The sequence below is a fragment of the Leptopilina boulardi genome, unplaced genomic scaffold (genome assembly GCF_019393585.1).
Source record: "Leptopilina boulardi isolate dan_hultmark-lab unplaced genomic scaffold, ZJU_Lbou_2.1 LbouV2_371, whole genome shotgun sequence".
In the NCBI taxonomy this organism is placed as follows: domain Eukaryota; kingdom Metazoa; phylum Arthropoda; class Insecta; order Hymenoptera; family Figitidae; genus Leptopilina; species Leptopilina boulardi.
The window spans coordinates 1,998,789-2,070,877 of record NW_026137942.1 but is presented as its reverse complement, the minus strand read 5'-3'; the positions used below and the strand labels follow the sequence as shown (position 1 = coordinate 2,070,877).

The 72,089-nt window shown below is 28.5% G+C and overlaps 4 protein-coding genes and 2 long non-coding RNA genes across 8 annotated transcripts in view; 3 read left to right on the top strand and 3 right to left on the bottom strand.

The window, feature by feature from the left end:
* The window catches only part of LOC127287476 (uncharacterized), a 2,833-nt gene extending 1,503 nt beyond the window's left edge, over positions 1 to 1,330 (bottom strand). Inside the window, exon 1 of the mRNA XM_051314425.1 lies at positions 1 to 1,330. This exon is cut by the window's left edge and continues 362 nt beyond it. The gene's annotated coding sequence lies outside the window, so the exon portion shown is untranslated.
* An 11,011-nt stretch (positions 1,331 to 12,341) lies between these two features.
* On the bottom strand, positions 12,342 to 13,115 carry LOC127287477 (uncharacterized). Its single transcript, XR_007843890.1, has 2 exons — positions 12,858 to 13,115; positions 12,342 to 12,491 (listed from the first exon to the last, which is right to left on the bottom strand). It is a non-coding gene; the product is annotated as an uncharacterized LOC127287477 (long non-coding RNA).
* A 5,849-nt stretch (positions 13,116 to 18,964) lies between these two features.
* Positions 18,965 to 44,214, top strand: LOC127287475 (uncharacterized). 3 transcript variants are annotated; one of them, XM_051314423.1, is made up of 13 exons: positions 18,965 to 19,101; positions 26,637 to 26,775; positions 33,157 to 33,587; positions 33,902 to 34,323; positions 35,153 to 35,277; positions 35,489 to 35,732; positions 36,886 to 37,154; positions 37,858 to 38,274; positions 39,870 to 40,169; positions 40,599 to 41,238; positions 42,120 to 42,532; positions 42,698 to 43,155; positions 43,241 to 44,214. In XM_051314423.1, the coding sequence occupies exons 2-13, from the start codon at positions 26,676 to 26,678 to the stop codon at positions 43,406 to 43,408; spliced, it is 3,987 nt and encodes a 1,328-aa protein (XP_051170380.1). In that variant the 5' UTR covers positions 18,965 to 19,101; positions 26,637 to 26,675; the 3' UTR covers positions 43,409 to 44,214. The 3 variants fall into 3 exon arrangements, with proteins under 3 accessions (XP_051170380.1, XP_051170381.1, XP_051170379.1); XM_051314424.1 differs by having other exon boundaries at positions 18,988 to 19,097; XM_051314422.1 differs by having other exon boundaries at positions 19,004 to 19,505.
* Positions 44,215 to 52,553: 8,339 nt separating this feature from the next.
* On the bottom strand, positions 52,554 to 53,320 carry LOC127287474 (uncharacterized). The gene is made up of 2 exons (XR_007843889.1): positions 53,070 to 53,320; positions 52,554 to 52,703 (listed from the first exon to the last, which is right to left on the bottom strand). It is a non-coding gene; the product is annotated as an uncharacterized LOC127287474 (long non-coding RNA).
* A 2,405-nt stretch (positions 53,321 to 55,725) lies between these two features.
* On the top strand, positions 55,726 to 60,517 carry LOC127287544 (uncharacterized). Its single transcript, XM_051314536.1, has 2 exons — positions 55,726 to 55,863; positions 58,419 to 60,517. The coding sequence occupies exons 1-2, from the start codon at positions 55,726 to 55,728 to the stop codon at positions 59,052 to 59,054; spliced, it is 774 nt and encodes a 257-aa protein (XP_051170493.1). The 3' UTR covers positions 59,055 to 60,517.
* Positions 59,391 to 60,302, top strand: LOC127287543 (cyclin-dependent kinase-like 4). Its single transcript, XM_051314534.1, has one exon. It carries the CDS (start codon positions 59,391 to 59,393, stop codon positions 60,300 to 60,302), a length of 912 nt encoding a protein of 303 aa, XP_051170491.1.
* Positions 60,518 to 72,089: the final 11,572 nt, after the last annotated feature.

The window sequence follows — 72,089 nt, the reverse complement described above, 5'->3', positions numbered from 1 at the left end:
TAAGATATTAAGTATGGTTATCAAAATATAATAATTCTAACCTCAAAAGTTTACATATATGAAGGGTAGAATGACAAAAGGGGTCAAGCGCCAATTCACTGTTTTTACAGGAAGTAAAAAAAACATTTTTAAAAATTTTGCAGGTCATTTAAAAAAAAAACTGAGAAAACCGTTTCGATATATTAGTATGTTTTAATAAATAAACAACAATTTGTTGAAATAAACCTACATATTAACGATAAAATTAAAAAAAACTGTGGTGCCTTGAGGTTATATCAACTGCGCACATTTTCTTTAAGCATTAATTATAAAAAAAATATACAGTTTAAAGAAAAACTGGAAAATTAGTTTCTTTCTATGGAATCGACGAAATGAATAGAAAAAAAAATTCCTTTAAAAAATTGTTTGTTTTCAAGAAAATTACGAATTAATTGCTTGCTTTGGAATTGAGCAATACTTTCATCTTTAAATTCAATTGTTCACTTAGTATAACCATAAAAATATTTAAAAATTAATAACAAAATGATTTTAAAATTGTTTAAAATTGAAAATACATTATTATTATTATTAATTTTATTAATTAAAATATTATTAAAATAAAATTAAAATAAAATATTAAAATAAAACCTAAAAAAATAATATTTTTTTTTATTTTGATAATATTATTGACTCACCACTTTCTTTTGTTTTTCAATCAGGTTGCAATAAAGTAAATTTGAGGCTATTTTATTAATTTAATTTTTATTAAAAACTGATTTAAATACGCAATAAAAAAGGAAATCCTTCTACAGAAATGTGTAAATGAATTTTCTTGATTTTTTTATGCAAAAACCTCATTTTCGATAAATTGGCGCTTGACCCCTTTTGTCATTCTACCCTTCATATAAAAACACAAGAAATATAAAAAAGAACTTGGGCCCTTTACGCGCAGAAATATATAAATTTTGACGTCTAAACATTAAAATTTGCTTTTGGAAAATAATTTCATGATTTACATATGTACATACTCTAATTTTATAGTATTTGCAAAAAAATTTATACCGTTGTAATTGTTTTAACCTGTACATTACAAATATAGTATTTATATCATTATTTTTTTAAATTCCAACAATTTTTAATTTTGCAATGAAAAGCCATAAAATCATAAAAGACCCTTTCGACTGTCTTTTGGAGACCAGGCTCGCTAGATTTTTTTTTGAAAAACATAGCCAATGATATGAAAAGGATTGTAACATGTGTTGCTTTTCCTATAACTAAAATCAAGCAAACATATTTAAAATTTTTGTAACCTGCGAGCCTGGTCTCCAAAAGGCAGTCGGAAGGGTCTTTTATGGTTTTATGACTTTTCATTGCAAAATAAAAAATTGTTGGAATTTAAAAAAATAATTGTATAAATATTATATTTGCAATGTACAGGTTAAAACAATTACAACGGTATAAAATTTTTTGCAAATACTATAAGATTAGGAAAATAATGTACGCCCCCTTTTATAGTTTTCTGCGCGTAAAAGGCCCAAATTCGTCCTGAAAAATATTGATTTCTCCTGGAACAGAGTATATATATATATATATATTTTTTTCAGGACGAATTTGGGCTCTTTACGCGCAGAAAACTGTAAAAGGAGGCATACATTATTTTCCGTTTCAGCAATTAATATATGTGTATATATATATATATATATATATATATATATATATATATATATATATATATATATATATATATATGTATATATATATATGGGTAATTCTCCGCGTAGCGCACGATTTGGTGTTTGAAACTTTAAAAATATTTTTTTATCGAAATGATAAATATCAATACATATTTTTGAAGATAAAGTGTCAAGAAATAAATATCCATGGTGGGCCGGAAAAATTTTTTATAATTTTTTAATTTTTTTAAACAAATTTAAAAAAAAATTCTTTGCTTTTTGAATTCTATAAAATAGTTGAAATTTGATTTAAAATGTTTATGGGAATTTTTGAGGTAATTCAAAAAAATATATACATATAGCGCGAACGACAATTAAAAATTTTTATTTCTGTAATTTACGGAAATTTTCGAGGTAATTTATGGAAATTTATGCGGTAATTTATAGAAATTTTGGCTTTAATTCATAAAAATATTTTTTTAAATAATATTGAAGGGTCGGTGGATGCCGGTGGAGACGATTTTGTGATGCCCTGTACAAATTTGAATCTTAAAATGTGTAAAAAAAGGATAAATCAAATTAGAAAATTGATTATTTTCTTCATGGATCAACTTAAGGAATATAACTTATGCTGTTACTGCAGTAGAACTATATTAACATTTGACTTTTATTTAAATAATTCAATGTTTAATAATAAAACGCAGAATAACACACAAAAGTGCAGTCAAATATAAATAGCAAAAAAAAAGAAAATAATTATTTTTTTGATCAAACGCTTTTTTTATTCAATTCAACTACAATATATAATACTAAAATTACAATAGAAATTTTTATTTTTATTTATTTATTTATACTAATTTATTTAGTTATTTATTAGTGCACGTTACTAGAAATATTAACTTTCTTGTTTAAACATCCTGTGGGGACAGGTCAAATTTTGACGTTTTCAGCCTTGAAAACCACTTTTGACGAAAAATTATAATGTTAAATACAAAAATAACTATTGGTTTTTGTTTGTAGTCACAGAAATTACCTTTTTACATTGGAATCGAAATATTATGTGAATATTATTTGTGATTTTTCTTTCACAACATGAAAAAAAGCAAGTTGTGCGCTACGCGGAGAATCACCCATATATTTCTGTGTGTGTGTGTGTGTGTGTAATATATTTATTTTATATATCAATTTTAAATATTATTTTAGAAATAATGCAATTTATGTGGTTATTTTTAAAAAATTTATGTATTAACTTATAATAAATAAAATATTAAATAAATTTCAAAAAACTAATGTTGGAAATTTATGTGATAATTTATGGGAAGGTATGCTCTAATTTGTGAAAATTTTGAAGTGATTTATAATGATATATCAAAGAATGTTAAAAATTAAAAGAAATTAAGGTATTAGTCGCGTAAAATCATTTTCGCCAGATATTTTTTAAATTTTGCATGAGTGTTTCTGACATAATTATCTACAAAATAAGACCATTCCCATCGATTTTGACCGATCCTAAGCTTTAAAATATCATTTCAAAGTTGATACTTTTTACATGGACGGAGCACCTAATGCATGTAAGGAATTTGCTTTATAATTATTTAAATAAAAACCAGTCGTCAGATTTTAAAATAAAACTACCACATAATACATTCTCATGAAACGAATGCATACAAAAAAACTAAAATTTTTTGACCGTACCAAACTATAAATATATTAGGAGAAAGTTAACAAAATTTTAAATTATATGAAGTTCCACTGCTGGAAAGCAGTACACTTGGCAACGCTGTAGCGCGCGAATGCATACAAAATTCAAAATCATGCAAAGTACACAGTAAGAAAGTAAGAATATCTCATAGAATAGAATAAAAAAATAATATATTTAAAATTTCACAACATAGATTAGTATTAAATATTTCTCAATTTTTTAAATTAAATCATATATTTTAAGAAAAATAAGAATGAGAAACGTTAAATTGGTTGGTTATATTTCAACAGTTAAGAAATAAAAACATTTTTTGATGAAATATTTATTTTTTACTTTATAAACCAATTTATAATACATTATTGATGTAAATATTAATTATAAATAATTAAAAATTAGTTTTCAAAGAAGCATACTTGAATTTTTTTTAATAATATTCACATCTTTAATTATTAATTATTCTTAGTAAGTTTCATACTTTTAAAAAGTTTAAGCATTTATATACATAATTATTAATCATAAATAATTCAAAAATAGCTTTTAAAGAAGCTAAACACTTTTTGTGACTCCAACATTCAGTAGCACTGGTACATTCAGATTGCGACGTTGCCGCGATCAAAACTTTAGTTCTACACGTGCGAGAACGCGGCGCTCTGAGTGAAACTTACCTGTACCCTTCAAAAAGTTTGACTCAGAACTATACCTCTTGCTAAGCACAGACTGAGTCAGACTCAAGACAAACTTTTGGTTAGAGCCGGCGCGCGACTAATACCTTAATAAAAAAATTCTCTAAAAACTAATATTTCGATTTTGAATTTTCACACGAAGCGTTGAGTTTTAATGCAATTTTATGACTTAAAAAAATTCTATGTAAATCAATTGAAGTATTTTGTATAACTAAACATTTATTCATGTTGATTTTAGAAGATTTAGTTTGTTTTAATCTTATTTAAATACACATTCAGATACATATTTAACATTTTAAATCGACAATTCGTTTATTTCATATTATTTTCGATTATCCGGATACATGCCTGCATTCATTACAATGATAGACTTTTCGTATCAAAAGTTCATAATATGATTAATCTGAATTAGTAGTTTTCTACTAATAAAAGAATGCGGATTCGTTTACCAATTGAATTAATAACAGTTTCGACTCATTCTTATTAAAAAAAACCACTAATTCATGGAGTAGATCGGCTTACTAATTTTTGAAATAGTAAAAAATACGTCTTACTAAGAGTAGTTTTTTTCTACTAACAATTAGTAATTTTCTACTAAAAATTAGTTAAAAATTAGTAGTTTTTAACCAAATAATACCGAAAATTAATATGGCCATACTAATTCTCGATATTATTATTAGTTTAAAAACTGATTCACTCATGCGACTAAATTGTAAAAAATTTGTTTTAACTTCAAAAATAAAATTTCTATATTTTATGGTTTTATAACAATAATCTCTTTCTATCGTTATTTGTCACGTTTTTGAATTGAGTAAAACATTCTTAAATGTTTATGGTACTTGAAAACTGTTTAGTTAACACCAGACCGTTGACATCTGGAAGTAATTTCGACGCTGGTTTGAAGGATCTCGGGACCGCTTGGCCCGCCGATCTTCAAATTTCAGGAAATTTTTTTTTGCAAGGGTTTTATAAATCGGTGCATTTTTTGAAATGTTGGAAAATTCAAAATACAATGTTGCCAAATACTTTTCTTTCTCGACGTTGTCAAATCTTGAGATTTGTTTCATCTTTTCCCTAGCTTGAAAACGATTTAGTAGTAAGAAATTACTCTTACAGTAACGGCAAAGTTTTTGAATTGGTCGCCGAGCGCAATAAGTTTTCTTAAGAAAAATAAGATTTTTTTTAAACAGTAAGTGTTATATCATTTAAAAACTGTTATTGTTTAATAATAGATTTTAAATTAAAATGTTATAATTTTAAAGACTCCAATCTCTCAAAGTTTTGTTTGTAAAAAAGTGAATTGTGTGTAAGTGAAATAATGGATTACAAACTTCTTTTGGTTGAATGGGGGTTCGAAAAGTATATCGAAAAATTCGAAGGTAAGAGTAATTATATAAACTACCATACAAATTTTCATAAATTTCCTGCATTAAGGTATTAGTCGCGCGCCGGCTCTAACCAAAAGTTTGTCTTGAGTCTGACTCAGTCTGTGCTTAGCAAGAGGTATAGTTCTGAGTCAAACTTTTTGAAGGGTACAGGTAAGTTTCACTCAGAGCGCCGCGTTCTCGCACGTGTAGAACTAAAGTTTTGATCGCGGCAACGTCGCAATCTGAATGTACCAGTGCTACTGAATGTTGGAGTCACAAAAAGTGTTTAGCTTCTTTAAAAGCTATTTTTGAATTATTTATGATTAATAATTATGTATATAAATGCTTAAACTTTTTAAAAGTATGAAACTTACTAAGAATAATTAATAATTAAAGATGTGAATATTATTAAAAAAAATTCAAGTATGCTTCTTTGAAAACTAATTTTTAATTATTTATAATTAATATTTACATCAATAATGTATTATAAATTGGTTTATAAAGTAAAAAATAAATATTTCATCAAAAAATGTTTTTATTTCTTAACTGTTGAAATATAACCAACCAATTTAACGTTTCTCATTCTTATTTTTCTTAAAATATATGATTTAATTTAAAAAATTGAGAAATATTTAATACTAATCTATGTTGTGAAATTTTAAATATATTATTTTTTTATTCTATTCTATGAGATATTCTTACTTTCTTACTGTGTACTTTGCATGATTTTGAATTTTGTATGCATTCGCGCGCTACAGCGTTGCCAAGTGTACTGCTTTCCAGCAGTGGAACTTCATATAATTTAAAATTTTGTTAACTTTCTCCTAATATATTTATAGTTTGGTACGGTCAAAAAATTTTAGTTTTTTTGTATGCATTCGTTTCATGAGAATGTATTATGTGGTAGTTTTATTTTAAAATCTGACGACTGGTTTTTATTTAAATAATTATAAAGCAAATTCCTTACATGCATTAGGTGCTCCGTCCATGTAAAAAGTATCAACTTTGAAATGATATTTTAAAGCTTAGGAACGGTCAAAATCGATGGGAATGATCTTATTTTGTAGATAATTATGTCAGAAACACTCATGCAAAATTTAAAAAATATCTGGCGAAAATGATTTTACGCGACTAATACCTTAAATGCTTATAAACTGTAAGGAAAAAAAATTCTAATATTTATCCGAATAATCGAGAATTCGGATTATCGAGTCCCTACTGTCTAATACATAACTGGGATGCAGACATTTAATTTGGAAAACTGTATATTATATATATATGAGACGTTTCACGTCAACCGGCCCAGAGCTCTGTCCAAAAATCTACTGAACGAAAATTGACTTTTTATGGCTTAAAATAACCGTCAGCTCATACTCTTTTAAATAAAAAGTGGCGAATTCAAAAATTCAAAATGGCGTCCTTACTGTGACAACTTTTTCCAATTTTTTTACTGACTCAGCAAACAAATGTATTAATTATCTTGAAAAAATCATTGCTATTAGTTAGAGAATAGGTCACTCTTATGTTTTTGGGGTCGCCGAAAATGAATCTGAATTCAGATTAAAAAAATTTTCAAAATTCAAAATGGCGGATCCAATATGGCAGACAGGTTTTTAAAAACTTAATGGATTCGCTTGAAACTCGTTACTCGGGGGTTTTTGGGGTCGCTGATTACGAATCTGAAGTCAGATTTCGAAAATTCAAAGTGGCGGATTCAATATGGCGGACATTTTTTAAAAAAATTCAATGGATATGCTTAAAACTTGTTATTCGGGGGTTTTTGGGGTCGCTGATTACGAATCTGAAGTCAGATTTTGAAAATTCAAAATTTTAACTACTGTTTAAACAATTTATTATTGTTATTTACAAACTTTTTTCTAATTCCACCAAAAAATGCAATGTTTCCCTAGTTTTGCAACTTACCGAATTAAGTATAATAAGAAATACGGACTTTAATAAAATTGTTATTTTAATTATTGTTATTTACAAACTATTTCTAATTCCACGAAAAAATTGCAATTTTTTCGTAATTTTGCAACTTATAAAATTAACAATAATAGTTGGAAGTTAAATTTTTCAAGTTAAAAATCAACTCAAAAAGAGAGTTAATAATTATATTAACTCCTCGGTAAGAAGCGAGAAATAGAGAAAGATTGAAATTTTGCATATATTAAGCAAAACTTGATCATTTTCAGTTATTCTGAATATGCGTATTTACGTTTTCACCCAATTCTCCAGTGAACATCTAAATATCAAAAAAACGAATTCTTTTCTATTCCCAGTACAGATAAGTCAATAGAAAAGAATTCAAACTTTCTATTTTTCTAAATGCGCAAAGTTCTTTATTTTCATACTTTTTGGCAGCGAATAGAAAAAAATTAAATGTTTGGAGAGTAAATTCTAAATGTCTATTCCTTTCAATCGCCAGCTTCAAAATTTCCATGAAAGGAATAAGAAATTTGAAAAGTGAAGTACATGTGGTTATTTGTATAAATTGACTATAGCTCAGGACATTTGGAGGACATTTAGAGGAATAGAAAATGTGGAGAATAAATGAGGCATTTCTATATTTTACAATTGACTGCGTCAGGTTATATGTATAATTTAGAGTATAAATTTTGACCAAGTCAATTAAGAAGAATAGATTTTTCTACTTTTTTTTGCTTTATCGAGGAATTGAACAAAAACGTAAATTCACTAATTCAAAAGAATTGGAACTCTGAATTCTTTTCAATTATTCGCTTCTTACCGGGTCCTTAAAACTAACGCCCTAGTAATTAAATTAATTCGTAAATTATTAACTCTCCTTTTGCTTTAATTCCATAAGGGTGTACTTTTATAACGTCCCCAAGAGAGTTGAAATTCAACTCTTTTTTTACATTTAATGAGAACCTTAACCCCAACAGTAAAACCTTAATATTTACTACAGATTTATAAACAGCCATTTTAAAAACTCCTGAGTTAGAAGTATCAAATTAATTAATTAATTTAATATTTTCAAAATCTGACTTCAGATTCGTAATCAGCGACCCCAAAAACCCCCGAGTAACAAGTTTCAAACAAATCCATTGAATTTTTCAAAAATATATCGGCCATATTGGATCTGCTATTTTGAATTTTTAAACTCTGACTTCAGATTCGTAATCAGCGACCCCAAAAACCCCCGAGTAACAAGTTTCAAGCAAATCCATTGAATTTTTCAAAAATATATCGGCCATATTGGATCTGCTATTTTGAATTTTCAAAATCTGACTTCAGATTCGTAATCAGCGACCCCAAAAACCCCCGAATAACAAGTTTTAAGCAAATCCATTGAATTTTTTTAAAAAATGTCCGCCATATTGAATCCGCCATTTTTAATTTTCGAAATCTGACTTCAGATTCGTAATCAGCGACCCCAAAAACCCCCGAGTAACAAGTTTCAAGCGAATCCATTAAGTTTTTAATAACCTGTCTGCCATATTGGATTCGCCATTTTGAATTTTGAAAATTTTTTTAATCTGACTTCAGATTCATTTTCGGCGACCCCAAAAACATAAGAGTGACCTATTCTCTAACTAATAGCAATGATTTGTTCAAGATAATTAATACATTTGTTTGCTGAGTCAGTAAAAAAATTGGAAAAAGTTGTCACAGTAAGGACGCCATGTTGAATTTTTGAATTCGCCACTTTTTATTTGAGAGAGTATGAGCTAACGGTTATTTTAAGCCATAATAAGTCAATTTTCGTTTAGTAGATTTTTGGACAGAGCTGTGGGCCGGTTGACGTGAAACGTCCCATATATATATATATACTTACCAATGCCTTAATTATATATATATATATATACAGTGCCGCTCAGCAGATTTTGCCCACCTTTGAGAATTTTACGCTTGGCGAAAAGTTTTATATTTCGGTTGCTAATAAAGATATAATACTGAGTGAGGACTTTTTTGAAAGCTTATATCTTCTACTTTTATGATATCTAAAACAGACATTAAAAAAAAATTTTTTTTATTGTTTAATTGCTCAAAATAAAAATCCAAAATTTCCGTTTTTTTTGTAATTTTAAAATCGCTGCAGTTTTTAAACCAGTTACATATTTTGAGTTTTTTTGAAAAACAACATTTTTTAAATTACTAATAAGTCGAGAACGGTTAGCTTTTGAAAAAAATTCTTAATATAAAAAATGTGTATTTTTATGTTTAGAATTGAGAAAAAAATATTACGAATTTTTTTCTAAAGCTAACCGTTCTCGACTTATTACTAATTACAAAAAGTGCTGATTTTCAAAAAAATCAAAATATGTCAAAAAAAAAAAAATTTTTTTTTTATGTCTAAATATTTTTTTTCTAATTCTATACATAAAAAGGCACATTTTTCTTCTCAACAATTTTTTTCAAAAATCAATCGTTCTTGAGTTATGACTAGTTGAAAAAAAGTGCAGTTTTTTTAAACAATTGTCCATATCTTTGTTACAAATTATCGTATTAAAGTTTACAAGGAATCATTTTAAAGGTGATAAAATTAGCTTTCAAATGGCTTATCAACGATTAAAATGTGATGACTGGTTTAAAAACTGCAGCGATTTTAAAATTACAAAAAAAAACGGAAATTTTGGATTTTTATTTTGAGCAATTAAACAATAAAAAAAAATTGTTTTTAATGTCTGTTTTAGATATCATAAAAGTAGAAGATATAAGCTTTCAAAAAAGTCCTCACTCATTATTATATCTTTATTAGCAACCGAAATATAAAACTTTTCGCCAAGCGTAGAATTCTCAAAGGTGGGCAAAATCTGCTGAGCGGCACTGTATATATATATATATATATATATATATATATATATATCTAACAAGTGTTTGGTCGTGTTGACTGAACATTCGGTTCAAATAACCAAACTGAGGCAACCATTCAGGTTTGGTAGTGACAACCAAACCGCTTGGGTCTACACAACTATTCATTTGGTTCCAACAACCTTTCCACCGTCAACTAAACTGAGTTTGGTTATATCGACCAAACCATTTTTTTCCGTGCAGCGACCCCGAAAACATAGCATACAGTATTGTTTGAAACATTTCAATTATTACCGAATTTCGTGATTGAAAGGGTTAACCATTTATGACACTTTTTTTCATACACGTTTTGTCTCGAAACTACTTTTTTCGAAATTGTGTACACTCCAGCTTAAAAAGTTTTTAACCAATCATTCTGAAATTTAGCAATAGTTTCGTTATATAAATACGCCCTATTTGAACTTCAATCTTTGGTGTCTATTATGTGATTTGATTTGATTATGACGTCAAATTCAAATATATTTTGACGTCGAAGTCAAATTTAATTTCAGAAATTTATTTTTTGATTTGATTTTGACGTCAGAATCAAATTTTGTTTTAAAAATAGTATAAAAAATGGTAAAATATTATGTTTTTTGTTCATACCCCTCCAAAAATTAGTAATTTACTATTTTTTGTGGAAATGAGATTCATATAGAAGAGGTACATATAAAAAAAGGTATATTCTTTGTGCAATTAATTTCAGATAAAAATTGTGATTTCCACAACCCAATGGGAAATAAACCATTGGTTTAAAAATGACCCAACATTGGGAGCCAGTCGTTCCAATATTGGTGCAATAATGGCACCCAATATTGGACCGTGAATGATAAAATCTTGGGATGATCACGATGTTGCCAATCATTGGTAGCCAATGATGGAACAATATTGGCCAAGACAAAAAACAGATTCTCAAAAGCTTGGTTATTAATAGGCTACAAAGATTGGACCAGTATTGCAAGCCAATCATTGGTTATCAACAATACACACCCTATACGCCACTTGTCTGAATTATTGTCGTGCGCGCATCTTTCGACGAAGCGCGGGAATCTTCAAATGTGATTTCAAACATTATGTGAAAGATTTAATAATTTTTTATTACACTACATTTTAAAAAATTAATATAATTAAATAAATGAAAATAGTTATTTATGATACAAGTGCGTTAAGTGAGTGATTATACGAGTGTGATGCAAATCACACGAGTATAAACAGATTTACACACGTGTATCCTACAACATTTTTTGCAACACCCACCTCTAAAGTTAAGTACCTATTATGAGGAATTCCAACTCTCTATTAGAATAATTTCGATTGTATAGAATTAAATAAATCAATCGAAGATCAGGAAAAATATCATTAAGCAGGAGTGTATAAATTTAAATTTTTTTAATTTTGTGGTTTTGTATATGGTTTAAAACAATCCTATATTATGTGAGAAACATTTCAGTGCGTAAAGTAAATTTCAGTGCGTAAAGTGAATCACTTTACACACCGTTTGAAAAAGAGCTTCTTTACACACACTTTTCGGTGTGTAAAATTTAACTTTAGAGGTTAGTATTGCAAAAAATATTTTTAAAAAATTTATTTATTTTTAAAAAATATTTATAATAATAATAAAAATTATTTTATTTATTCTAATTGTTTTTAATTTTAAAAATAACTATTTTACAAAATCTTTCCAAATTTTTCAGGATTCTTTTTCAGAATTAATAATTATGTAGGTAATTAATGTGTTAAATATGAATTAAAATTAGAGTAGTACCGCCCATGCAGAAATTGCCAGACTTTGCCCCATTTAAAGTAAGGCATTGGTAAGGGCCTTATCAGTTTTCCCTGTTTGAGTAAAATGTGAACAAATTAAATTTTTAAAGTTTTTCCTACATAAAGTGTTATTAACAATAAAATAAAATCGTTTTACAATAATTTTAGATATTTTTTTATTTTAGTGTTTTGACCAAAATTCCCGAACAAAATCCCAACTAGGGTATTCCATATATGGCCCTGTCAAGGGCCTTTTCAGTTTTCCTGGTTTAAAAAAAATTTAAGGGGTTATGCCACTCTAGAGACCGAAAAAATAGGTGTTTTATGTGAATTTTTTTTAGAAAAACCATAAAGTCAATTAAAAATATAATATAAGAAGTTTATTATACATCTTTTTAGGTGTAAAAAAATAATTTCTTATAAATATTTCTTGAAGAATGGTGGCGCTGTAGCGGTCGTCCTTCGACTCCTCTATGGTTCAAGGGGTACGTGGCCGAACTAACTGCTCCTGTAAATTTTGAAATATCTTGAGTATCTAAATTTTTTTTTATTATATATTACAATAGCTAAAGTAACACGTAGGATTTTTTCGATATATTGATTCATGATCAAATGGCGCACTTCTAAAGTTAAACTTTCTAATTTCGACTAAAAAACCATCAGTTAATAGTTAATAACAAATGAACTATATAGAATAAAAAAAAAATCCTACGTGATACCTTAAAAAATGTATTTTTAAAGATGTGTGTCAAATTTGAACCTAATCGGTTGGAAATTGTACGAGTTGTTGGTTCGGCCAACTCGAAAAATGTAGTTTGGAGATAAACGCGTTTAAAGTTTTAAGTTGTAAAAAACTTAAATAATTTCACAATACCTTTAATCTGCAATGCCTGCACCATATAATTGACCACTATAGTCTAGCAAGTAACTAGCGCCTTTGAAAACATCTGCCGTATACCTGCTGTAGATCCTTCAAAGATCACCCCCCGTAGAACTGACAAAATGAGCTCGCCGCGTACCGTGCAGCCTTGCAAGGAACTTCGAAAATAAATTATTTAGAGATTTTTCCGAGCCATAATCCTGCAATATGTTATTTCTGAGACCCTAAGGAACTATTTAAAGCAAAAAAAAAAAAGCGATTTTTTGAAAATCCTAGAGTGGCATAACCCCTTAACTAATTAAGTATTTAAAGTTAACATTTCGCAAAAATGTTATTGTAAATTGGTTAAATAATTTCGATTTTAAATAATAATTTATTTCTTATTACTAAATTTTCTTATGGGTTCCTGTTAAATTCCCTAAGTATTGAACTCTCCATAGTTACCACGGTATTGACACATTTTTCAGAACGATGGCGCAAAAAAAAAATTTTATGTAAAGTTTGAGAAGTATTAATTAAAAGAAGATAATAACTATTAAAAGTAGCAAATTACATTGGATAAAATAATAATTTTTCTCTGTTAGGTATATAAATTTAAATATTTTAGGCATGTACAAACGAAACTAGTATAGGGGAGAGGATGAAAAAATGGATCTCAATAATGATACTTATAATAATAAATTTACTACTTTGAATAGATTTTTTTACTAAATTTTACAGTTAATCTTACTATTTTTACATAGTTGTTTCAACTATTGTTTGTTATAGGCGCCCCCTGGAACTAGGAGAAATGTAGTCAATGTCAATTAAATGTAGTCAAATTTACCATGAATTTTTATGAGTTTATATAATATAAAAAAATAGGGTATGCGTATGGAAAACTGGTAAGGCCCTCACTAGTTTTCTTTACCTAGGGCATTGGTGAGGAAAATCATTACACCCTTGTGAGGCTCTGATCAGTTTTCCCGACAAGGCCCTTATTAGAGATCGGGAAACCTGTTAAGTACCTCATGAGGCCCACATCACGATTTCTGCACGGGCGACAGAAGTGGGCCACACTTTGGATTTTAGACTATAGAATGTTAAAAAAATTATAATTTGGAAAATTTTTTGCGTCTATTTATAGAGAAAGGAATTATCTAAAGTTTTGCAAGCATACAGTTAAAAATTAAAAATTTTAACATATTGTTTTACATCATTATGTAAAAAGGGAAATTCGCGATTTCACGATTTTGTGGACAGAAGTGGGCCACCCAAGTTTTTCATCTAAAATATGTAAAAGTATCAAGAATTACACTGGCACACAAAAAAAATTGATGCTCTGATCTTTTGACCAGACTATGACTACTTTATGTTTTCGGGGTCGCTGAAACCGAATCTGAAGTCCGTTTAACCCCATCACCCTAGGGTTTTTAGAAAACTTCAAAAAAAAACACCAAAATTTGACCCCAAATTTTTGAAATCAAGAAAAAATTTTATCTCCAAGTCTTATCATGACTACTTTATGTTTTTGGGGTCGCTGAATGCGAATATGATGTCTATTTAACCCTATCTCGTCAGATTTTGAAATAATCCAAAAAACCCCAAAAATTGGCCCCAAAATTTTCGAAATGAAATAAAATTTATATCTCAAAGTCTTACCATGATTACTTTATGTTTTCGGGGTCGCTGAAACCGAATCTGACCCCGAAAACATAAAGTAATCATGGTAAGACTTTGAGATATAAATTTTATTTCATTTCGAAAATTTTGGTAGTCATGATAAGACTTGGAGATAAAATTTTTTCTTGATTTCAAAAATTTGGGGCCAAATTTTGGTGTTTTTTTGTGAAGTTTTCTAAAAACCCTAGAGTGATGGGGTTAAACGGACTTCAGATTCGGTTTCAGCGACCCCGAAAACATAAAGTAGTCATAGTCTGGTCAAAAGCTCAGAGCATCAATTTTTTTTGTGTGCCAGTGTTATGATTGTTATGTTAAATGATTAATTTTTCCAATAAATGGCTGTTGAAAATTTGATCGGCCTATACCGGTAGTAATACAAGCAATTTATCGAAGTTGATGGACTCATAGCCAGTCCGTTTATCTTTTTTTGGTGGCATAATCACATAAAACATTGAAATTAATTTTTAAAAAAACTACTTACAAAAACACTAATTGTTGAAATAATACGTGAATGCAGTGGCCCACTTCTGTCCACAAACATAATTTTACACAAAATAACGTGGCGAGAATACCACGCGATAATATGCTAAAATCTTTTTACACTTTTTAAGGTTAGGTCTATTAATATAAAAAGCTACTTATCCGATTAAATTCAATGAATAACTTATGCAAATAACGATATCTTTCTCAAGGAAAAAAAAGAAAAAAGTATGTATTTTTTAAAACTAATTATTGGAGAACACAAATGTACGTTTGCTCACTTGAATGTCTACTGAAAAATTAGCTCCTGTCAATACTTATAAAAAAAATTCGGTTGACAGATATGTCAATTGTGAAAACAAAAATAGCTAGTGGCCCACTTTTGTCGATACTACTCTACTAATTTTTATAAACAATTTCATTAAAAAATTGTAAAAAAAAGAAAAAATTACTCTAAAATATTTTTGAATAAAATAATTTATAAAAATTAGTACCCACATAGCACGACTTTTTGCTGTGAGGTTACTGTATGGATATCTGTAGGGTTTGTAAGGTTACCGTGTAAGCCTACAGTAAACTTGAGGTCATCTTAAAACTTCCGCCATTACAGTAAGCTTACACAGTAAAGCTAAGGTAAGCTTACACAGAGAGGTCGTGGTAAGGTTACTGTAAGATTGCTGTAAGGTTACTGTAAACATAGAATGTTATTAATAAATAAATTTTATTAATATTTATGCGCAGTAGTTTTCTATGGCACATACGGCTGCGCAGTAAATTTTATTTAACAAACCCTATTGGGGTTCATGAAGTACTTTACCAAATATATAATTTTTTATAAAAAAAATTTATAATATAATATATATTATAATATAATTATTTTTAATATATTTTCACATTACTCTATGTTTACAGTAACCTTACAGCAACCTTACGGGAAGCTTACAACAACCTTACCGTGTAAGCTTATCAGAACCTTACCATGTAAACTTACCACGACCTTACTGTGTAAGCTTACCAGAACCTAACCATGTAAACTTACCACGTCCTCACTGTGTAAGCTTATCTTAGCTTTACTGTGTAACCTTACTGTAATGGCGGAAGTTTTAAGATGACCTCAAGTTTACTGTAGGCTTACACGGTAACCTTACAAACCCTACAGATATCCATACAGTAACCTCACAGTAAGAAGTCGTGCTATGTGGGTACTAATTTTTAATTCATAATTTACTCTTTAATTTAATAATTATTAATTAAGAAAAAGAATCCTGGAAAAATCTTGAGTTATATTGTAAAATAATTATTTTTAAAATTTTAAACAATTCGATTAAATAAAATAATTTTTATTAATATTATAAATATTTTTTAAAAATATAACTTCAATGTATGGACCAATATTAAAATAACTGTGTTCTGATTGAAATTCTGAAAACTTTAAGTTTTTAGTTTGTTTTATTTTATATGTTAAATAAAAATATTTTCTCAGTCCAAAATAGGTATATTTAAAAATATTCTAGAGCAAATTAGTAGTGTAATAAAAAATTATTAAATCATTCACACAATGTTTGAAACCACATTTAAAGATTCCCGCGCTGCGTCGAAAGATGCGCGTACGACAATAATTCAGACAAGTGGCGTATAGCACAGAAAAAACTTGGACTCATTTTTGTTGCAACTCATTTTCTTTTGGGTATCGAAATGAGTATGGGACAAACTTCATGTTATTCAAAATGATATTGGCTGGAATTTCAGATTTCTAAGTTGGCATCATAAGCAGAGTAATTTTGTATTTCAATTATTGTTTCTAATATTTCAACAACACCAGAAAGATTATTTTGACCAGTACGAATATTTAGAAGTTTTTAAATAAAAATTATTTATTATTATTTACGTAGATAATAATTAATTTCATAAGTTTTTAAATTTACCGCTATTATTTAAGTTGGCAGTACCGTTCCTGTTGTCAAAACACATGTTTTCATTTTTCTAACCTAAAAACATATTTCCTTTATTATTTTATTACGCGATTACAAGCAATTTTTAATCAAATATATTAAGTCTAGCGTGTTATTTACTTCTTTGTAATTATTATATTTCATGTTTTTGTGCAAAATTATTCGTTATTTCACAATATTTTTCCATTTTTCTTTTTCTCAAAATGAAACTTGCCTGTTTCATTTTGATACTTTTACCTTAGAACTCGAAATGAGACAACCAGTTTCATTTTTGTTGCGAATCAAATTGAGTATAGAATCTATACTCAATTTGAATTCAGGTTTTTTCTGTGAGGGTGTGTGGTAGTCGTTTACACAAGCAATCAAGGTGTTACCCTAACATTATAAGATAGACTTCTTTGTAGTTGAAATAAGAATTCAATTTTTTTCACATTTTGCCGTTTTGGTGGCAGGAAATATTTTAATTATCTCCATATATGTGAAATGAATTGAATGAAATTTTTGTATCCTTTTCTTGTCGAACTATTGGATGCCAATAGTGGACCACGTTTAATTAAATTTTTAGATGATATTGACATTATTAGGTATATCCAATATTTTTTCGTCATTGGCGGACAAGACATACAACGAATATTCAAATGGTTAATAATTGGCTACTAAGATTGGACCATTGTTGATAACGAATGATTGGCTTCTAATATTGGCCCAATCTTTGTTGACAATTAATAACCAAGCTTTTGAGAATCCGTTTTGTTCTTGGTAGCCAATGATGGAACAATATTGGCTACCAATGTTTGGCAACATCGTGATCATCCCAAGATTTTACCATTCTCGGTCCAATATTGGGTGCCGATAGTAAGATAAGAAAAAACCATTCTTGGCCCATCATTTAGTCAATCGTAACCATTGTCAATTTCTCATTGGGAATGTACACAAACCTTTAAGACGGATTCGCGACCTACAATATGCGGCAGCAGATATTATTAATTTTTGGAGAAAATATTTGAAATTTATCAGAATATACTTTTAAATATGTGTATAAAGTAACCTCACAATAGCAATAAATTATTTCCTTAAGTGTTAAAAAAATTTATAAAAATTACTATTTCCCCTCTTCAATATTTTCGTTTTCAATATTCAAATAACTATACTATTTTATTTTTGAAGGTTTTCATTGTACTATGGAAGAGTTTTTATACTCAAATATTGAAATTAAGTTTTTTTTATACTCTTAACATTTTTTGTTCGAACTTAATCGCCTTTCCCCTATAAGATTTTGTATAGGGATTATCAGCAAGGATTTTTTTGGCAGATTTCTTAAAAAAAGTTTTTAAAAAAATTTAATTTTTTTAATTGAAAAATAAGACTTATTTTTGAAAAAAAGAGGGTAAATTTTTTTATTGAAAAGTCCATAAAAAATCACAAGCCAGTTTAATAACTTATAACATTTTATCTAGAAATTTCAGGAATTTTATCCCATATTATTTAGTAGTTTCATTTTTATGAAAATTTCACTTACATAATGAAAATATGTAAATTTAAAAATTCATTTTTCACCGTTTTTACGTTTTTTTGTTATACGCGCAAAAAAAATATTTTTTCTTTCATGCTTTTTTTAAAAATTAAATAAATTTTGAATTCAGATGTGCCCCCATTTTCAATTTCATAAGAACAATAATTTTTTTAAAAGATATAACGGATTTTCGTGAAAAAATAATTTTTATTTTTAAAATTTTGTTTACAAAAATCATTAAAATTTTAAATTTTGTCGTAAAAAATAGAACAATGTTTTGTATAAAATTGGAATAAGTAGTAAAAATTGTTTCACCAAAAAGCCTCATTTGACATATAGCTCATTCATTAATTGGATTGAATAAAATAATATCCTGCACGCAAAATTTGTGTGTCCCGGTCTACTCAACGATGAGTAGATCCTGAGGGCACAAGGCAGGGTCATAGAAGGGGGTCATCAACGTTCGAGCACATCCAAGTTCTCATGTTCATTCTGTAAAGCATCTGGGTGGACAGTATTTAACCGTCATTCGTGCTAGAACGATCAGAAGTAAAAGTAACCGGCTGTTTTATTCTCGAGTTTTGTGCACAAGAATAAATGATTGTAATTAATTCTACTTTAAATCTTGTAGGTAATATATATAAAAACAAAACAGTTTAAATTTCATTATTATATTAACTTTTAATATATTCAAAAGACGAATAGAAAAACATTAATGCAATGTTCTTTATCACTGATCCGAAACAATAGGAACAGGCCAACAACCCATATACAATACAAAAAACAAACAAAAGAATTTGCGGAATTGAGTTACATTTTAACAAAATAAAATAATGAACATTCTATAAAATACAAATTTTTCCGGTTCTTTGTTTATCTTTAGTTAGTAAGTAAACCAACATGTGAAAACCGGTAAACCATTTTTTAAATAAAAAGTGATTAAAAATAATAGCGAAAATTGTGTTTAAACATTTTTATTGTGATTATTCGGATTCAGAAAATCGTACAAATAACACATATTGTGGCCAGCTTGCAGTAAGTGTAACATGTAATATTAAAAAATGTTATTATAAAATTATCTTAAATTTCTTTGAATTTTTATCACTGTAAAAGTAATACTATTAAAAAATATTTTCTGAAAGTTTCAATTGGATTTTGAATGTAGATAAATGCAGAGATAAATCTAAATAAAAGTTTTAAATAGGGTCATCTATTTTAAAAAATTCAAATCTTATTTTTCCTTTTTTTTCTCTCATATAAATCTGAGGCTTTTTTAAAAGGGTCAAGCACCCGTGTCCCCCTCCTTAAATAAATGTTAACAATAACGTTTACTTCTATTCATAGTTCTAAATCTTTTTTGATCACGTTAGAAGAAAAACAAAAACTGTTATTGACGATTAACTTTAATGGTTTCCAATTGTTAACCAATTCTAAACAATGAAATCCCCCACAATACTGAAACTTTTCTAAAGATTTCCTAAATATTTATTTGAAATGTTCGGAATATTTCAAATAAATCTTTAAGAAATCTTTAGGAAAGTTTCAGTGCTGTTGGGGATCGTTTCTTAATATTTTTTTTAAAAGCTGTTGTTGTTGCCTGAAATATGGATAAAAATAAATAAGATAATGAGAATATTAAGTTTTATTAATTTATTATTCATTATTGTTGTTTTTATCTAATTATTTATTATGAGTTATTTAATTAAGGAAGATATAAGATTAATTACTAGGGAAATGATAATTAAGTAGAAGTTATCGCTTAATTTGTGTGCTTAAACTGTAAGATTATTATTAATAATTTTTGAGTGACATTGAGATAATATAATATGATTTTTAATTGTGTTATTAGAACCTGAGTGACAAAAATTTGAACTTCTTTATCTTCACAATCTGTTTGACTCAATTTGACCTTATAAATATTAGGTCAAATTGTCGAGCTGATAAATGTAGGTTTAGTAGCGCTATAATTTAGCTAATTATAAAACTAATAATTAAAAATTTCTTTTTAAATGTAGTGATTCTATATGTATATGATTCTAGGTTCGAAAAGAAGGTGAAAAAAATGACAAGTCTATACATAATGTAAATTTTAATTAATTTAAATTTTAGTGGTAATAAGTAATTTAAAATCGAACATCTTTCACATTTTTTAATATTTTTCATCTACAACTTTAAAAAATTTTTTTTTTTAATTTTGAAAAATTAAACAAAAAATTTCCATTTTTTTTTAATTTTATAACTTAGATCCTAAATAATGTCAGAAAAAAATTGTCCTTCGTTAACAATCAACATTTTAATGGCTTAAAATTTTATTGGTGCCACCTCTTAACTTTACACATAAAAAGAACTAAAAAATGAACGCGTGCATGTTCGTTGTTCTAATTTCAGTTACATATTAATGTACAAGAACGCGTAACCCAAATCTACACATGAACATATCCGTGAACGACTATGGAAACATGTACATGAATTTTCAATAAAAAAATTTCATTGATTCATCTTAAAAAACGAATTGTGATTGCGGATCTTGAAATCCGGGATATAAACTTAAGTTTAATAGTCATTTTTACACGTCAAAATGGCGTAAAAAAGATGTACTCTAAAAGAAGTGTCCGCATGTCTTTTTCAAGCGACCTTTTTGTGAAGAAAGTTCCGGCGTGTTGAGGTGGGGCAACACGATATGATGACGCGATGGGGAATGCTGAAGCTGTCATGAGCGCGGCTTGGAATTGTGTGAAAGGTGTATAACACGACAATAGAAAGTTCTTGCATGTCACTAAGAACCACTTTTGTTGACCCGGAAGGAACTACAGTGACGAAGTGACCCACATCCGGTGGTTACATTACACATCTACCCTTTTTTGAAAATAAATAAGTTTACAAAAAGGATAGATCTTCTTTACAGAGATTAAATATCTCTATAAAGATTGATGAATTATAAAAGAAATACAAGATTTTATGAAAAGAAAAAGTGTAATGTAAAACACGGATCTGAACTTTTGTGTAACTTTATCATTCTATATTTGTCTTCACTTTAAATAAATGTTGTTCCTATTGCTTGCATTGCAATTTTTTATAGTTATATACACGGAAAGAATCAGTTCTTGAAACTTTCATTTCATTGACTATATACTTATTTACTGTTGAGTATGATATTAAGCCATTTAAAAAATAAGAAATCTCCTATTGAAATTTAAAAAGAATTCATAAAACTAAAGAATAAGAATGTTGAAGAAATATTGAACATCATTTCACGAAACATTCATTAACTATATTATGCAAAATATGCAATCTAAGTAATATAGCAGTTAATTAAATTTTCGACAGCAAGAGGAGGTCAATTAAATAACTCGATACCATAAGAGCGATGTTTTGAGCGTAAATCGAGTTATTTAATTGACCTCCTCAATTAAGGGGTTCCAAGTGCGAAATGTCAAGTCTCACAATACGTCCCAACACTGGCTCAGTAATGTATGCCGAAGTACGGCAAACGTTACTGGGACAGTACTGGTGATGAATTCGTCCCATTATTGTGCCAAAATTACTGGGACATCATTGGCACCGCAATAGGGGAGACCGGGGCTGAAAGTGCCGATTTTGAAAAAACTAACTAAAATGCTAGTAAAATGAGAACTTTTTGTTTTAATCTATAGTCTATCTATTGTAAAATTTAATGTAGTTTTAAAATCTATTATTATTTTTTGATAATTTTGACCAGTTTTTTTTTATAAAAATGATTTTGTGCAGCGAGGCAACACGACACGTTAAACTCCGCGCTGGGGAGAATTGTGCCGACGCCAGGGTCGGTTGTGCCGCTCAGATTTTTTAGTTGTTTCAGTTGAAGCAAATAATTTTACGTGTAAGAAATAAAATAATTATTGACAATATATAATTTACTATTATTTATTAATCATTTGTTATAAACTTTTAAAGGTATTTAGGAACAATCTTACACAGAAAAAAACTGTACTCATTTTTGCTGCTTATCATTTTCAGTAAATTATCAAAATGAGTAAACGGCAAACTTCACGTTACTCAAAATGAAACTGGTTAGTATCAAATGTCAGGTTATGCCAAATAAAATTGTTTACCACTATTATGTTGGTACTAACTGTGAACTATTTCATAGTGCGCCATCTGAGGATGAAAGAACAAAGTAATTCAAACGTAATAAACCAAAATTATAAAATACAATTTATGTCTCTAAAATTTTTTATAAATATTAAATAAAAAAAAATTATTAGCATTGCAGTTAAAGTTAAAATATTCAAAATATTATTAAAGTTTTTATTTTCTATCGAAAAAAAATTTTATAACATTATTATTAAAGTTGTTCATAATAATAATAATAATTATTATTATTATTATTCATATTATAATATTATATTAATAATATTAATAATTATGAGTTAATTTAATTATATAATAATATAAATTTATTTTTATTTTAAATATATTATACATAAGAATTTTTAAATAATAAGAACTCAATTTTATAATATTATAATATTTAAAAATAATCATTTCGTTTATTACAAAAAAAGCAAAGCTTTTCGTCCATTGACGATGGATTTTTTTCAAATAAAAAAAAGAACAACTTCTACTAAAAATTATAGATCCAAAGAAAAACTACATCAATCACATATATTTTAAGAATTAAAATTTATTTGTTAAAATTTTTAAAGATAAATTTTTTTTATTTATTAATTAATGTGAAAAAAATTTGACACAATATCATTTTGTTTCGTAAACAATATTTTACTTTAAAATTTTTTAAATAAGGCGCCATTACCTTTGGTTTTTAGACAATAGCGCTTTGTTTCTCTACTTCATGTTAACGCAGTTGGTTTTACTGCCTGTCATTTCATATGTTTCTTAACCTAAAACTTAATTTATTTTATTTTATAAATAATAATAAATTGACTTTAAGAATTAAAGTCTTTTTAGTTTAAAAGTGTTTATTTATGAAAAACAATTGTTTTAGTACTATTTTAAATTAAATAATCATTTTTTATTTATCTATAATTCATAGTTAAACATTTACTCAAAATGAAACTGACGTTGTTCATTTTGATATTTTTTCACTGAAAACTTAAAATGAATAAGAGCGTTATCATTTTTGCTGCATATCAAAATGAGTATGATTTCGTACTTATTTTGAGTACAGTTTTTTTCTGTGTAAGATTTCTAGATTATAGTAAGTACAAATAAACATTTTCTGACTTTTATATTCTATAATTGCATAGTTAGTCAGTCACTTAAAATATAGTTTTCGTAATAAGTATTTTTATTATAAACATACAAAGGATTTTTCCAACAATCGTAATATTTATAGATTTTTGTAAATAAATATACATTTCTGACTTAAATTTTACAATTACATAATTAGTCAGTCTTTTAAAATATTTTTTGAAATAATTATTTGTATCGTTAATTAATTGTAAAAACTCTACTTTTTGATTAATAAATAATTTTTAAAACGTGAATACTTATTCTGGATGCGATTTATTGAAATTACAATTGACACACATATAACTGACCCTTTTTTACCATTCACACATTTTAAATGTGCCCAGTTTTTGTAAACGATGCATTGAATCCATTTTTAACTTGATTTCGGGTTGGAATAACTATGCTATTCGAATAAACGAGGCAATAGTAGATTATGGTTATGTAGCAATTGACAGCGGCACAACCATCCCCAAGCGAAAGGCACAATTAACCTCGTTGCGTCGACGCTCACTTTTTATCAAATATTAAAAAACTAGATAAATTAAATGTTAGGTTTCATACACTATTAAATCCGTCGATAAATTTGGATCATTTTAAAAAAAAATACGTATCGATATCTTTAAAAATGCAAAAAATAGACCAAAAAGTGTTACATTGGCTAGAATTACTTTTACTAAATAAACTTTAGCAAAATTGGCTATAGATACATGCCATATTAACCAAAAATCTTAGTTAATATAACTAAGGAAACAAGGGGCCAAATATACTAAATCGCTTATGACAATATTAACCTTGCTTCCTAACTGAATTGACTAGGATTCTTGGTTACGCTGACTAGATTTAAAGTTCCTATGGTTAATAGTCATTAATGCGAAGCAAATTTTTTTCAGTGTACTGTAAACTTATGTAGCAAACTTACATGGCAACCTTACTGTAAGCTTACAAAGACTTTATTCTGTATATGTTTACAGTGACCTTATCATGTAAGCTGGCAATGAGCTTACCTTGTACCCGTGTGGAAATTTATCGTGGAAATGTATTGCAAACTGTACAGTTAAGCTAGATTCAATCCAGCAACTTGAGAGGAAAACTGGACAGAATCAAGTAGGGTATGTGACGCTAGGGATAGCTAGCTATATTAAAATATACAGTTTATATCTACCCTAGGGTTGACCTATCTTCAAATAGGTAGTAACACCTACACAAAAAAAAATTAAATATGGAATTAATTATACAATTGTCACATTATTTATAATTGGAAACCTTATATTTACCCCTACCTATTGTTATTTAACGCTATCGCTTACATACATTTTGGAAAATATTTAACGCATACTGGGATCGAACCCCCTAACCTAACGCTCCGCAGGCTAACACGCTAACGGTTACGCCACCTTAACATGGGAAAATAAATACAAAATTGATTTGATAAGTTGCGACTGAGGAAAATGAAGACTTGAGGAGCAGAAAAATAAGGAAACAATAATTATTACATATAAAAATTATAATTTATTTTTAATGTTAAATAATTTATTTAACATATATAAGTCAATATTTTCATTTTTTTTATTTTTACCTAGCTAAACTCTAGAAAGGCTACATATCTAAGGAAATAAAGGGAAAACTGTATAAAAACTGCACATGAACTTTGAGGGGCCATTGCAGTTATTTAAGAATAAATTTCCACGACAAACACTGTTCAGCTATAGGCTAACCCCTATGGGCAAAAAACCATGTTCGTTCTAAAAACGTTTTTAGAACGTTTCATGTCTGTCAAATAATGTTCTGGAATATTATTTGAACATCTATGTTCTTAAAATGTTCCAGAACATTATTTGGCGGACATGAAACGTTCTAAGAACGTCCTTAAAACGTTTTTAGAACGAACATGGTTTTTTGCCTACAGGGACACTAGAACGGCCACGATAAATTTCTACACGGGTAAGGTTACTGTATATAGCCATACTGTGTAAGCAGGTTACTGTATCGCGAACATTTTAAGTTTACCTTAATCTTACTGTAAGTTAACATTGTAATTTTACAAAACTTACATGTAAGTCTGCTGTAAAATTGCAGTAAGTTGTGCTGTGAATAACTAGACAACTTATGAATTATTCTGGTCTTTATTATATGTATTATAAAGTTAATGGTTTAAGTTTATTATTTGATTTAGTAATTTACAATGCTATCTACACGGAGAGAAAAATCTGCCTTTTATAGTATGAAATAGATTGCTGCTATTTTTCTTTAAACTTTTCATACTAATAGAGCAAAGATTTGAGAATTTTTAGCATGAAACTTGTCTATGCTAATAAAGTTTGTCATATAGCCTCTTATTACATACTTATTATACTTTTAATCCAACGGCGCCATGCGAAGATCGCACATAACATCATCCTACTATTTTTGCATAAGTTCTATGCTTTTTCGGGGATAGACTCTTGCAACTGGCGATTAGGGCAGTTCCAATTAAGTAAAGGTGGGCGTGGCCTAATCGCCAGTTGCAAGAGTCTATCCCCGAAAAAGCATAGAACTTATGCAAACATAGTAGGATGATGTTATGTGCGATCTTCGCATGGCGCCGTTGGATTAAAAGTATAATAAGTATGTAATAAGAGGCTATATGACAAACTTTATTAGCATAGACAAGTTTCATGCTAAAAAGACATACGATTGTACTATAATTACTCAAATTTCATGCCTATATAGCATAGAAAATTTCTGTGCATTAAATGTAAACCTTTCTATACTATAAAAGGCAGATTTTTCTCTCCGTGTACCAGTTAAACATTTTAGCTTTGAAATTATTACATGAATAGGTTGCTATTTGTTTTCAGAATCTTGTAAAAGCTAAAAGTATTGTGAAACATAATACAAAATTGTTTTATAAATTTTAATTTAATTTTTTTAAACTAAGATTGTTGTTTTTTTTAGAAATTGTAGCTGATTAAAATTTAACTGGATGTGGTGAGGATGCACCGAGATTGTAGCAACGGGGAGCTAGTCTGCTCTGTTGCGAAACTAAAATTAATCGGACTTCTCCTTCTGTCAATACCATTCTCTGTCACTGCTGGTAAGTATATTATATTTTCTTGAAAGTAAGACATAATTTCTTTAACTTAAGGGGTTTACCCACTTTAGACGCGCTAAAATGAAGGCTGTTTTCAAGAATTTTTCTGATTGGTTTATATTATAAATATTGACATACAAGTTGTTAGACTAAAGAAATACACTTCCGAAATACATGAAAAAATTTTTGTTATTTGTTTTTTTAAAATTTTATATGCATGCAAATGGTAGTTGAAAAAAAATCCCCCAAAAACGATGGGTCCACGCTGTTGATGAAATCTCTGACATGGATTGTCCGAAACCAAAAAATCAAAAAGTTTTGGATTCAGTGTGGTAATAGCTATTGCGCATATCAAGGGATTTTTTATTTTTGCAAAATTGACAAAATGGCGGACATTTTTCGAAAAAACTAACACACGGTTTTCTTTAATTTTTCGAAAAATGTCCGCCATTTTGTCAATTTTGTAAAAATAAAAAATCCCTTGATATGCGCAATAGCTATTACCACACTGAATCCAAAACTTTTTGATTTTTTGGTTTCGGACAATCCATGTCAGAGATTTCATCAACAGCGTGGACCCATCGTTTTTGGGGGATTTTTTTTCAACTACCATTTGCATGCATATAAAATTTAAAAAAAACAAATAACAAAAATTTTTTCCTGTATTTCGGAAGTGTATTTCTTTAGTCTAACAACTTATATGTCAATATTTATAATATAAACCAATTACAAAAATTCTTGAAAACAGCCTTCATTTTAGCGTGTCTAAAGTGGGTAGACCCCTTAATTCAATTATTAAAAAAATTTATACATTCTTTTCCTGAAAGAAGAGATACTCTTTTTGTAATAATTGTGTAATAACATGTAACAATGCGTTACAACGGTAGTGCCGCAACAAATTTTTATTTTTTTTATTTTTTAAAATATTTAAATTTAAATTAAAAAAATTAAATTAATTAATTAATTTATTTATTTTTACATTTAAATTCAACTATTTCCCGGATGAAAAAACTTGTACAAGAAAATGTACAAGTTCTTGTACATGTTCATTAATGAACTTGTACATTTTCTTGTACATGTTCGAGTAATGTTCTTGAACAAGTTCAGCATCCGGAATTGAGATATGTTCTTGTACCAGATGTGGAACATGTTCTTGTACATGTTCATTTATGTCTTTTAAATTAAAAACTTAAAAGGCTGCGCAGTAGCTTTCTTAAGCCTTTACAGCTGCGCAATAATTTTTAGCATTCATAAGTGAAGAGTCTTAATAATTATAACTTATTAAAATTTCAAATTTTTTTCAAAAACATTTTTAAACAAATGTTTTTGTACAAGAACATAAACGTGTTCATGTAAAAGTATTTGTACATGAAACCTTCACAATAAATATGTACAAGAAACATGTTTCAATTCCGGATGCTGAACTTGTTCAAGAACATTACTTGAACATGTACAAGAAAATGTACAAGTTCATTAATGAATATTGAAATACATTACTCCTGACATTTTGAATTACTGTTATGTTTATGGCTTTAGGAACTCTCTAAATCTGAATTAGTAGTTTTCTACTAATGGAAGAGTGCGTATTCGTTTACCAATTGAATTATTAACAGTGTTGACTAATTGTTAGTAAAAAAACTACTAATTGTTAGTAGAAAACTATTAATTCATGGAGTAGATCGTATTTTTTATTATTTCAAATTAGTAAGCCGATTTACTCCATGAATTAGTAGTTTTCTACTAGCAATTAGTAGCTTTTTACTACAGATTAGTCAAAACTGTTACTAATTCAATTGGTAAACGAATACGCATTCTATCATTAGTAGAAAACTACTAATTCAGATTTAGAGAGAACATCTGAATACTGTTTTATAATAATATATAAAAAGTATTACATACCAACATTTTTACCATGTTGTTACATTTATTACAAAATATTACGGTTTATTATAAAGATATTACAAGAAGAGTATACACTTAACTACCTGAGTAAATTACCTATTTGGAGAGTTATTAATACATTTGTTTCAATTTAGCCAATCTTTTATATTAATTTATTTCACAAGGTGGTAATGAAGATTTTTATCATAGTAGGTTAGCCGCTAAGGTTATAACTGAAACAAATTGAGCACCTTGGTAAAATAACTCGCGGTAGGTCTTTTCTTAGCCATCAGATGTACAAAAATGGGGAAAAAAGTGAAATTCAAAATTTTTATTTTTGATAAATACTACCTTGTAGGAAATAAAAAACAGCATATTTTTAAAGATAAATAGTTTAATATTTTTAGAAAATTGATTAAAGATAATTTTTAATTCATCTAACTATTGAATTATTAAAATCGTTGATACATGTATAATGATCATCAATTGACAGATGATTACCTTGTAGTAAATGAGCCGTGGAGAACTTTTCAAAATATAATACTTTCTCGATCAATCTGGTGTGCCTAGTCTATTTCCAGGCCGTATCTCCTATAACCGAATAATAAGTGTAGCGCTAAGAAAATAATAAAAATAGCATGAGTCCACCTAACGGTACTTCGCATCCTACTGCCACACTTTACTACAATCTGTTATCTTACATATACTTACTGCTTTGAGTTTTAAATGTTTTAAACTGTGACTAAAGCCTCAGAACACACTCAAATATTTGACAGACTGTAGATATGTTATTGATAAATGACTTTTTTGTTGAATAAAATATACTAATTGAATAATACAGAATTATACTCAATCCTAATATACACGCTTTAATTTCGGTTCTTATATATGCAGGGTCTTAAAAAGTCTGAATATATGTGTACGTCCTCATGAAAAGGGACTATTTTAGTTTCTTTCATAAGGGCGATATTTGCATTAATGTTCCTGCAAAAATAATCCTTATTGTAATCGACAAAGTGGTCCCTTTTCATGCGGACGTATACATATATCTCGTAACATTTGCAATGCTGAGAAAAATATTTTAAAAAGTTGTACACAATTAAAAAAATAATAATATTGCAGAAAGACTTTTCCCATTTTTCAATATTTTCTTTCGAATTTTCTCGACTCCTCTCGTCACTGCAAAAATAATTTGCCATTACAGATAATAATTTGTCATTGAAGATTCGATGCTTGGGCCGAGCTACGTGTCGTCACTGGCAGTGTTTATTTGCCACTGTAAATTCGTTACTTGGGCTATTAATGAGCTTATAAAAATTTTTTAGTTTATTTGTCCTACAGTTACTGCCAATATATTGAAATGTTTAGTAGAACCTGTTTTCATTTTTGTTTCTTACAATTACTAATATTTTATCAACATGTTCATTATGGGATGATTGTTAGTGGTTGATTTTGATCCATTTGGGGTTGATAGTAATTAGAAAGTATTCTTGAAAATTTCTAATAGGAGCTTATAAAAAATTTTAGTTTATTTGTCTCCCTGTTACTGCCAATTCGTTGAAATATTTAGTGAGGGATGATCGTTAAGGGTTGATTTTGATTCTTTTGGGGTCGATAGTAATTGGAAAATATTCTGCAAGATTTCTAGTATTTATGGAATTTATTAAAACTTGTTGTTTTAGAATAACTATCAAGTTGTCGAAATAAAGTCTAGTGATTCTCCGCGTTTCAATTTCCATGTCCGAACGTGTATCAACCTGCATACATCACTGTTATATTTTGGTGACATGAAATTTTTTATCGATGTTGAGATATGTAAGAAATTCTATTGAAATATTAAAATAAAACAAAAACTGCTATGTAAATATTATATTCACTTTTTTCTATCACTATAAACATTTTTGATGTGCTCTGATTTAAACACATAACACAACTTTCATCATATATAAATAGTTTACTACTAACGAAATAAAAAGATGCCAATAGGCAATTTGGTATTATATTAGTTATATAAAAAATAATATCTAACTGTCTCAACCTACATACATCTCCCATATTTTAAAATAATTAATTTAAAACTAATAATAATGGCAGCTGCGACTTTGTGCTCTCTGCATGCTTCTGCCATCTAATGGCGGCAGGACGTAATAAAGATAAAATTATATTACTTTCCTATTTCCCATTTTGCGATCGCGTTTTTGCATGGATTCGAAAAATCTTTTGGATTTAGAAAATTATGAGATAAAAAAACTTGGTACGTTGGCCAATTTTATAAAAAGTGTTCTTAATTCGAGAAAATAGTGTTTTCAAATCAGTGTTTATCATAATTTTTTGATAAGAATCAGCTCTACAAACATCCATTTACCCCTCAGAATGCATTTTGCTTCCTCGTGGAGGAAGCTATGTAGTCCTTTCGTTTATAAACTTTTTAGAAATGGTGAAAACAAATTTTCCTCTATATAGAAACATGTTATATGAGATCCTGATCAATTGTCCGGATGTATGTATGTGTGTGTGTATGTGTGTGTGGATCGTTTTTGTGAACACGATATCTTTAACAGGTTTTAATGGATTTGGGTAAAATTTGGTAGGCTTATTTAACACATTAATCTCTCAAAAATGACGAGAGGATTTTTAAAAATACCCCAAAAAAAAAATTTTATCGTCTTTTTTCCAAAATTTTTTTTTTAATTGAAAAAATTTTTAACTCGAAAAATTTAAGGTAATATATAATATAATCGTCTTCTTTATGTCAAGATGAATCGATTGATATATATAAAGTATAGATTTGATTGAAATTTAAAGAATTAAAGAAAGTTAAAAAATCAAAAATTCTCATTTTAGCTAAAAAATGATGTGTTTATTTAAATTCATGTTTATATATGAAATAATTTTATTCCCTGCATTAAAACGAATTGGTTGGTATATATAAAGTATAGATTTGATTTAAAATTTGAGAATTAATAAAAATTGAAAAATCGAAAATTCATATTTTAGCTAAAAAATTTTGTGTTTTTTTTAAATACAAGTTGATGAATAAAATAATTGTATTCCTTGCATTAAAACGAATCGATTCGTATATATAAACTTTATGTTACACTCAAAATTAATTAAAATTTTCTTTATTTTTGAAAAAATTTAATTAATTTAAAACAATTTTAACACGAAATTTTTTAAATCAATCAATTGAATTGGACAAATTCATTGCTTCCTTCACGAGGAAGCGAATTTTTTGCTTCACACAATGAGGAAGCATAATGTTTATGAAATAAACATAAAGGACCCCCTCCTTGTTTCCTTTATATTTAGTTGATTTATTAAGTCTTTTTTCTAGAAACCAAAAGATAACCTAAAATTTCGGTAAATCAAAATCGCCAGGGTTGTTCGAGAAATTACTTCTCCTAATATTAATTTATCTAATGGTAGTTGCTCATCATTAATTTGCTGTATGCTCTATTTAAAATGTTCAAATTTATTGAATTTTTTTTATTTGACCCAAGTAGCACGATATATCAACCAGATGTTACGGTGATATCACCAGGGAATGTCACCGTGACATCAGGAAAATGTCAAAATGTCCGCCTTACGGTGATATCACACGGTGACATCGAGGTAATATCATGGTGACATCAAGGTGATATCATGTTGATATTTTACAGGGATTTAAAAGTTTTAAAAAATTATTATTTTTTTTATTTATTATTATTTTCTTTTATTTATTATTATTTTTTAAATTATTAAAAATTTTAAGTCCCTGTAAAATATCAACATGATATCACCGTGATATGACTGTGATATCACCTTGATGTCACCATGATATCACCTCGATGTCACCGTGTGATATCACCGTAAGGCGGACATTTCGACATTTTTCTGATGTCACGGTGACATTCCTCGGTGATATCACCGTGACATCTGGTTGATATATCGTGCTACTTGGGATCGTCTACTAGCAAAAACAGAGGACATCTCTTGTTGCGATAAGAAACGTCTTTATGAACATTTAGGATTCAGGCAGCTTGCAACCCTTGCAATATTTAAATTTATCAATTGTTTTATGACAATTGATACTATTTGATACTATTTAATTGTAAAGAAAATTGATATAAACAAAAAAAATCGTTTTTTAATATCTACAAATTCCATGTAATGAAACATTTTCTTAAATGAAACCCTTGGTTATTTGTAGTGTAGAAAACTTTAAAGCGATTTTCTCACATTTTGCATTTTGCAACTAACTGCACCAACCCTTTTAAAATTTGATACACTCTATCTGCACATAAATCCTGAAGTAACAACGTCGATTTTATTTTATAATTGATATTACCTTTACCTAAAATTTACTGCGTAATCTTACGAATCTTTTATATAAGCTTACAGCAATATATTGTGCTGTATGGGTTACAATTATTGGAGTTTTTTTACATAAATATGTTATTTCTTGTTACAATAAACATTTTTTGAAAGTAGCGCAATAAGTAATGTAGTTCTTTTTATTTACAGAACCTTTCTTGAAAGGAGGAGGTCGCTGTCCAGCCTACGAAGAACAAAATGTGTGTCCAGATAGAGCTCCTGACTGTAAAAGTGATTTTGAATGCCAGGCATCAAATGAGCGTTGTTGCAAAACTGCATGTGGCTTTAAATGTGTTACGGGAGAGCTGACAGGATGTGAGCAATTAGCCCTTGCCGCTACCAGAAGATTAAGATCTTTAAGTTCTATCGAGTCACAGCAAATGATACCAAAATGCAACAATGTCACTGGTGAATTTGAAAAAATACAATGTAATGCTGAAGATAATTACTGCTGGTGCGTCAATCAATTTGGAGAAGAAATGCCTGGAACACGTGTAGCTAACAAAACTTTTATTGATTGCGATAATCCAAGACCTTGCCCGGCTCACACTTGTCGCATGCTTTGCCCTCTAGGATTTGAGGTATCGTAATAAGAAAATTTAATAAATAATATAAGCTATTATTTAATAATTAAATGAATAAATTCATTAAAATAACTGCAAATGCCATAAACTAAATGCTTCTGAAGGATAGGCACACGGAGGCTTTTTATAAATATATTTTTTAATAAGAGAATAATCTTATTTCAAGAGTTTTTTTGTCACATTTCGATGTAATATCACCAATTTAAATGCAAATTGCAGAATATCGTCTATACTATCTCAAAATTTTAGAAATTTTATTTAGCTTTTATCAGATATTTTACAATCAAATTAATAAACTTAAATGTGTTTAGATCCAGCCAGAGACTGGTTGTCGAAAGTGTGAGTGCAAAGATCCTTGTAGAGGAGTAACTTGTCCTGGCATCTCTCAGTCTTGTGAACTAATTGAAGTTCCTTGTGCTCGTCCTCCGTGTCCTCCGATTCCTAGTTGTCGAAAAGCTAAATCATTTGCCACAGTGTGTCCTGTTGGTGAACCACTCAAAATCAGTGACACACCTAGACCATTTCTTTGTGGCGATTTACCTGGAAAACCTAACTGTCCTCCACTTTACCGATGTCTAGTACAACCTAATCAAGAATATGGCGTCTGCTGTCCTTCTAGCATCATTCTTAAGAGATCTGGAACCTGTCCAGTGAGTGAATCACAGTTTTGCGAATCCAAATGTCAACACGATTATGACTGCCCAACTCCACAAAAATGCTGCAACAGCAAAAGGTATTTTCCAAACTTTTGTCTCTAAACATTGTTTCAAAACTTTTCGGCTTAGAGTTCATCGTGTTTAAAACATGTTCAACTAGGTGTTCATTTTATGACCATTTAGCTTCCTCATCATGATACACTTATATTCAAGATTAAAAGAAGGATTACAACTAAAATAGCGATCAATTTTATAAATATTGGTAAAATGTAAACTTTATATACATTAATCTATTCGTTTTTATGCCAGGAATACAATTTTGACGAGAATTAATTAAAATTTCTGTATAAGAAAAAGTTATTTCAAAAAATACAGAAAACGATTATTTTCAAAAATTCAAAAAAATGATTAAATCTATAGATTTCAGTAAAATATGAACTTTATATAGGTTAATCGACTCGTTTTAATACAAGAAATAAGTTTTTTTTACCAAACAAAATTAAATTTACAAAGAAAAAAAATTTTGAAAAAATTGTAAAAAATAAAATGTGAATATATTAGAAAATCCTTGTGTCAGATTTAAGGCATTAATGATTACAATAAGCATACAAAATTTCAGGACAATCCGTTAAAACGTTTTTGAGATAATTTGTAAACAATATTTTGTGACACGCACACACACACATACACACATATATCTGGACATTTGCTCAGGACTTCATGTATATTAATTCTAGATGAAAATAAGTCCATATAACCCAATTTTAAAAAATCGAAAATCGTCACGAATGCAAAGCTTCCTCATGAGGAAGCAAAAACTAAAACCTTTCTTATAAACATAAATCGTCCTCCCCTCTTTCCACTTACTTGTAATATTTTGAAAATGAATTTTATACGTTATTTCAGATGTGGAAGCAGTGTATGTACAATGCCCCAGGGAACAAGTCTTTGTCGCAAAGATCAAATGTTAGCGGAATTATTAATCGTATCTGAAAGACAAGGACGCGGATACATTCCACAATGCACAGAAGGTAAATTTATAACTTAATTAATTTCTGAGGTATGTGATTTTGATCTCAAATAATAATATATTGTAATATATTAATATAATCAAAAAATTCGTATAAAGAATTGGGATTCTATATCGAGATCCTTCATAAGTTCCCTCTCACGTTCTTGTGCAAGTTATTACATAGGTACTTTTTATAATTACAAAATATAATTAACTAAAAACTATTACAGATGGGGAATATACTGCAAAGCAGTGTTCCCGAAATGGTCTTGTTTGCTGGTGTGTCGATCCTGACGGAAAAAAAGCACTCGGCTCCATGGGTCCTGCAAACAAAGTTGATTGCTCACCAATTATTAAAGCCAGAGCTCTTTCTCCTTCATGCATTCCTCAACAATGTGCCCAAGTATGCCAATACGGCTTTAAAATTGATAATTCTGGTTGTGCAACTTGCGAGTGTGATAATCCTTGTGAAGGGTAAGATTTAAATATTATTTACAAAAAAATATTGAAGGAATGTTTTACATTTTTTAAACTTTTACTTTAATCAAGATTATACATTTTTTTCTATTTAACGAGCATTCAAAAATCACTCACGACATGAAATATTTATTTCATAAAATGTTTTTTCTATCCTACAGACACAAACATGTCGATTTTAGATACCTGACGTTCGCGTGTAAAACCAATAATTTATTTTTCCGTCTAAAAATGGCGTCTATTTTTTTCCCAGGATAAAAACATCAACAGCTGACCCATGTGTTTTTTATCCTACGACAAAAATGGACGCCACCGTATTGAAAATCCCAGTACAAAAAAATGTACATGTTCAGCAGCTGAACTTCTACCTGTTCCAGTGAGAACATGTACAAGATCTTATACAATATTTACACCAGAATTTGGAACAAGTTCTTGAACAAGATTTTGTACAAGTAAATATATTTAATATTTACACTGCCGCTCAATAATATTTGCCCACCTTACAGCAAATCAGGGCTTTACAAAAAGTTTTGTATCTTTAATTCTTATAAAGATATAGCCTTCGTCAAATATTTATCTTAAAGCTTATATCTTTGACTTGAACGATACAAAAGAGAAAATTAAAAAAAATTGTATTGTTTAATTGTTCAAAATGAAAAAAAAATTCATTTTTTTGTGAATTTCAAATTGATACAGTTTGTGAAGAAATGATCAAGATTTAATTCTGGATACGGCATTTAAAAGCTTATTTCATCACCTTTCCAACGCTTTTTTGAAAATTTTTCTACGATGATTTTTGAGCAAGATATGACCAATTGTTTAAAAAATAACCTTTTTTTTCAATTGTTGATAACTTATGAACAATTGACTTTTGAAAAAAATTGTTCAGAGAAAAAATGTTCCTTATTATGTATAGAATTAGGAAAAAAAGATTGAAAAATTTTTTTAAATAATTTTGTTTTTCTCTCATTTTGACCTCATATATTTGTCTGTAAAAGGTACGTTACTCACTGCTTGTACAACATTCCCACCTAACTAGGATTTACAAGAATTCTCACTTAAAAATATTTTTTTAAAGGTTAATGTGCTAAACAAATCTCTTATAAGTTTCTTTGATTTTAAATTAAAGTTTACTTATTTTTTCATTTAGATATCCTTGTCCCGACGGGGAAGAATGCTCATTGCAAAAAGAAGGAGGTTGCACGGACTTTTTATGTTTGTCAAAACCTGAATGTAAACCAAAGAAGACAATTCAAAACGTTTGTTTAACTGGAATTCCTTTAATTGATCAAAAAGGCAACGAAGTGACTTGTTTTGCTAATAAAACTTGTCCGGATAATTATAGCTGTATCATGATTTCAGAAATAAATAAGTCTTTTTGTTGCCCAGTCATCACAAAATCTTCAAAATTACCATCAAGTATGTAACATAATTGTATAAATTCCACTACATTTACAGATATTTAAAAAAAAATTTAATTTTAAAAAATAATTTTTTTTACATCATAAAAGTGGTCTTTCATAAACCACGTAGCTCATTTAGTGGAGCGAAGGTGTTAGTAAAATAGTTCACTAGGTAATTTTCGCGAGAATGTGGATTTAGGCTTTGGAAGAACGTAACTTTTTCGTCAAATATTCTTTCTTTGTGCGAACTGTGTCGGATGGTCGCAATCCAAATGACCGAAATTAGCTGATCGTATTCTTTCTTCAAACATTCAAATTTGAATTTGAGTTTAAAATCCTCATAACAGTAATAAATACAAAAATCTGATAAAATATTATGATTCTCTAAAGCCAAAATATTAAATAAAATTATTTTAAAGTTAAAAATTCACAATTTTGATTGGATCAGTCCATTATATTATATTTCGCACAAAGTCGTTGCGGCATATTTTTTTGAAAAAATGTTATACTTTGTAATAATGATTTTGAACAAGCGTACAGCATATTTTTAGGAAATATGGCACAGTTTTAGTTAAGTGCAGAATCAACATCAAGGGTTGAGGTAACGGTAAAATTTGTGGTCTTGTGAACGTTAATTTTTTTTAATTTGTTTTCGTTAAAAACTTGTGAGTATACGCCATTAAAGATGGTATTTATTAATTAATGTTAATTGTTTCAAGTGTGCCAGTATCTTCGGGATTTCAACGAGCGAATGGAGGGAACGAGAGTGGGAATGAGTTTGGCTATACCACCTCCTCAATGCGAAGAAAATGGTTCTTATAAAGCCCTGCAATATCACAATGGCGCTTTTACATGTGTAAATGAACACGGTGTTATTTTAAAAAGTGAAGTAGATGCCGAAATAACCAACTGCCAGAATGTCAGAGACCATTTCCAAATATGTGGTAAATTTTCTTGTGAACTTAAATGTCCCTATGGCTACGAATTAGATGCAACTAAATGCCAGCAGTGCAGATGTAGAGAACTGTGTAAAGAAGTTGTATGTCAAGAACATCAAACCTGTGCAACTATTGAAGTTAACTGCGGACCTGATCAATTTTGTCCAGGTGTACCAGCCTGTTTAGCTACAAAATCTGGTGAGGAAGATAATTTAATTATGCAAAATTATATACATAGAAAACAGGTGCAGTGGTTTATTCTCTTGTTACTTTAAATAATATTAAAACACATAGAAGGTGGTGCCCTTATACTACTTTAAATGAGGAAGCAATTATGGATTTATTATTTATTTCCAATAAAAATAAACGGGACGCATGAATATTCCCTTCATTAGACTTGACGGAATTTTTGTGGTGTCAAATTAAAAATTATCGAATTTACATTCAGTAGAATTTTAAAAAATAGATTTTATAATGAGCCTAATTTTAATAATGAAAAATTTCTATTTAACAAAACTCTGATTCTGTAGAATTTCTATTTAACTGAACTTAGATAAAGCAGATTTTCTAATATATCAAATTTTCAAATAACACAATTTCCATTTAATAAAATTGATATCTAGAAAAATTTTCATAAAAAAGAATTTTTATTTATCAGAATTGATTATTTGTCGAATTTCTATTTATCCGAATATTAACTTAAAATTATTTTAATTAACAGAATTTCCAATTAAAATAATTTCTATATAACAAAATTCTCATTTATCAAAAGTTTTATTCAAAAAATTTCTATACTATCTAATTTTTTTTAATAGTATTGTCATTTAACAGAAATTCTTCTTAGCTAAATTTTGAGACAGAGAATTTCTATTTCACCGATACTTTATTTGACAGAAGTTTCACTTCTCTGAATTTTCATTAGATAGAAATGTTAAAATGTCGAATTTCCATTTGATCGAACTTTCATATATCAGATTATCCACTTGGTATACAAATTTCAGCGGGAGTTTTAAAATCAACCAATTAAAAATTATTAAGAAAATTGTGATTGGTTGATTTTAAAACTCCCGCTGAAATTTGTATACCAAGTGGATAATCTGATATATGAAAGTTCGATCAAATGGAAATTCGACATTTTAACATTTCTATCTAATGAAAATTCGGCTAAGTGAAACTTCGGTCAAATAAAGAATCGGTGAAATAGAAATTCTCTGTCTTAAAAATTTAGCTAAGAAGAATTTCTGTTAAATGACAATACTATTAAAAAAAAATTAGATAGTATAGAAATTTTTTGAATAAAACTTTTGTTAAATGAGAATTTTGTTATATAGAAATTATTTTAATTAGAAATTCTGTTAATTAAAATAATTTTAAGTTAATATTCGGATAAATAGAAATTCGACAAATAATCAATTCTGATAAATAAAAATTCTATTTTATGAAAATTTTTCTAGATATCAATTTTATTAAATGGAAATTGTGTTATTTGAAAATTCGATATATAAGAAAATCTGCTTTATCTAAGTTCAGTTAAATAGAAATTCTACAAAATCAGAATTTTGTTAAATAGAAATTTTTAATTATTAAAATTAGGCTCATTATAAAATCTATTTTTTAAAATTCTACTGAATGTAAATTCGATAATTTTTAATTTGACACCACAAAAATTCCGTCAAGTCTAATGAAGGGAATATTCATGCGTCCCAAATAAACATCCTTTTAAAGGAAAATTTACATATTGCAGCGAAATATTGCATTGTATTAGCTGATTTGATGTTTCACAACTTTTATAGGCCAGTGTCCATATTTGGTTCCCAGTTCATCAAGCTGCGAATTAGAGTGTAATAACGATCAAGAGTGTTCTGGAGAAGACAAATGCTGTTCTACCGGTTGTGGTACGCAGTGTGTTCCTCCTGTTGTTGCTACAGCCTGTCAACATGCAAGAGCTGTTGCTGAACATGAAGCTAGAGAATCTGGAGAGCCAGCAAGAAGAACGTATATTCCTGGTTGTGATGAAAATGGTACTTTTGAACCTGTCCAGTGCCATGATGGAATGTGTTGGTGTGTTGACGATGAAGGTCGTGAAACTCCAGGTATTTATTAGTAATATATAATTATTAAAAGAAAAAATACGTTTTAAGAAAAACGCGTTTAAATACGTTTTTGATCCAGAAACTAGTGTTTTAACTATTGCCTTGAAAATCTTATGTGTTCTAAAATAACTATTCCACTAAAACCAAAATTTACAATAACATGCTAATAGTGCTTTCTCCTGACAATTAATACAAATATATTGACAAAGAAGCGAAAGAATGGAGCCATATCGCGCGCATCGTTAAGTGCATTTGGTAGCATTTGAACTACTACACTTATGCATACCCTAGATATTTATACTTCGAATTAAAAATTAATAATGTAGGATCATATTCTACAGATAATAAACTAATTTTTAAAACAAAGAAATGTAAATGTATTAATACAATTTTTCATATAAATACAAGATTATAATTTTTATTTCGCAGGTACTCGTGTCTTAGAAGGAATAGTTCCGAGATGTAATAAACCACAACATTGTCCTGAAATCGACTGTAATCTAGAATGTCAGGATGGCTTCGAGTTGAACTTAGAAAGTGGTTGCCCTATTTGTTCTTGCAGAGATCCTTGCAAAAAAGTGACATGCCGTGGTGAAAACGAGGCTTGCAGAATGGTGGAGGTAGCTTGTAGTGCTCCTCCTTGTCCTCCAGTTCCTGTGTGTTTGCCAAAGAAAGAGAATCCTTGCCCAAATGGAACTCCTCTTCTTGCTCAGGATGGAATGCCTACAATTTGTGGCCCACATGGACGTCGCTGTCCTTCTACACATAAATGTGAACTTTCTCCTCTTGATGAATATGCTTTCTGCTGTCCAAAACCACGCGATGTTTGTTTTGAACCTCCTCGCATGGAACCCTGCTCTAGTCAGAATATCAATGAAACTGAAAGATGGTACTTCGATTCTGAATTAAATGAATGCCGGTTGAAAAAAAAATGTAGCACTGGCTATAATGATTTCTCAAGCAAGCAAGTTTGTGATATTGTCTGCCCAGTACTTTCTCCTTGCGAAAAGCTACGAGAAACAAATTTGAGAAATTCACAAAGACTTAAACGGCCCACATTTTTACCAAGGTGTAAATTTTAATATTTTAACTCTTTACTAATATAAACTTATTAAAGAGAAATATGCACCAAATAGCAGAATTTCTTAGAAGCCTTTCAGTAAAAAATCTATTTTTCTCAAAACAGTATTTTTCAAATTTTATGTCGTTCTAAATCAGGGATTATTTGTAGGATGGTCTTCAAATTTGAACAGACTGTTCTAAAACTGCTTTATTAAAAAATCCCTAATATATATCTTCCACATTTTTTTATTAAATAAAGAAGAAAATAAAAATTAATATTTCTATTCTAGGCGAAGCCATAAGCTGAAATGCCCAGGTGAAAATATTCACGTTGAAATCAATGTGGTTATTAAAGACGTAGATTTTCGGATGGTGTTTTGAAACAATTCCAATTAGAAATACACGTGGAAATTGATAAAAAAAAATAAAACCGTTTATTATTCCTAAGTGGTTACATACAAGAAAAAATAAACTTCATCTATGAATTTGGAGACCTCTAAGGGTCTCTTTTTTGTGTAGAATTTCACGTGGAAATGTTTCGAAATACCACGTAAAGTACGTCTAGGTACATGGATATTCACTTAGATTCTTATGCAAAATACCTGAATTTCTACATGTACTCCAACGTGAACATTTTCACCTTGGTGGATATTTCAGTTTTTGTATGTGACGTCCTTGAAATATCTCATGTTGTTTTTAAAATAAAATTACTTTTATTTTGTTAATTTCTGAATGTCATTCATAGTAGATTTTCAGTTGTTTAAAATAGTAATTAACTTTAATGACCTTTAGAACTTAATACAAATTAAATTATAAATTGAAAACGCATTGATTGGCCTATTTTTGAATCTTATATGTTCGTAAATTAAAAAGTTATTGACATTCCAGATGCAATCCAGATTCTGGAACTTGGGAACCAATTCAATGTCTTGAACATGTAGGGTTGTGTTGGTGTGTCAACAGAAGAGGTGATCCACTAAAAGGTTCTTTAACACGTGGAGCAGAACCAAAATGTAACTTTAGACAAGCCAGACGTGGAAGAGGACCAATGGAAATCGACACGTCTATTAAAGGTTATATAGAAAATGCATTGATGGGTTTAGAAAATGAAAAAAGATTTGTTAAAGTTTTTCAAACAAGATGTCAGGCGATGAATGCAAGAAGACAGGTTACAGCAATTTGTGACAGAATAGGAAGGTTTGAACCAACACAATGTGCAGAAGAAACATGTTGGTGTGTTGACGAAGCAGGAAATCAAGTCATTGGTTCTGAACCGTTTTTGAAAGGGACATATATTTGCTGTTAGTACTGTTAAAGTTTAAACCATTTTTTGCTTTTTTATATTTATAACAAATATAAAATAAATAAGTTAATAAAATTAATTTTAATAACTTTTTGTAAATATAATTTTTCATAAATTTTATTGTACTTTTAATATAAAGATATAAAAAATTAATATTTTTTAGTACCGACCTCTATTGAAAGTGTAGAAGTTGCACTTCATATCCCTGGGAAATTTCTTCTTAATGAAGATTTGCGTTTAGCAGAAGAAGCGAAAGACTTACTTAAAAGTTTTGGAGCAAAAATTAGAGATGGAATTGAAATCCTAATGAATTATGATTCTGTCGTCCTAGCTTTTGATATCATCGGATCAAGAAAAGTGGACGTAGCTTTTCACTTGGAAGAGTTAATTAGGACACAAAATCTTTCTTTATTAGGGCGCTTAGCTGACGCAACAACTTCTCGTTTTACGTACAAAACAAACATGAATCCCGTTCAAAGTAGAATTATTGCTTTAGAACAAAGAGAAATATTCACTGAATTACATACTCCACTTTATCAAACTGATACTGTTGTTCTTGGTGCTGCTAGTGCCTTTGTAATTTGTAGTCTTTTAATTCTTCTCATGCTATACAGAAAAAAGGTAATTATATTTATCTCAATAAATAAGTACTTTTAAATGCCATAAAAAATTTAACTTTTACTAAAAAAGTTATTTGCTTTTTTAGATGAAATTGAAGGGAACTCGAAAAGACTTTGAAACTGAGCAGAATTTCTTTGCATGTCAGCAACGATCGGTTAATGTTATTTCCGGAATTGATAAAAAAGAAAAGGTGATGGATATAGAAAGTTTAAATGCAGAAGTTATTTCAAAACGAGATGTTATGATTTCATAATTATGTTATTATGAATAAAGCCAACAAAATTCTTGATAACAACTATCTTATGTATCTCTTGTAACAAGAGAATTTAAAATTATTTTTGGGTATACCTTTCTTTTGTTAAGAAAGTATTAAATGCCAAATTGTATTTAAAACCATAATTTATTGAATAGAAATAATTTTTTTATCAACTTTAAAAATGTTTGTGAAGTATGTTATTTTCAGAGAGCTATTTTAAACTGCGTTTATTAATTCTTATAGCTAATGCATTATGTGTTCAATATCTAGTAGATCTTTAATTCGGCAATTAAAATTTAATTTTTAGATTGTTTTAAACAAAAAATTTTAATTTAACATTAAAATATTAATACAAACTTTTAAATTTTCTAAAGACGGGTAATATTTAAAATTTTATAATTTAGAGTTTGATTTTATTTTGGACAAATGTAATTATTTATTATATGTAAAAAACAGTTTTGTAAACAACACAGATAATCTTAATGCATAAGTAGGAAACATTACACATATGAACTTAGGAATCTTTTTGAGTGATCAGTATATAAAAAATATTTTTAGGTTTTAAATAAGATGTACATAGTAGCTTTGAAGAAGGTAGTATTTTATCTACTCTTTGAAGATTGTTTTCAATTTTTAATGTCAAAGACAAGCGACTGAAGGAAAAAACTTATGTATTTAATATTTTGCATTGTATATTTTAATACGTAGAGATACTCATCATTCGTTAAAGAGTAGAATAAAAAAGAAATATATTTATTTATTACTTCATTTTTTTAATTTCCGTAATAAACTTATAAAATACAGTTCTTTGTTATATTTTTTATCATATATGTATTGGATGCCCTGTAAAAAAGAAGAATTGGTCGACGTTGAAAGTAGGGGTTTTTGGGGTCGCTGAATACGAATGTGATGTCATTTTAAAAAAATCCAACATTTCGGACATCATACAGTTGGCAGAAACATTTCATATTTTTTTCATATTTTTGTCCCTTGATGTCTAAAAGAAATATTAATTTATGATAATTAAAACTAACGTATACTTTTAAAAATTGAGTTTAAGTAGGAACACGATTTCAGTGTTTTCGACAGTGTGAACCAGACAACGTGGAACGCCATGATAGTGAAGTAGTTAACCGTTTGAGGGACACATTATTCTATCCAACGGATTTCCTTCACACCTCGTGTATTTATGTTTTCAAGGTAACTAATTACGAATCCGGTGTCAGTGTTTCAAAATTCAAAATAGCGGATCCAATATGTCGGACAAATTTTTAAAAATTCATCGAATCCGCTTGAAATTTGTTACTCGGAGGTTTTCGGGGTCGCTGATTGCGAATCCAGTGTCAGTTTTTCATAATTCAAAATGGCGGATCCAATATGGCGTACAAATTTTCTTAAAATTTGTTATTCAGGGCTTTTCGGGGTTTCTTATGACGAATTAGGTGTTAATTTCTCAAAATTCAAAATGGCGGATCTAATATGCCAACTGTTGACAGTCCTACTAAAATATCCTTGTTTCACATCTAACAGAAATAAGTCACTTGAATCTGCCATTTTGTATTTAAAAAATCTGATGCCAGATGCGTAATCAGCGACCCCGAAAACCTTTAAGTGATAATAGTTGATAAGATGAATATAAGTATCTAAACACTAGCGGTTGAATTACATAAAATAAACCACAAATAATGGAACGGTACAGCCAGTCAAGGTATTAAAATAAAAACTTCACAAAGTTTTTTACGTTTCGATGACCATGTGTGTCATCATCATCAGAATTTAATAAGATGTCAACAAATCTAAAAATAATACAATGTAAAAGTAAAAAATATAAAATACAAAGAATACAAAATACAAAAAATAAAATAAATAAAAAATAAAAAAATAAAAAAAATAAATAAATAAAAAAAAAAATAAAATACCAAAAAAATAATACAAAAAAGCAAGAAATAAATTAAAAAATTAAAAGTTAAATAACAAAAAATAAAAAATAAATCATACACACTCACGTCAAAAAAATAAAAAGTAAAAAACAAAATTAACAAAATTGTCAAAAACGGGAACAAAATAATAAAATTAAATCAACTGAACAGAGTCAGTGTCGACGGAAAACTGATCAATAATATAAATTACAATCGATGATATAATGTAAACCACAATCAACGTAAACAGAAGTCAAAATATTATTAATGAAAATTTTGAATTTTAATAATTAGCAAAATTAAACGGTTGTATACTAATGAAACTAAATATTAAATATAAGAAAGAGAACCGTCATAAGCAGTGTTAAATTTTTCAGTATCAATTTGTTTGTTTAAAGCTAAATCTTTTTCTTTTTTAATAAAAAACATTTCAGCTATTAATCTTTTTCTTTTATTATTTTCTTTATGCAATATCTGGACATTAGACCAATCCATATCATGACCAGTACTAATTTTATGTTCAGAAATTACAGAAAGTTAATCTTTATTATTATTAATGATATTACTTTTATGTTCATAAATTCTTCTTCGTAAATTTCTTTGTGTTTGTCCTATATAACACTTATTACAATTATTACAATTGATTTTATATACTACATTCAATGTGTCAAGTACATCCAATGAAAAGGATAATTGTTATTATTTAAAACTTCCTTTATAAATTTAAGTGATAAGTTTCAAACAAATGGGATGAATTTTTTTTCAATTTGTCCGCCATATTGGACCCGACATTTTGAATATCTGACTTCATATTCGTAATTCGCGTTCCAGAAAATCCCTGTGTAACAAGTTTCGAGTAAATCCGGTGAATTTTTAAAAAAGTCATCCGACATCTTGAATCCGCCATTTTGAATTTTAAAAGTCTGATGCCAGTTTCGTATTTACTGCTGTAAAATACTTAGAGAAAGTGTACTCTACTTTGCTCAACAGGATATTCTTTCGATGGGCTGTACATTTAATTAAAAAGAGATTCCACGCTTAGTGAGCTTTATATCTTGCGGATGTAAGGAGAACTAACAAACAATATCAAGTACATTTAAAGAAAAATTAACATTTTTCGATGTTAAATGTGCTTTATTTTTTACAATATAGAGTAATTTTAATTTAATATTATTATTTTTCAACCTAAAACATGTCATTTAAAAGAAATAAAATTTAAAAGTCAGAAAAATAATCATTTATAAAAAATAAATGAATATTTAAGAGGACACTGTCCTTTAAATTTTTGAATCTAATTTTTTAACAAACATACAATCACCGCAATAATTTTTGACAAATAACTATAATATTTTACCGAAAGTTACATAAAATACTATAGATTTAGGTTTTTAGATTCAAAATTCTGAAGTCGATTTTTGGCCGCTTTTTGATTGCGTTCTGACCCACTGTGCATTTCAAGGGGTCAAAACAGAAAGAAATGTTTTTAGAGTTGTAGCACTCCACTACGGAAGCTTCTACGCGCTACCACAAAACCAAGTTTATGCTCGATTCATTTTAGCCTCGAAAACTAAAGAACCGTGTGTGATTTTACTGTTTCCATGTTTTTGACGTGAAAAACCGCGAGGTGGTTCGAGTGTTCGGTCGTTCGCACGTTCGCGATTCGACAATTTGTCCAAAATCGTGTAACATTGTCTTTTAGTTATATTTATAGATAAAAGTAAATACGTTGATATTTCGATTCTTAAATTTTATGTAAGATTTTATGATGTCCGCAATTAAATAAAGTTTTTGCTTTTATTTTGAGTAGAAAATATTGTTATTTTGAGGTGGATTGGTGTTTTTCTTTGTTATCTATGTAATAGTAAATATCAATAAATAACACTGGGTTACAAAAAAATGGTTGTGTTGTGTTTATTTCAAAATTCCTGTGTTTATTGAATATTTAGGTGTCAATGAACAAGAAAATACAAGGACAATTTTTTTTAATTTGTACAGATCCCTGAAAACCGGGGTTAAAGTGTCAAAAAATGGCTTTTTTGGCACTTTTTGGAGTGCTGTAAAATGAAACCGTGAGGGCATAGTAAGCTCCAATAGGGCTCAAAATAAAGCTTAAACCTTCAACTTTAAGACCGAAGACTGAAATATCATGCGATAATTGCGGAGACTTCAAATACGTAATCAGTGACACCAAAAATACCGGAGTAACAAGACTCAAGAGAATTTTGTACGGTTTTTAAAAATTCGTTCGCCATATTTGCTCCGACATTTTGAGTTTCGAAAATCTGACTTCAAATACGAAATCAGTAACCTTGAAATCCACGAGTAACAAGACTTAAGGGAATTTAAACGGTTTTTAAAAAATTCGTCTGCCTTATTGGATCGGCCATTTTGATTTTTTAAAAACTAACCTGAAATTTGTAATCAGCAACCCAAAAAACCTCTAACTGGATAGTATCAAGAAAATTCGATTATGAAGAATCGATTTTTATCAAGCAAACATTCCGAAACATTTTAACTATAAATTCAATGATACGTTAGTGATCATAGTTAATAATAAAGGTTCCCCGCAATTATCGCATGAAATTTCAGTCTTGGGTCTTAAAGTTGAAGGTATAAGCTTTCTTTTGAGGTTCATTGGAGCTTTTTATGTCCTCACGTTTTCCTTTTATAGTACTTCAAAAAGTGCCAAAAAAGCCATTTTTTGACACTTTAACCCCCATTTTCAGGGGTCTGGACAAATTAAAAAAATTTTTCTGTGTATTATCTTTTTCAGTGACACCGAAATATTCAATAAACACAGGGATTTTGAAATAAACACAACACAACCATTTTTTTATTACCCAGTGTAATCGGTTTATTTTAATATAAGGTTATGTAGTATGTATGCACGTGAGATTTTACATAATAATTGTCCTTCCTTTTCACATGTTTATCTTATATTATTTACAATAATATACATATAATGCTTAGAGAGAAGCAATTACTTAATAGGATGTTAATAATTCTGTGTAATTTCGTGCGGGCTTTTTTTATTTCTATGTAAAGTCATCCTGACAAGAAATTGCTTTTTGACAGCTTTAGAATTTGATAAGCATGATAAACAACACTTCCAAATAAACAAAGTTTTATGAAGAGGGATCAGTCCAAATTATTTTGAAACATGTTGTTTTTTAATACTTAATATAATATTCAATGTAACTAACAAATTTTTGATTTTCAACAATCATTGACACATAAATTTATATACAAATTTTTTACAAAAATGAATGTCTGACAATTATATACTTTTTGACTTTTATGCGCGATTGGCGATATTGAAATTTGTATAAACTATTTCAATTGCTAAAGTCTTTTTTATGAATTTTAGCTAATCTATGGAATTCTTTTCTTATATAGTACATGATATATTTCGTTTCTTAATATTCAAAAAAGTAATTGAATTTCCAAAGAATTCCAATTAGAATAATTGGAAACACATTTGATGATAAATTTTAGATAAAAGTATTCTAGCGAATGTCCGCTATACTGTAAGATTATTTTGATAATCTTGTAGTAATCTTATACACAAAAGTTTAAAAAACAATTTAAATACTGTAAGCCTCCGGATCTCTGGTTGAAACTCATGTGAAGTTTACAGCAAGATGTTGTGCTGTGTGGGCCTATAGCACCAAATTTTGTCTGAAAATTTTAAAAATATTTACTGACAATTTTCTGAATATTAAATTGTAAAATTTAGTAAAAATTGTGTAAAAATTTAGATGTTTCAATAATAAAATAAATGTTTGACGTAAATCTTTCCTGAACATTTAAATGAAATTTTTGTCTAAATTGATTGAGGCGAAAATTTTATTTAAATGTTTAGGAAACTTTTGCGCCGATCATGTATTTAATCAGTGATTTAAATCTTTGAACAAATTTCAATAAACTTTGCAACTACAAATATTCCGAAAATTGCCAGTATATATTAAATGAATTTTTAGGAAATTTTTTATGCTGTGGGAGATGTTTAACATGTTTATAAAAAATTATTTAAACAACAAAGTGTAACGTCAAAAACTTTTACATTATTTTATAAAATTATGATATATTTTCTCAAAATTTAATTTCAATTTCTTTTGGACTCGCTTTATTTTTCCTAAGCAAGTCCAAAGTTCGCGCAACTACCTGGAATTTCCATGCGTCAGCACCCCCAGTATATTCAGCTATTTGAAACAATTGCTAAATGCTTGAAATTAAATTATATTTCGAAATTAAAATTCTTTTATTTTAGCTCTTGAAATCGGTATGGGTTATTAACCTTTTCCTGAATTATAATTATTAATTATCTACATATTGGAAGTTCGATGACCCGCGACAACGAAAAGGAGCATAGATACGGGCTCCCCGCGTATTGCAGTACCATCGGAACCTTGCGACGAGCCTCCTGACGTTTTTCGCTAATAACTCAGGAACTATTCAACATAAAATTATGCAAATATGATATTCGGATTCGGAACGACGCCGCAAGATTTAAAAACCTTGGTGCAACCTTCCCAATCCATAAACAACGAAGTTACCAATTGGGAAGGTTGCGGTCTTGAAATTTCTATTCTGTTTAATTTTCTGAATCCAATGAACCTTACCGCAATGTTCCCGAATGATAAACACCGATGTTAATCCGGATAACCTGAAAAGCGTCGCGGATCATCGGATATCCATGCCTATACTCCTTAAAATGTAGTAGGATGAATAGAAACGCATGAACTCGCATGTGTATACCTAAATATTACTATTATCATCATTATTGTTTAAGATATACGAATGGTTATATTATTATAAAATAGTCACAAATTTTGAAGTTTATCAAACCAAAATTTGGAAATTGTGACTTGATCGTTGTTCCAATGATGAGATTGGATGTCATCTTAAATGAAAAAACTATAATTTTCAGCAAAATCGAGAGTTACGATGAAATCTCCATGACCTGTTGACTCCTTTAAATTTTGCAAATGATCTGCTTGAGATGTGGCAATAAAATCATGCTTCAAAAGGAACAACAATTCATCATCTAGTGTCTCAAGGAAGTCCTCAACCGATACAGTTTCAATGCATAATTCAGCCCTAGAAATTCGTGATAATATTAAATCAATTTTAAAAAGTACTCTTTGTTGCACTGATAACATAAAATAAAATTAAAATTATAAAAATAATAATAACAATAGTAATAAAATATTGAAATAGAATTAATAAAATAAATTAATAAATGAAATAATAAATGAAATATAATAAATGATAGTATAAATTTTGGTTGAATGATAATTTTTGTTTTTCAATCACATTCTTAACGTGTTGTAGCATTTAAAATAGATATCTTACCGGTCAGTAGTCTTCCACTGTGTAAAACTTATTTCTTCAATATTTGACTTTTGACAAGCTGTACGAATCGAATGAAGAATGGGATTAGTTCCGGGACAATTGGGACACTCCAAAAAATAACAATCTGGTGTCTGGTTTTCACATACCATTTTTTCTAAAATGTCAAGCATTTTAAAATTGCAAGGTGGTGTCGCATTTTTCAAAGCACCATTTATCCCATTTAATTTAAGTCTCATATTCTGATGCGTTTTGCATACACAGACACTATGGCTTCCACTGCGTCCCATAGGAATACAATTACGTGGGCGTAATTTAGTAAAAAAGGATCGGCTCATCTCAATGTTCGGATTATTTGATTTTTTCGTGAATTACTTTAATATCAAATAGTAATAATCTTTTTTGCACATATTCTTTTTTACCGTCCTTAACAACAGGGACACAATCTTTCCTACCAGGCATAGCTCGACTGCATTCGCCTGATTCGTAAAATTGTACGACTTTTTCAATTATATCGGGAGATAATGGACGACCACGTTTTGGCTGAGGATAAGATCCGTAACCAGATGACTGTCTTAATTTTTTAGCCTTTGAACCCATTCTTCGAGAAACATTCAATTCTCTTTGCATTTTTCTAATGCTCCGGTCGGTTGGTAAGGTCGTCAACAGCATGATTTTGTCTTGTCTGGAAACGGCTTTTGATAAAGCAAATTGAATGTCCTTAATTTGTTTAGACTCTACGTCTGATTTTTCTTGACTCACATGAGAAAATTGTAATCCCCTTCTTTTGCATTTCACTGGATTTCCCTCTTCATTTTGCCAAACATTACTGGATGTTCTCTTCAATTCTTTATTTGCCGGTTTATACGAAGGATCACACAATTCATCTTCAGGACTCGAACTATCGTCAGAACTAATTTCAACTTCTTTCGACGCAAGAACGTCAGGTGCTGGTTGCACTGGTTCCGAAGAGTTGTTTTTCAGAATTGTTAGTCGACATGAATCACATACGAATTGTCCAATTAAATTAGAAAACTGTACACTCCAATGTTCGGTTACTAGTTTAATATTTTTGATTATGCAAGAATGTTTTTTTTTCTAAGTGCATTACAACACTTATTTGCACGAACCATTTTTATGAAATCAACGATAAAATTTCTTCCAAAATTTTAAATAACTTGCATGATTTCGCGATTCACTTTAAATTTTACCGAATTTATAAGTGATTAATATTATGAAAGACACTATACGCTGCACTGTAACTTTGAATTATTTCAACATTCACTTGTTTTTCATGTATAGATTATTTTTTATAAAATCCCGTTAAAATATTTTCGAAAATTTTATTGAATTTCGCGATTCACTTTAAATCGTTTTACATTTATTGTAAGAGCCGTACGCGAAAGTATTAAACCGACTTATTCTCAACATTCATTTGTTTTCCTCTAAAAACAAAAGAACATCTAACTCAATCCCAGTCATGAAAACCCAAAACCGAAAGTATTTATATTAAAAAATATGTTGAAGGTACAGTTTTTACATATTTTTATGTTATTTTCACATACTTACATATTTTTATCAATTTTTATATACTAAATATTTTATATGTTGTTAATTCACACAATTTCTAAATGTGTGAGTGTGTTAAATAACGTATTGTTTAATGCGAATTATGATTTTCTTTAGATAGTTAAGAATAACAATAAAATAAATTATTTATTTAAATAAATTAAAAATTTCTTTCTTTGTTGTGATTTTTAATCACACATAAAAATTAAAGCCTTTAAAAACGTTTAAGGGGTTATGCCACTCTAGAGACCGAAAAAATAGGTGTTTTATGTGAATTTTTTTTAGAAAAACCATAAAGTCAATTAAAAATATAATATAAGAAGTTTATTATACATCTTTTTAGGTGTAAAAAAATAATTTCTTATAAATATTTCTTGAAGAATGGTGGCGCTGTAGCGGTCGTCCTTCGACTCCTCTATGGTTCAAGGGGTACGTGGCCGAACTAACTGCTCCTGTAAATTTTGAAATATCTTGAGTATCTAAATTTTTTTTTATTATATATTACAATAGCTAAAGTAACACGTAGGATTTTTTCGATATATTGATTCATGATCAAATGGCGCACTTCTAAAGTTAAACTTTCTAATTTCGACTAAAAAACCATCAGTTAATAGTTAATAACAAATGAACTATATAGAATAAAAAAAAAATCCTACGTGATACCTTAAAAAATGTATTTTTAAAGATGTGTGTCAAATTTGAACCTAATCGGTTGGAAATTGTACGAGTTGTTGGTTCGGCCAACTCGAAAAATGTAGTTTGGAGATAAACGCGTTTAAAGTTTTAAGTTGTAAAAAACTTAAATAATTTCACAATACCTTTAATCTGCAATGCCTGCACCATATAATTGACCACTATAGTCTAGCAAGTAACTAGCGCCTTTGAAAACATCTGCCGTATACCTGCTGTAGATCCTTCAAAGATCACCCCCCGTAGAACTGACAAAATGAGCTCGCCGCGTACCGTGCAGCCTTGCAAGGAACTTCGAAAATAAATTATTTAGAGATTTTTCCGAGCCATAATCCTGCAATATGTTATTTCTGAGACCCTAAGGAACTATTTAAAGCAAAAAAAAAAAAAGCGATTTTTTGAAAATCCTAGAGTGGCATAACCCCTTAATATATCACTAGTGCGCACAGGTGCATAAGGGCAGGCTTGCGCGACCAGAGTAACGTCACGTATCGCTTCGCACCGCCATCCTTTTTAATTAATAACTTTTTCCCTAATTGAGTCTCATTTTTTTTCTAAACGGTTTTAGGCTCGGAGATGTTTGAGGAATGCAACACAATTTTTCTTTTTTTGTTAGGACATGGAGAACACTATTTGTTATTAACATTTTATAAACAAATAATATAAAAGACTATTAAAAATGAAAAATTTTTTAAACAAAAATTATTTTTGAATACTACATTTCATGACGAAAAAAACCCATTTTTTAATTTTTAAATTGGTCAATTAGAACTCGAGAAAAAAATTATTTAATTTAACACTACCAAAAACTTTAATTGTTAATAACTTATACAAAAAATTTTTTTTTGGCCTGAAAATTTATGACATTGTTTTTTACCTTATAAAGAGTCAAAAAAACATCATTTAAGGTTTAAATAAAATTTTTCAATTTTAGGTGATCCGTTTGGGAAATTCTGACCCGCGAGAAATCAGATTAATACTGAATGAAGAAGTAATTAACTACGAGACACAGAAAAAACACCTGCTTAAAAAATGTATTTTTAACGATTACTTTCCCATTAAAGGAAGTACTCTTACTTATAAAATCGATGGCAAAGTTTTTTGTTTATAGTCAGACGACACCAACATTTTTTTGAAACCAGACATAAATGATTATTATATTAATATAATATAAATAATATTATTGTAATTCTCAACAAAAACATACGCAAATGCAAAATAGGTTTCAAATTTAAAAAATCATATAAAATAATTTTTTTTCGAATTGGTAGCTATTTATTGTATTAATTTAGAAATAAAATGTCTAAAAAAGTATTCACTTGTAATTATATGTCATAATAATTCTTATTCTTTTGTTAAGTAACTTCTCTTAAGAGTTACAATTTTCTTTTTCTTTTATTTGTGATGAAATCTCGTATTATTCGTAAATTTTATAAATTTAAAAGAATCTCATTTTCAAGTAAGATATACATGCGTCTTTTTTTTATTTACAAAACTATTTATCTGGATATTAATAATTTTGTTTAAAAACATAAGCTTTCGCAAAATTTTTGCTATTAGAAATTTGTTCCACATTGCAGATTGTTTACCAGCAGGGTCGTTTTAAACTAGAATGACCAAAATATTGAAAATATCATGTTTGGAATCTTTATTTTTTATCATAGAATAAAAATTACACACGTGAATACTTAATTTTTGTTTGATATCTAGCTTAATTTTTAACAAGATATAATTAAACAAAAATTAAATGAAACTATCGTGTTAAATTTATGTAGCGTAAAGCGTAAAAAAGTTGAAATATGCTAACTGTAATTTAATTAAATTTTTATAACGTCTAACGTTCCTTTAGAAATAATTGATTCGCAACACTGGAATTATTATTTTCATTCTCAGAGTAAAAGGTATTCAATTATTTCCATATAGAATATTTTTGGAAAGAGGTTTACATTGTTAAGTTATTTTTGTATAGTTTAAAAGTCTAGAATATCCACTCAGGGTTGCTACAGAGCCTGTAAATCCTGCAAAAGTCATAGATTTTTGAAGGTCTGGAAATCTTGGAAGTATCATGGAATTTTCAAATTTCATCTGGAATTTCATTAATTTAAATGTTTTTTTTTAATTTTCTTAACTAAAGACTTGAATACTTATGAAAAAATAATTAAATATTTATTTTATAATTTATTAATTTAGCAGGTTTTTTAAAGTAAAATAAATTAAATTACAGGAATTTATAAAATTTCTCTATTTTTGTCAGATTTTTTACGAATTCCAGTTATTTTCAAAATTTCATGAAAATTTGAATAAGTTCAAAAATATTTAAAGTTTCTACATGTTCTTAGGTTTATATTTTTATATTTTCTTAATTTTTCACTCTATTCCCCTATCTTATCTTAAAACTCAAATAATGGGGCTGACTTGTTGAACACAAACATTTTTTATTTCCATACTTTTTAAGTTTACAGATGATTCATATTCATCAAAAAATGGTTGGTCTTATAATTCTGACTGGTGGGGTAATGTAAAACAGTCTTAAAACATTTTGTTTAAGGAAAATATACATTCAGATTTTTTCTCTTTTTTTAATTCGAGATGTCCCTATATTCCTCTTTTTCTAGAATATTTTAAGTTGTGAAACCTGTGTCAGTGCATACACAGCATACACTTTTTCTAATTTTTCTCAGAAATGACTACTTATTTGAAATTCATATATTCAAGTTCAATTCATATATTCAAATAACTCAAGCGTTATGTTATTGATAACAAAATTTTATTGTAGATATTTGAATGTCTCAATTTAGAAAAATAATTTTTACAGATGTCCATGTACAAGATAATGGTTTAGGTGGAGATAGACTTGAACGATTCCAAGAGATACTATCATCATACAGATATAAATCATCTACTAAACGTCCCAACGAAAAGGTCAGTATTATTTAATATTTAATAAATAATTTGTAATTCGGTTAAAAAAAGTGGATACTTACATTAGCTAACCTTTTACTATGAAATATTACAGAGTCATTGACGTTTCGAAAGTAAAACATTCTAAAAACGTGATTTGTTGAATAATTTTAGCAGATATTTGAAACGTACTTTCATTTTCGTGAAGAAGCAAAGTATTCAAGAAATAATAAGTAGAAGATATGTCAGATTCTATTACTTATTACTATGAAAGCTATGTAAATAAACAGCTAATGATATAATTTTTATAAACATTTTCTAATGTCCCTGGCGGATTCGATTTACCTAAGATCGACCCAGCTGGGTCGAATCTAAGTCGAATTTAAGTCGAATTTAGGTAATTATCAAAAAAAAGCTTTAAATTGATGAAAATTTATAAAAATTAGTATTGTGAGGTTAAATGAACATTCATAGAGTTAATTTTTGTAAGAATTTTAATTATTAACGTGATAAATAATAAATAATTACTTGATATGTGCAAGTGGTAACTGTAGATTTTAACTCGTTGTCAGTTTTCATAATATTTTCAGAAATTAGTGTAAAATGTGTGAAAAAATAATTTATATTTAATAGAAATTGCAAATTTTATTAAATTATTTTATTATTTAACAATCACATTTCATAATAATTGCAATTTAATTAAAAAATAACAGTTTTCTTAAAAGTGACAAGAACTCTATTATACCGACCACACACGGAACAGCGGAACGCGCGCCAAGATTTGAAAAGAGTTACAAATTTTAAACATTCATTAAATAGAAAATATGCAATTTTTTTCTTTATTTATAAAAAAAACTTTAGAATTTTGTTAAAATAATAAAAATTAAGCTGATATATTTTTCTTAAATTTTTACTTATAACTTTTTAAAAAATTCTTAAATAAAAGATCAAAAAATTTAGTTAAATTTGTATTTTGCCATCATAATTTTTTAACAAAAATATAATTTTTTAGACATAAAAATAAGAAAAATTTAGATTAAAACTTATTTAACAATTACATTTTTTTAACAAAATTCTTTTTTTTTTAAAAAAAGTTGCAGAATTTTTATTTCATATTCACAATTCTTTAATGAAATTGTTTTTTAATACAAGTTATAAAAAAATTAATCATTTATTTATACTAATGCTAATAATCACTAATTTTAAGTAATAGGATAGCTGGAAATTTGTGCTCCCTGCATGCTGCTGCCATCTAACGGCGTCTGCAACTAATATAGGGCGATAGTTAAAAGTAAAGAAATAGTGATTATTAGTATTAATATAAGTAAATTGGTATAAATAAATGATTAATTCGGCATTTCTGAGAAAATTTTTATAAAATGATTATCTTTTATGGTTAATCAAATATATTTAATTAATGAAATTAAGATAATAATGAAATAGTTGTAATTAACAATTTGAATTTTCCCGCCAGAAGATCATGTGCATTCATATTCGCGCACTTTTACCGTGTGTGGTCGGTATAATAGAGTTCTTATCACTTTTAAGAAAACTTTTTTTTAAAATTAAATTGCAATTATTTTCAACTGTGCTCGATAAATAATAAAATAATTAATAAAATTTGCAATTTCTATTAAATATACATTATTTTTTCACACATTTTACACTAATTTCTGAAAATATTATGAAAACTGACAACGAGTTAAAATCTACAGTTACCACTTGCACATATCAAGTAATTATTTATTATTTATCACGTTAATAATTAAAATTCTTACAAAAATTAACTCTATGAATGTTCATTTAACCTCACAATACTAATTTTTATAAATTTTCATCAATTTAAAGCTTTTTTTTGATAATTACCTAAATTCGACTTAGATTCGACCCAGCTGGGTCGATTTTAGGTAAATCGAATCCGCCAGGGGTATTCTATTAATGATCAGATATTTCAATTTTGTTTCTTTCAATACTGTTAAATTAATATTAGGGTTATTTTCCACTTAGCGTAAAATTCCATGACCCTTATATATTTTTTAAAAATAAGTTAAATAAATTGTAATGAATTCAACAAGAAAAAACAGCTTTTCTGTTTACCAACAAAAGCCAATATTTACTTTTGTTCGTAACATTATAATTTCTTTTTCAAATTCAAATTAGAGAGCCAAATCGTCATGATTGAGTCTGTCTCTAGTATCATTTATAAAATTGAAATTTTTGGTAGAATGCAGTGATTTATCTATTTACTAGATACTTGATTATTTTCTGTTTTTATACATCTAAAGCGATATTTTCACACAGGAAATCACAAAATTGTCACTATGAAGCCTTCATATACTTTCAAATAAATCACTATTTATTATGAATAATTTGTCCAGACCATCACCAGATATTTACTTTATTTGAGCACTTACCTCGAAGATTATAATTTAATTATTGTTAAATTAAAAAACATTTAATAACAATAACTAAATTATACGATACGCAGAGAATTACTTATTAATATTTTATACAAATTTCATTTATTAATATTCATTTTTTAAAAAAATGTAAAACTTAATTTTATCAATTTACAGGTCTTGGGTAAAAGTGTTCCTATGGTAAAAAAACAAAAGAGTAAAACATCATACATGAGAAGAGTAATAAAAATTCTCTGGAAAAATAGAATGAATGATAAGGGTGAATTTGAGTTCATGGGTAACACCATTGGAAAACACATGATCATCTCTCTAAACGGGAGAAAAGATTATCCTCTAGAAGAATTGAAATCCTTGGCTTTAAAAGAATTTGTTACGGAAAAAAACAAATTTTTTTTTCAAAATTCTATCGTTCAATTAAAACTAGAAGATAGTTCTTTCATCATAGAGTATAAGAATGAATATGGAGATGAATGCGGGTCCTGGGAATTTACAAAACAGTATAAAAAAGAAGGACACTCGCTACATCTGTATTTATACACAACATTCATTGGAAATATTAACGAAATAAAAGCAAAATCAAATGAACCAACGACATCTAATGTTTTCGATTTCAGTGACAGTGTAAATACTGACGTTGAGGTTTTTCCAAAATACAGAAGTCAGAAATCAGAATACACGTCGACGTTAATCATGGGCAAGAAGCAGGCATTAAAAAAAGCATACATTCTGATTCCAATGTCATACCCGAAACTCACTCTGAAACATCTTCAAACAGCTCATCGAGAAGTTTAACGCCTCCACCACCAAAAAAGAAAAAAATTTGTTCTAGAAACGAAAACACGTTACGACAAAAGCCGGCAACATAACAAAGATTTTGCCCCCTCAACTTCGACATTTAAAAAAGATTTTACACCTAACAGTTCGGTTAAATCATTAAAAAGAAATCAATTGCCTGCAAAGTATGTAAATTCATTTGACGAAAATTCACGGTCTAAAATGTTCAACAATTCGTTTGAAATTAATCCTCAGTTTGTAAGTAAGTGATAAGTAAGTGATTATCAATCTGAAAAGCTGAATAATATTAAGGACTTTGAAATTTCTGCAAAAAGCAGTACTGCAGGTTCCGAAATGAGTAGTCGAGTTTTTTCAAACGCTAGCTTTCAAGCAACAAAAGATCAGTTATCTAATAATAATAATTATATTTTTAAGAAACCACAGGAAAAACAAGTATTGCATGAGAAAATTAATGCTTTAAATGTCTCAATAAATATCATTCAAGAAGAAAATTTAGAGTTTTCAAATTCGATTTTAGGACAAGGTGCACAAGGTGTAGTGAGAAAGGGAAAATACTTAGGATCTGAAGTTGCAATAAAGTCGATTGTTACTACCAAAAATGAGAATAAAAATCTTTTAAGGGAAATCAAAATTCTTGACGAAATCAAACATCCAAATATCATTACCCTTATGGCTGTTTGCCCAACTGTAACTCAATGTCACATCGTAATAGAGTTCTTCGAGTCAAATTTGCTCCACGAGATTCTTTTTGATTCAAACATTGAATTAAAATTAGATATTGCATCGAAAAGTAGCATTGCATTTCAATTGTGTGAAGCTGTATCTTACCTACATCAACAACCCCAACGATTCATCGTTAAAATGTGTGATTTAGGTTTAAGTAAAAGCAGCTTATTATCAGAAACTTTGGAGTCTACCATTGTCGGTCGTTGTGCAGGCACTTTACTCTATATGGCTTCAGAGATTTTAATGCATTCGAAAGTTGCCAACGAAGCTACCGACGTATGGTCTGTCGCATGCACATTGGTGGAATTGTTTACTGCAAAAAAAGTATGGAATGTTAAGAATGCTTTTGACATAACGAAAATATTATTAAAACATGATACACCAAATTTGGAGGGTTTACCAATTTTCTTGCGTGATGATTTGAAAAATTGTTTTAGTTATAAAGCAGAAGAGCGACCTATGATAAGCGATCTCTTAGACTTACTCCGACTGCATAATGAGTTTTCATTGCGTTCCTAAGCAAAAGTTTAAAGTGTTCAAACTTTTGTGTTTTATTGTCAAAGACTAGTTTGGTACGTGAATATGTTTGTGATACTTAATAGTATTATTTATAACTTATATTTATTTTATTTTAAATCTTAAAGTGCCAAGATTGTAATTAAGGTATAAAAAATATGTAATATTTTAAACAGTATTCAACGTAAATACATAAGTGTTTGTAAAGAGTCTAAAAGTCTATTGCATCTTTAAGCATTTATATAAATTGTTTCTTAAACAATGTTTTGTAGACACTAAAAATTTTTTGTCATTAATGCGTATTTCTCATTGTTCATTTGTACTTTTATTATTCAAAAATAAAATTGTTCTTAAATAAGAATAATAATCATAATGTAAATTTCATTACTTACTTTTTATATTTTGTACTTGAAATTTTTTGGATAGTTTACAAATTTTATTACAGTTTGTTTCTTAAAGTGAGCGTGATTTTTAAAGAGTTTAAAAATTTTTCACGCTGATTATTTATACCAGTACTAATTAAATTGTAAAATCGATAACTACAACTTGCTTAAAAATTTATCAAATAACATCTTCTATTAGAAATTTTAAATATTTACAGAGGCATATACATAATTAATACCATAAAAGAATATTTACGTTACTAAAAAAATTACATTGTTACTTAATTATTTATTTATACTTATTATTTATTTAAGATATCCACAGGTTAAGAATTTCAAAAAATAATGTCTTTTATTTTACATAAGCTATATAAATCCAAAAACTTATTTAATTTTTAAGAGAGTTGCTTTCCTAAATATTTTCTTAAATGTCATTCTCTAACTATTCTCACCATTTGTTAACTTGCACTGCAAATTTGCGGAAATTTTGCTGGAAGATTGCAGTAAGCTTGCAAAAATTGTAATTTTATTTTATTTTTTAGATATAAATTACTTTAAAATATGTATCCAGCAGCATAGCTTGGTTTTTAAATATACCATTTTTTTAAAAAACCGTTTCAAGAAAAGTTATAGTTTATTATAAAAATCTTCAATATTACATTCTTTATTTTTTAATTTAAAATTTCAATGTGTATAAGTTTAATTTTTTAACAAAAAATTTCTTTAAAAACTATATATATTTATTTCATTCATAATTATATTAATTATTTAACAAAAAAATAAAATTTGTAGACCTACAGAACTAAGTATATGAAATAAATAGTTCTTAAATGGCTTATAAAATTACGAATCGGGTTAAAATTTTTCCCAAAATCTTATTCAGAAAATTGATTTTTTTATGTTGGTTGTGAAACATATTTTTTATTTATTGAATAACCGGATTTTTAAAAAAAACCGCAAACCGAGATTTCAAAACCGGAAACCGGTTTCCAAACATACCGGAAAAAAACCGATATACCGGTTTTCCGCATAGGGCTATTAAGGGTTGTCAACTTTTTTCTGTCAATACTGAGTATTTGAACTATAAATTTGATAATAATTTTTTAAATAAAATTTTAAATTCACGAAAAATTAAAATTCAAACTTCTTTAATAATTTTAATTATTTTTCACTGTCAATTTTTATACGCTTTTTTTATGATTCTATCAATCTATCTAATCAATCGTACGGATTTTAAATTTTTTTCAATAAATAAATTTTCTAAAATGGCCAAAAAATTTTATTTCGAAATTTTAATAATATATGGGTAAATCCACAGAACCGGCCGATTTCATGTTACTCACATATTTTTCTATTTTAGAAGTATTATATTAATTATTTTCATACTTCAACCATTTTGTAATATCTCTGAGAACCTATTGAAATAAGAAAATTGAATAAATGTGAACCTTCTAGTCTTTTATAAAAAATAAAATCGAATTAAGTAACTTAAAAAATGAAATTTACGGTGTTACTCCAGGTATAAATTTTAATTCTTATAGGTATAACTTGTTCGGCATAGATCCGAACAATTCCAAACTGTGGTGAATTATAGTTTACTTATTGAAGAATGTTTTGAAAGTAATAAAAAATATGTGCTCTTAAATAAAAAGAAATGATAGTCGTTGAAAGTAGCGTTACTCATTATTTTATAATAATAAAATGTCTATACATTTTTGTAAATATCTTTTGCGGCGATTATTCGATTTGAATTTTTCAAATTGGAGCTTATTGCTTGTGAACAGACGAACAAATGTATGTATCATAGAATAGAGTGCAATCAGAATTAAAGAAAATATTCCAATAATTATCACTCTATGTTTAAGCGTGAACCATTTTCAACTTAGCCTTTTTTCAGTAGCACAACTACAGGATAAAATATGATGAATTGAAAACATGTGTGCTTATATAAAGACATTATTATAATTCTTGTATGCAAACGCCAAATTATATTTTCAATTTATAACGTCTAAAAATTAAAAATAAAAAAAAATTTATCGAAATTTAACTAGTTAATCGTGAAAAATGAATTATCCTTTCATTTGTTTTATTTTCAAAGTTATATCAAAATCGATGTCAATAATGTCAGTTTGTTGGTTAAAATAGTTAATATCAAAATTAGTAAGTAAACAATTTAATTTACAGAAATAAAAAATTAAATGCTAATAAATAAAATATATAATAAAATATGATAAAATATAAATAATTTATTTTTGATAATTAAAAAATTAATTATTTGTATTTTATCATATTTTATTATTCAAAATGTTTTGCACATATTTCAAATAATATATAAAAAAAACAAAGAAATGCCATTTTTAATTATAATTTCCAGAAGAAAAATAATATTTTCGTTTTTGGCTTTTAACTCAAACGGCATTAAAATAAAATGAATCACGCAAGAAGATAATTGTTCTTGAATATATTTTAAAGAAAGTAAACCATAAATAAAAGGCGTGCTTGCTATTTGGAAAATTTTCATCTTGATAAGTAAAAATCGGCCAGTTCTGTGGATTTGCCCATATAATAATTTTGGATCCTAAATTATGAGAGAGAAAAATTAACACCCCTTAACAATAATTTCAGTAGGCTGGAATTTCACCGGTCTCTCCCCTAAAAACATTACTTAGTGAATTGGAACTTTTTTATAACACCACTTACACTTCACTATCTTTTGTGGTTGGTTCATGCCCTTTCAAACGAGCCCTACTCGAAATTGATAGCACTCACCCTTAGAGCAGGGGGTGTATTTTTGTCTAGGGGTGCACGAAAAAAATGTAAACATAAGACAAAAATTCAAAATGAATAACAATTCAATAAATCATTTTCAATTTTTGAAATCTGACTTCAGATTCGTTACCAGCGACCCCAAAAACCCCCGAGTGACCATTTTGAAGTGAATTGGATCAAATTTTTATTTTGACATCCGCCATATTGGATCCGCCATTTTAAATTTTTGAAATCTGACTTCAGATTCGTAATCAGCGACCCCAAAAACCCCATAACTATCATGACACAGCCACACAAAAAAAAAAAAGTACCCGGGCCGGGAAATGAGACCATCATTTCTTGATGTATTTTGATGCGCTGAACACGAATCTGAAGTCCGTTTAGCTCCATCACGTCAGGATTTTGACATAACCTCAAAAAACATAGCTGATTTTAAATGACAGGAGAAATTTTTTAAATAATGGCAGATTTGCTTGAATCTTGTTACTCGGGGGTTTTTGGTGTCGCTGATTACGAATTTAACGTCAGATTTAATAAATTCAAAATGGCGGATCCAATATGGCGGACGAATTTTTAAAAAGTAGTTGGATTTTTACGAAAATTGGTATCTAGGGGTTTTGGGAGTCGCTGATTACAAATTTATCGTCAGATTATTCAAATTCAAAATGGCGGATCCAATATGGCGGACGAGTTTTTAAAAAATAGTTGAATTTTTATGTAACTTGGCCGATACTGGGGTTCCGAGTCCCTGCATCGTAATACGTTTCCTACGTGTGTCTGCCATGACGGCATCAAAGCCATTATCCAGGGACTTAGCCGGATAGCGGACAAACTCCGTTGCCCACCGTCACCGCGTGGAGGTACCCTGGATGCAGACACATGTAGAAACATAAAGATATTTGACCACCGTACTATATCTGCCATTTTACATTTGAATAATCTGACGTTAAATTCGTAATCAGCGACTCCAAAAAACCACATGATACCAATTTTTGTAAAAATCCAACTACTTTTTAAAAATTTGTCCGCCATATTGGATCCGCCATTTTGAATTTGAATAATCTGACGATAAATTTGTAATCAGCGACTCCCAAAACCCCTAGATACCAATTTTCGTAAAAATCCAACTACTTTTTAAAAATTCGTCCGCCATTTTGAATTTATTAAATCTGACGTTAAATTCGTAATCAGCGACCCCAAAAACCCCCGAGTAACAAGATTCAAGCAAATCTGCCATTATTTAAAAAATTTCTCCTGTCATTTAAAATCAGCTATGTTTTTTGAGGTTATGTCAAAATCCTGACGTGATGGAGCTAAACGGACTTCAGATTCGTGTTCAGCGCATCAAAATACATCAAGAAATGATGGTCTCATTTCCCGGCCCGGGTACTTTTTTTTTTTGTGTGGCTGTGTGATTTATTGAATTGTTATCCATTTTGAATTTTTATGTTATGTTTACATTTTTTTCGTGCACCCCTAGACAAAAACACATCCCCTGCTCTAAGGGTGCGTGCGATCAATTTCGAATAGGGCTCGTTTTAAAGGGCATGAACCAACCTTTAATTTCTGATATCAGCAAAGTTTGTACCTCGTCAGGTTTTCACTGTATAATTTTTCAAAAATGGCCAGAAACCCTATTTTTAGGAGTTTCAACACCTATTTTTTCGAAAATGTGACGTGATGGAAAGTTTTCGACTCCGGATTCGTGTTCAGCACAAAAAATCCGTTCGGAAACACTATGTCCCATGTTATTCGCAGAAAAAAATTTGAAATTTGCAGGGCAGTGTAATTGACACTCAGATTTTGTCAAGTTTTATACTCCTTAAGGTAAATTTAACAATCTTTTTTCTCCGTGTGGTGAAAAAACAAGTAAATTAAGCTTTAATTAATGTGTGTGCCTTTAAAATTGAAGATAATACAATAATAATTATTTCAATACTTCTAAACGTAAAAGACAATAAATTTTGATATTTTCTAATGGCACACACACAGCTTGAAGAATAATCGGTTGAAACTTTGCATTAACGGTAGATATTATTATTATTATTATTATTATTATTAATATTATTATTATTATTATTATTATCACTATTATTATTTCTAAATGTTAACTACGTGCTTCATTTCAAACCAAAAAATGTTAAAAATATAAATTTTTTTGAAATTTTCGTGATTGAAAGAATTTACTTGGAATAGGTAAATTGTAGTAAACTTTTGTAGTCTTTGCTTGTTTTTCATGGTAAAATACGATATTTTGACAAATTTGTGCAAATCTATGAAACTTTTATTTAATTAATTAATTTTTGCTTCGTAATTGAAATTCTATTTTTAACGTTGAAAAGTAAGCAATACACGATAGTCCCTCCAACATTTTTTAAAACAAATTAATTTTATAAAATAGCACATCATAATACCCCCACAGCACCGAAAATTTCCTAAAGATTTATTTGCAAACTTCGGAAACTTTAATTGCAAAGTTTAGAGAAAATTGTATAAAGATTTAAATGTTCAAAATGAGTAAATGTTTGGCGTAAAACTTGACGGAAGATTTAAATTACATTTTCACTCAACTTTCGGTATAAATTTTTAATAAATATTTAATTTAAATTTTTATTCAACTTTTACGCCAAACATTTCACGAAACTTTAATTTAAATCTTCACTCAATTTTCGCGTCGAAAATTTCTGGAAAATTTAATTTAAATCTTCCGTCAAGTTTTACGCCAAACATTTACTCATTTTGGACATTTAAATCTTTATACAATTTTCTCTAAACTTTGCAATTAAAGTTTCCGAAGTTTGCAAATAAATCTTTAGGAAATTTTCAGGAAATTTACGGTGCTGTGGGGGTAGAATTGATTGAATATTACATGAATGACAATAAGTATCTATAAGAATAAGTTGTAGATCAATTAGATCGAGACTCATACGCTTTCGAAAAATAAAGATATTTAAGTTCAAAAACTATTTCCCTCAGTTTCCGGTCAGATCCTCAAAGGTAAATTAATTTTCAAATTTTTCAACAGTGACAAATTAAAATTAAATCAACGAAATATATAATGAAAGCATATAACTTACTGAAACTGTGGCCAGTTAAAAATTAATAAAGTGTGCAATAACTTATATTAAAATGATTGAAGAAATTGTTCTTGAATTTAAGAGTGAAACCAATTATGTCAGAACCGTAACGGGTTCCGCGGAACTAAAAAAAGCTTTCAAAAACGACAAAACTTGAAGCACATTTAAAAAACTATTTTTTTGACTCGTCCCAAGAAGCACGTAATATAACCTCAATATCAAGGTAATATTCCATGTATGATTCGTAATATAACGCTGTAATATTACAGTAATCTTACAGTGATCTTAAAATGTCCGCCTCAAGGTAATATTACCGGTAATGTTACTGTAATATTACGCGCTAATATTAAGGTAATATTACAGTAATATTGCAGTAATATTATACCGTAATATTAAGGTAATATTACAAGAGAATATTACAGTAATATTATGGGAACATTTCTTTACGAAAAAAATCTACCCATCCAGGGAATCGAACCCCGAACTCAAAGCACACGAGTCCAGAGTTTTACCAACAAGCCAAATTGACTTATAATATATTTACGTTTTTTATGCTTTATGAATAACTCAAATCAGTCTGTAATATTACTGTAATATTACCGTTAATATTACTGTAATATTACCGTTAATATTACAGTAATATTCCCGGTAATATTACCTTGAGGCGGACATTTTAAGATCACTGTAAGATTACTGTAATATTACAGCGTTATATTACGAATCTCACGTGTAATATTACCTTGATATTGAGAATATATTACGTGCTTCTTGGGGTGTGTGAAAGCACATCTTAAAATATTTAGCAATTATTTTACTACAAAGAGGTAACTAAAATGTCAGATATCGAAACGGTCAGATCTGCAACGACAAATTTTTTTAATCGTAATTATTTACGATTTTGAGGTTGACAATTCGATAAACTCGCTGTTATACGTATTGGCTTTGCATTATTAATAAATTAAGTTTATTCTTACTGTTAAATCTTAAAATTATTTTCAAAAATATTATAAATATTAAGATAATAAAATTTACAATAATAACAAGAAAACTTGAATAATCGAGTACAACATAATCAACAAAGTAGGGAATGAAGATACTAACATATTGAAAACCACCGTTTACAAAAACCTTAAAAAGCTAAGAGAACTTTAAAATATTAAATTTTCATAAATAATTCCTGTTTATCATCTAAACTATTGTACAAATTTTTATTCCTGTGCTATTAAATTTTGTTTCGAAGTCAAAAGTTCCAGAGATTTGCCCACATGCGCTGATTACAAAATATTGTTAACGTCCTTTAGCAAATGTCTGTATAAATTATAAGCATCCTCTGCGCAACGTGGTTCAGAAATATTTCTTCGCAATTCATCTGCTACTGCTTTAAAGTCAGGTGCAACAAACACAGGCTTTTTACAAAAGCGATAAAGATCCTCCATTTGCTCCAGATTTACCTCCTTCTTGAAATCAGTTGTACCAAACTTTTCGGGACACTTGTACAATTCATCTGGTTTTCCGCCTGGAATGTTTCTGTTCTTCTGCTTCCGAATGTGATGCTGATTCCACTCTTTCATCGTTAGTAACAAGTCCTCTTGAATTAAATCACCAAAAGCATATCTCAAGCATTGGATGTGTAGAGGATCAGCAATATTTATTAAACCTTTATTTTCCATTGATTTAAATAAATGGATATAGAAGTCTCCCATATGTTGTCGAAATTGCCTCCAGTACGCTTCAATACGCTGATTATGAGTACTTCTTCCTTGAATATAACTTTTTGAACCAGCATTTTCGTCAGTATGATCATATCGCATAACTACTTGTAAGTCAGCCATAAGTGTTGCTTCAGTGCCACGATCTGTTCGAAGTATAGTTGGCAGAAATCCATGTTTCTCAACTGTTTTCAAAAAATAATAACCGATTACCTTTGGATCATTGTTAGTTTCCGATACACGAATCCACAGAACTTTTTTTGAGAATCCATCGATACATCCATAAATAGGAAAGCCAAATCTTTTTAATTTATCGTGGTTATCAGCGTGCCACATATAATTTGGACCCGGAACATTATATACTCTTCTTTTTAACTTATATCGACGTCTCTCTTCAACACCTTCAGGATCTATTTCTCTTAAAAGTTTCAATACAGTTTTCTCCTTCACTGTCAACTTGTAGACCTTTTTTAATCTCTGCCACATCGCTCTGTATCCTAGATTCAACCCACTTCCTTCTTGTTCCAAAAGAATGGTTAAAATGATTACCTCTATAGGACTTTCAATTAAATTCTTTCTTCTCAAATTTGCCGCAATCATGAGTCTTGAGAAAGTGCGCAATGATATTTTTAAATCATATTTTACCTCTAGTAAATGCAAAATTGTTTCATGACTGTAACCTTTTTCAAAATATGACTTTATTTTTTCCCAAATAAATGGATTGACTTGATCCATTATTCTCAAATTTGTCAATCTGGAAATAATTGTATTGATTATTACATACATCTAATAGTTTGATGTAAAATTTTCTTTATTTATCAAAGATTCTATGATAACTGTAATATATTGCATTGATAAAAATTGTCGCGTGCAAATTTTTGATATATTTTGATGTTATTTGATTCAACCAGGTTACGGGTACGTAAGTAGTATTATATCGTTTTAAAATTGTAATTGCGGCTTTTAAACAAGTTGAAAAATTTAGAGGTAAATAGAAACAGATGATTATTGCGATTTAAGGGGGGAACACCAGTTGTAACTCAACAAATAATGCTTTTTACAAGAATATTTTCCAAAAGAACAATGAATCTTTTTAAAGAATACTATTTATTAGTTAAAAGTACATGTAAAAAGCTGTAATTTAAAAGAAAAAAAAATTTTTTAAACAAAAACTTTTGGAGATATGAGCCATTGAAGGGGCGCCTTAAGAAAAAAGGCGAATTGCGGTGACCAGCATTCTGCAAGTATACTTCGTCTGAAATACAAAAATGAAATTGATTTACATTTATTATAAGATTATCTAGTTCGTAATCGAAGGATTTAAAAAAAAAAAAAAATTTGACAAAATGGCGACCTGTCAAAGTCAAAAGTATGATTTTCGTTAAAAAATACGGTCGATTTTCAGCTATATAAAAAAAAGTTTTGCATAAAAAAAAATCCTTCGATCACGAACTAGACTTATATGTGTAAATGAAGAACACTAAATTTTAAATAAATCGGTTTAATGGTATTCGAGTAATCGTGGTCACCGACTTGGAAAATGTCATTTTGAGAAAAACGCATTCAAAGTTTCAACTTACTTTTTTTTGTTCAGAAGAAATTTTGTTTCCAAGTTACAAAGAGTCATCGATTCCTGGACCATATAATAACTCTTCCGCAGTGGTTGCCGATTCTAAAATGCCAATTTGCTGCCATCTGTCGTTAGGGTCAGGTATGGCTGGCCACCTTGTATGAAGCCACGGGACGCGCACTGAAAATCCCTGTATAAGATCTTGTACAATTTCCTGTACAGGATCAGCAACTGCACTTGTACAAGTTCTGACCAGTTCCTGTACAGGAAAATGCATACGAATTTGGAACAAGTTCATGTGTGAGATCTTGTACAAGATCTGGTGCAAGATCTTGTACAAGAAAGATATTTGTACAAGAAAATGTACATGATCTTGTACAATTTCATGTATAAGTACTTGTACATGAACACGTTCATGTTCTTGCACATGTATAGTTGTAAATTTTTTTTTTTTAATAAAATTTGAGATTTTGATAATTTTTAACCACTAAGATTCGTAACTCATGCATGCTAAAAACTATTGCGCAGCTGTAAAGGTTAATGTAAACTATTGCGCAGCCTTTGAAGTTTTTAATTTTTAGTAAAGAAAAACACGAATTAACATGTGCAAGAACATGTACATTTTCTTGTACAAGTATCTTTCTTGTACAAGATCTCGCACCAGATCTTGTACAACATCTCACACATGAACTTGTTCCAAATTCGTATGCATTTTCCTGTACAGGAACTGGTCAGAACTTCTACAAGTTCAGTTGCTGATCCTGTACAGGAAATTGTACAAGATCTTGTACAGGGATTTTCAGTAGGGCGCCGCTGCAGTGTTCTGTATATCTCATTTATTTTTCACCGGATCAACTTTGAAATTTACAGACACATTTCTAAATATGTATACTTTAAGAAAATTCACAAAAAAAATCGATTTTTCGAAAGTTACAACTGGTGTTCCCCCCTTAATGATACTCAAATTTTTTACTACCCCATAAAACTGTTCCACGGAAGTGAAATAATAACCCAATACACAAAAAACCCGAAAGTATTGCGATTTAAAAGAAAAAACTTATGTTATTGGTGAAATATAGCAAAACTGTTTCTATTTACCCCAGCTGACCCTAACTAATTTCTTTATTTTGTAATTTCCATTAAAGAAAGATGAAAGATAAATTTTTTCAAAATATTAACTTCTTAAAAAACTTTTCAAAGAAAATTCTAGAAGATTTTTATAAAATTAAATCAAATAATTTAAATTTTTTCAATTGAAAACTTTCATTATTATATTGTCAAAAAATAAAATTTATAATCTTTCAAATTTTAATTGTTTTAAAAAATTGTCTTCAAATCATTCATTTTTAATAATTTTAATAAAGATTTAAAATTGAATAATTTTAAAACATTTTCTTGAGAATTCTCTAAAACTCAATTATTCTAAAAGAGAGAATTGTAAAAAACTCTCGTCGCAGCAACTAACACTTACAATTACTTCAATTTCAAAACTATTGAAATTTGAGTTTTTAATATTAACTATGAGTACATTTTGGAAAATTAAATTATCTTCATAATACTTTTATCTATAAAATTTACCATCAAATGCGTTTCCAATTATTATAAAGAAGTTTTTCGACAATTCAATTATTTTTTTCACTATTATAAGAAACGAAATATATCATGTACTATATATAATAAAAAATTTTTATAAATTGGCTGAAATTATTAAAAAAGACTTTAGCAATTCAGACAGACATTCATTTTTGTAAAAAATTTGTACATTTTATGTGTCAGTGATTGTTGAAAATCAAAAATTTGTTAGTTACATTCAATATTATATTAAGTATTAAAAAACAACATGTTTCAAAATAATTTGGACTGATCCCTCTTCATAAAACTTTGTTTATTTGGAAGCGTTGTTTATCATGCTTATCAAATTCAAAAGCTGTCAAAAAGCAATTTCTTGGAGGGATGACTTTACATAGAAATAAAAAAAGCCCGCACGAAATTACACAGAATTATTAACATCCTATTAAATAATTCCCCCAAAGCACCGAAAATTTCCTGAAAATTTCCTAAAGATTTATTTGCAAACTTTGGAAACTTTAATTGCAAAGTTTAGAGAAAATTGTATAAAGATTTAAATGTCCAAAATGAGTAAATGTTTGGCGTAAAACTTGACGGAAGATTTAAATTAAATTTTCCAGAAATTTTCGACGCGAAAATTGAGTGAAGATTTAAATTAAAGTTTCGTGAAATGTTTGTCGTAAAAGTTGACTAAAAATTTAAATTAAATATTT

Bases quoted from the DNA above. Each gene is read 5' to 3' on its own strand.
- LOC127287475 (XM_051314423.1), top strand. From the start codon at position 26,676: ATGCACCGAGATTGTAGCAACGGGGAGCTAGTCTGCTCTGTTGCGAAA. The intron at 26,776-33,156 runs GTAAGTATATTA...TTTTATTTACAG, and splicing joins ACCATTCTCTGTCACTGCTG to AACCTTTCTTGAAAGGAGGA. The intron at 43,156-43,240 runs GTAATTATATTT...TTGCTTTTTTAG, and splicing joins TCATGCTATACAGAAAAAAG to ATGAAATTGAAGGGAACTCG.
- LOC127287544 (XM_051314536.1), top strand. From the start codon at position 55,726: ATGTCTCAATTTAGAAAAATAATTTTTACAGATGTCCATGTACAAGAT. The intron at 55,864-58,418 runs GTCAGTATTATT...ATCAATTTACAG, and splicing joins CTAAACGTCCCAACGAAAAG to GTCTTGGGTAAAAGTGTTCC.
- LOC127287543 (XM_051314534.1), top strand. From the start codon at position 59,391: ATGAGTAGTCGAGTTTTTTCAAACGCTAGCTTTCAAGCAACAAAAGAT.